The 72,089-nt window shown below is 40.1% G+C and overlaps 2 protein-coding genes across 2 annotated transcripts in view; both read right to left on the bottom strand.

The window, feature by feature from the left end:
- The window catches only part of tle2a (TLE family member 2, transcriptional corepressor a), a 56,602-nt gene extending 36,443 nt beyond the window's left edge, over positions 1-20,159 (bottom strand). Inside the window, 2 exon segments of the mRNA XM_051947078.1 lie at positions 4,166-4,329; positions 19,550-20,159. Of these exon segments, the coding sequence (XP_051803038.1) occupies positions 4,166-4,329; positions 19,550-19,573 (188 nt within the window). The 5' untranslated portion in view covers positions 19,574-20,159.
- Positions 20,160-46,440: 26,281 nt separating this feature from the next.
- On the bottom strand, positions 46,441-71,108 carry plpp2b (phospholipid phosphatase 2b). Its single transcript, XM_022214724.2, has 6 exons — positions 70,430-71,108; positions 54,693-54,844; positions 54,197-54,459; positions 52,479-52,536; positions 51,297-51,473; positions 46,441-49,737 (listed from the first exon to the last, which is right to left on the bottom strand). The coding sequence occupies exons 1-6, from the start codon at positions 70,488-70,490 to the stop codon at positions 49,579-49,581; spliced, it is 870 nt and encodes a 289-aa protein (XP_022070416.1). The 5' UTR covers positions 70,491-71,108; the 3' UTR covers positions 46,441-49,578.
- Positions 71,109-72,089: the final 981 nt, after the last annotated feature.

The following is a 72,089-nucleotide window of genomic DNA, read 5'->3' as shown; positions in this document are numbered from 1 at the left end:
AAGTACATCCAAAGTAGTCTGTAAAATAATAACATTTATGTTTGTCACAAAACATTTAAAGAATACCATATGAGGAATTACATTCATATAAATATTTAAACATGTTTCCGTATACGAGGGAATTTTTCATTTGTAATTTTGGGACATAACGAATAAAATTTCCTTGATTTGTCAAGGAATTAGTAATTTAAACTGCAAAACTTTGCAACATTTTGAAATTAAATTGCAATATCACCCTATCCCTGTTCAACAATAGCATTCAGTAATGGGTTTCAAATTACTTTTTCAAAATCAAAGGCACCAGAATAGCGGTCGCTGTGTCTCCAACACAACTTGAGCGGCAGCCCAAGTTTACTGCTGTTTATTCGCCAATTATCAGCAGCCAAACCAAGTTCTTCCAATTAACAGGTTCACATCCACCTGCCAGATTAAACACGCACCTCACAGATAAGTGAAAAGATGTCAGATAGCACAGGCTGTTCCAGTAACTGCTGCTATTGTTACGAGCTTTGGTTACAGCATTAGTTGTCTGTCCTCGTCATATGCAGCGTGTTAATCTGCTGTGTTTTTGTGCTCAGAACAGCCTGTGGGCTGTTGGAGAAGCCTGTGGGATGGTTAAACAATCTTTCCTGGAAACCTGAAGCAGACCTGCTAAAACAGCACGCCGCGGTACCGAAACTGGAAGATGCAGATGGAATCACAAGCTTGCTCTTGATCCCAATCGTGTTCTTAATCTCATCATTCATTTATTGTTGATCCTGCTCCCTAGTTCTCAGTACCGGCGCTTGGCAAGAGGGCGATGCTCCAGGTGTTTTGTAACACGAGGTGTTATGTTGAACTGCTGCCAGAGGAGCTGATCACACCGTCTCAACCAACAGATCCAGGGGTGACTCATGTTCACTGAATGGCTGGATTTGTCTGCCTGAAAAGCCCGGTGTCACAGGGACACTGCAAATAGTTTTCTGAGGGGAGGTTAGGTTTTTTTTTTGATAAAAATGTTCACAAGGTGATAACCTTGAGTTGCCCTCTGGTTTGCTGAAAGCAAATGTTTTTTTAAGGTTCTCTCTCACACTGAGGCAAAATCTAGTGTTCATCCAGGTGAACAAACAGATATGAAAAAAGATGCCAAGGTAAAGAGGTGGACAGGATCACAGCTTTGAGTACTGAGCTGGGTAAGTGTGAGAGTGAGACCTGACTAGTGTTGCTGCAAAACTGAAAATGATAACGCTGATAAGATACCTGCTTAAGTATATTGATTGAGAAACGATACCACTACAAAACCTACTACATAATGAAATAACAGATGAGAAAACTGTTTAAAAAAAAAAGAAAATACTTTGGCTATATCAACACAAGGCAGGAGGTAATTACAGTACCGTAGAGTGCTGCCCATACATTTTCAAATCCACCCAGAACTGGAGGAGCTCTTCATTAAAATCAGCTCTTCACACGTTCACGTCTCTCCACCTTTACGTGTCAAACCGATGCTGTAAAAGGTTAAATCTTTGAAGAGATAAAAGCGAGCTGTACTTTAATGCCTATTTTAACCACCTTCTTTCTGCAGGAATTCCGTTGATCATTGCAGCAGGTCGTCTGTGCACGTGTGACTTTTAGCAGCTTCATGAAGATTAGATAATATGAACGCCGCATTTGCATATAGAGATGTTTGTCACTTTAGTAAGTTAGCTAAAAAATTAAAGCCAGATTTAGTCTGACTTACCAAACACTGACCTCGGGTGTGAGTCTGCCATTGATTTTCTTCTCCACATTCATGTTACAGTTCTCAGCATCCCCTTTACGAACAACAACATCCTCCAGGCAGCGACTTACAGCTGAAAATTTCAGGTTTTGCCAATGTGCAAGAAAGCAATCCTGCTAGTATTTCACCTCTATGCATGTCAATATTCCCCCAAATAATTACAGAAAACACCATTACTGTATCCTTCATTTGACTCTACATGACAGAATCATGTTTGTTTTAAAGAAATGTAAACAGTACAGACTGGTCTGGCAATGCAAAACTAAACCAAATACAACAGTTTTCATCGTCTTTAAATGCCTCATCTGATTGCTCGTCAGAAAATAAGACTTCTATTTAACAGCATGGACACGTTATCTATCACAACAGCTAACCTTCGTTTGAATGTTTTGAACAAGTCGGTCAGGTTGTGCAGCGTTCATGGATTTTCTGACCCTGCTGGAAGCGAAATAATCACATATTTCACTTTGTGTGTCTACTGTGTGGACAATCCTTGGACAGTGGGGAAGAATGCTTGTATTTACAGAAAGTCACCATTAAAGCTGCAGTAGGACTATGAGAGAAGAAAAAGGCTACTGGGATGCTCACAGTGCCTGTAGAAACTGGAAGCAGAGCGCTGTACATGTACTGTCATGCTGCTGTAAATTGATGCAACTCATGGGAACAACAACTTCTATTATACTAATGAAATGCGGTGTTGTACCATTTTTAACGGCAGGGTAAAGCAATACTTTCCTGACACGAGTATGCTCTGCAGTACTAGACCTGAGCACTGGTTTAGGGACTAAACAACAGTCTGGAGAGAGAAAACATCCATATATATTTTTGAACATTCTTACACAAAAAGTAGGGATCTACCAATAAGGGTTTTCCACGGTTGATGCCAATAATTGGTACTCAAGAAAGACCAATGACATGTTTGGAATCGATATACATTAGATGTAAAGTTTTAACAGCATGTGAAAGCAGAGAACCTGTCATTCATAACTAGGCTTCTTCGTTAATAAGGACGACTATAACTGAATGTGTAAAATAGAAACAGGAGTGATTAAATTATCTCCTCTGTTTATGTGGGATCGACTCAGTTCATCTCCTGCAGATAAATCTGCTGTTCTTCTCCGTTTTCCTTAATATTTTACTGTTCTATCATTGTCCACTAAGGTCCAGATCTTAAATCTTTATTAATTACTCTTTGCCAGACTTAATAAATCGGTAAAATGCCAAATATCGGCCACAATAATCAGTCTAGCCTGTAAGAAACCTGCAGAATGCCGTCTTGTTCTGCGTTCATGTTTCATTAAAAAAATCACAACAATTTCAGCACAAATTTTCAGATCACGTTGCAACAAGTTGCAGTTTAAACACCAAATTATGAGCCTCTCACTGTATGAAATTTACTTCTATCAGAATTTTCAATGAATGCGTCTGTGCTGAAAATGGCAACAACCACTGACATTTAACCATTAACCAGATACACCAGACACATTCTTAGGGCCCCAACTACTCACAAATATCAATATTAAAAATAATGATATAGCTTGATGCAATGAATAAATGAATTATTTTTCCCAGTCCTACCCAACACCGTGTGTGTGATGCAACAATCCAAGTTTCTTGGTTTGCTGGATGGTGACTTTTGAGCTTGCAGCGAGCATAGTGGACAGAGAAATAAGGACACACTCACAGACATTTGTGTGAACGGGGCAACAGTAGCTGCAGGGGTTAGAGGGGCTGTGGACGGGGGGCGGCTGTACAAAAGAAGTTTGAAGTGGGACAGAAAGGGGGGGGGGGGACTCTGGCCAACTAAATCAAAGCAGGATGAGAGGAGAGGAGTGGGGGGGTGGGGACCCTGTGAAGGTGTGCCAAGAGAACAGAGAGAAAGGGAGAAGGCTGGGACTGCACAGCCTGCCCAAATCCCACATTCAAAGGCATTCTGAGCACATTCCTGCACATCAAGCACACCATACAGTCATGCAAAAAGAGTAGATATCAAAACATCACATTGCATTATCTTGCATTATCTCAGTCAGGGATCGAGTGCATGTGTGCGACAGGAGGGCGAGGAAAACAATGTGCTGGCTGTCGAAAAAAGTCCAACCTGCCTCGACACATTAGTGCAAGTAACACAACGTGTTGTGTTGAAGAAAATACATGCAAGTGCAGACAGATGACAAAAATCTGAGAAGTTTTCACAGCTGTGATTCCTGTTTCTAGCAGTATTAATACTGAACCGTTTTTCTGGAAACTGATAACCATGGAAACCTAAACAGTCCTTCCTGCATCAGTTCGCCTGCCTGTACCTGAAGCAACAACACAAACAGCCTTTTGTGTTTTGTAAATCCAGTTATAGAAACACACTAGAAGGGCAGCACCAGCACAAACACTGCAAAAAACACTAAAGCCCACCTGTGGTACTGGGTCTGCAGGAACTGAAACTCCTCCTTGATGCGGTCCAGGGTTTCTGGGTAGGTTAGTTTCAGCGACTGGGGCGTCCCCGAAGCTGCCGCCGCTGCTGCTGCCGCTGCTGCCACCACTGAGGCCGAGGACCCCGGGGGCGGCTGCAGAGGTGCCTGAAAAAAGCAAATATCATATTTAGGGAGCTTAATGACAACAGATCTTTACAAATGCAGGACAGCTGTGAAAAAGATGCATCAGATTTCAAAATAGTGCCAATAACTTGAGGCATTTCTGTGCAAACTGACTTATTGTCTAGTGCAATGTGAATAGAAGGAACACCAAAAAAATGCACATTAGCACCATAACCGTGCACACTCGCCTGTCTATTATCAAAACACTGTGACTGCCAGCAGAGCCAGATGTGAATGGGTCAGCAGAACTTGCACGGGGAGGGTGGAGAGCTACAAGAGCTTCTTAGCCAAATGAGCACACTTTGTTTAATTGCAAGTCTGAGTAGAAGAATGAAATAAAAAGGAGAGAAATAGAGCAGTGGGAGGCAGAAATGGGGGGAGAAAAAAGGGGACCCCGTAGTGGCTGAAGACCCCTCCCAACCCCTGTGCATAGTCTCTCTTCTCTGCGGGTTCCAGAGCAATTAGGAGACTACAACCATAGGGGTAATGCTGCAGGACAGGCAGACAAAAGGGGGCTGAGAGCAGGCCTAGGAGGGCGGTCGGGGCTGTCCGTCTGTCTGTCTGTTTGGCTCTCTGTCAAAACAACAGACAGGCTCTGGGACCGTCGGTTCACAAGCTTCACGACGGTCCAGTACGTGAAGTTAGGAAGCGAAGTGAAGCTGAAGTTATACGATATTCTTGAAGGAACGCGGCGACTATTTTTAATAAGGGTCTCTGAGGTTGGATTCCAAAGCCTGGTCAATGATTCAAGCTTTTCTGCTCTCTTTTGAGCCAGTGATTTCTGCGAAGAAAGAGAAAAAAAATACACTGTGAGGGCATAGTTAGGTTCCATTCCAAGCAGGGTTCCTTGATGTCAAAATGTTAGAATTGATTAAAAGAAGTCAATAGCTGAGGGTATTTACTACTTGAAATGATGAATGCCTGTTTTTAAAAAAATACAGACAAAGGAGATTTCTTTGCAGATCTGTAAGATGAGTAAGAGCTTTGTGTGGAGTGGACCCCGTTACAATCCATCTGCTCTTTTCTTAAAATCCAGCAGATGCAGATACACCTTGCCAACCAGTGCCACACACATTGAGTTTGCCCTGCAGCAATATTTTCTCCTAGCAGGGTAGTGGAAGAGTGCAACTCGTTTTTCTCTTATATGCATTCCTAACTGCTAGTCATGTAGCTTTGCTGCTCTTAGTTGGGCTGCCTGGGGATTTGTTATAATGTGCTCAACTTCCTTGTGCAATGTGGAATAAATATAAGAAAAAGCTCTGCGTTTTGTTCCTGCCAGTGCAACACTGCCTAAATGCAAAATTATTCTAAACTGCATCACATTACATTAATTGTATTGCTTCCAAGTCGAGCAGGATATTTGTAAATACAGTGTATTATAAAGCCCCCACAATAGGAATTCAATGCAACAAAAATCAGCACAAGTTCAATTACCAAGATTCATACCTTTAATTTTCTCCATACTTCACATGCCTACCTTTATTTTATATGGCAGACTCCTCGTGTTGCATACATTTTCTGCAGAGACATTCTGCCAGTCTTCAGAGACAATCCTTTTCAACTGTTTTTTGCCGGAGGGGTTGCACTGTTCTACCTTTCATTTTCAAAAACCTTGAAGGTGTTCTATTGGATTCAAGTCAGGCAACATACCTGCTCAGGTCAAAGTTTCCAATTTTTTTCTTCTTTAGAAACTCTTGTGTGATTTTGGCAGCGTGCTTTGGATCGTTATTGTGCTGGAATACTCCTCTTCTGCCAAACTTGTGCAGACTGGGAGCCATCTTGTCAGCCAGTATTTTAGTATATCTACAAATGTGCATGGTGTCATCTATAAATGTCATCTCCACAACACCTTTTGCTGTCATGCAGCTTCAGATCATCACACTTCCACCTCTGTGCTCTACTGTAAGGACTGTCCATTCACAGTGGTAGTCCTGACCAGGTTCAAACAAATTCATCTTGGTCTCATCTGACCAGAGAATGAGCTCCAAACACTCACCAAGCTTCTTTTCATGTGTTTTTAAGAAAAGCATTATGCAGTTTGTTTTCAAGAGCAAGCACGTTTATTTTTTTTCTTCGCCATCCATCTAGGCCCATGGTACGAACCACCCTTCCCACTGTCTGAGCTGATACAGAATCTCCTGATTTCCTTGATAACCCCTGTGTCACATCTGAAGCAGCTGCTGGCTTGTTATCCAGAGCTAGATGGTGCCATGAGTGCACCATCTGTGGAGTCATTTTAAGACCACTGCAGCCCTGATTAGTGGCATTATGACTCGTTCTTTACCTCCTGATTATCGCTACTTCAATTGTGTTTCCACTGGTTTAAGTTAATACTGATTGGCTTACATCTTTTCCCATCTTTGTGAAGTTTCACAACCAGATTTTGAATTCCTCCCTTTTATTTTCCAGATGGAGCCATGATGCAGATCCATAAGCTCTTAACTGAGAAAGTTCACAGGATTGCAGCTTGTTTTACAAACATGTTTGTGCATTTAGGCTAATTGGAAATCCAAGGTGTACTCGATTTACCTCCCTTTTGTTGCACTGAGTTTCTACTGTGGGGCCTGTATTTTTCATATGCTCATTTGTATTTGGTCTTGATGCTTACAGAAAAAATACATGTCAACTTGGAAATAATGCAGATACAGAGAGGTGATGCAATTTCACTTTTAAAGGGGAACTTCGGTTTTTTTCAACCTGGGGTCTGTTTTCATATGTCATTTCATGCATGTGAGTGATGGAGAAATGAATTTTCGACATAGCTCCAGTATTTAGCCAGGCAGGAGGCTTAGCAGCTCAGCTAGCGAAAAGTATGGGGCAACTTGCCCCCCTGCATCAGAGTCCACCCTAACATGCTTTTTTTCCCCACACTGACCGGCTCGGATAGTATCCAAATCTCTGGACGCTAGAAAGCAAATCTCATTCCGAAATCGCGCGATAGCTCGCACCAAAACACTGGTTTTGGCGCGAGCTATCGCATAGTTTTCGCTAGCTGAGCTGCTAGCTGAGCTGCTAAGCTGCCTGCCTGGCTAAACACTGGAGCTATAGAGCTATATCGAAAATTCATTTCTCCATCACTCACATGTATGAAATGACTTATGAAAACAGACCCCAGGTTGAAAAAAACTGAAGTTCCCCTTTAAGTGATATTGCACAGGGCTGTACTCACTATTTCTTCATCAGGGCTCCAGACTAACTTCTTTTTCCTAGGAGCACAGTGGCACCCAACTTAAAATTTTAGGAGTGCAAGCAGAAAATTTAGGGGCGCACACCAAAATCGACTTGCAAAGTAAATATTCACATTTCCTCTCATTTTCACTGTATTACTGATAAATACTTGCACAATAAATGCAGATACTATGTTTTCAATTCACATTTTATGGTGCAGCAGCTGACCCAACATAACAAGAATATCAGTCAGAGAGTGCAGTACTCCACCAAGGCTGCTCAGTTGATGTATCATTTCCGACGGATGAAATCTGTAATAAAAATGACCTCGTGCTGAGCACAGGCATGCGTTATGCATGTGCACGTTATGTATTTATACCGAATCACGTGTAAATTACTCTTATAAAGGTCTGTTGATCAGTTCATCACTTTCGGCAAGCCTTTCTTTTGCTAGTGTTAAAATAACCGTTCTCTCCAGGCTTTTATTTTGAAGGCATATTTTTAATGCTACGGGCTCTTATTTTGTAACCATTCCAGCGGCACAGGAAGTGTTTCTCTAAAAAGAGGTTTCTTGACATGACGAAGACGCTGCGGAAAAGTCCGAAAAGTCACATGAAGATGAAAGAAAACGGTTCCACGCTGTTATTGTCTAGCAAAGGATGTGTCTAAACTTCGAAGCAGCTGGAATGAGGACAAGAAAGGAGTGAAGGACAGAAAGGTGAATTTGTGTTCAAAATAAGGCTGAACATAAATAAAGACTGTGAAACATCAGGAGCTTCACCGTCATTCGCCCCCCGCTCTCACACACACTGGCCCGCCTTCTTCTTCGTTGGTGTTCGTCTTCTTTCTTCTTCTTTTGGAGTTAATGTCGGTTAAACCAGCTCATTTGCGCATTACTGTCTACTGGGCTGAAGTGTGGAGCAGAAGTTTGTAAGCAACAAAAAATATTCAATAATAATTTTTAAAAGAAATCAGCAAATTTACTGGTCGCACATGCGCGAGTAGATGAAAAATTTACTCGCACTCACTCAAATTTTGCATAGTTGCTCTTTCCAAACTGGTCCAGAGACTTTAGTTACTGTGTGCACCTTCCTGTCCTCCAAACCTGTCTAGCAAACTGACTTAAATTTACCATTGAATATGTATTGAAATTCCTACTGAATGTTTCAGATCTATATGGAGGAAATGCTACCACATACTGGCACCAAGTTTAATTGGATACAGAGTCTGAAATGACCTGACTCACCTCTAATTCTAAGATCTGGTTTATCACATCACCTGTTAGTACAACAAAGTGTGTCCCAAAAACAAGCTGCCAACCTTTCTAAATCAATAAAACATATATAAGTTGTGTTCATCAACGGTAGGATTCTGCCAGACTGTACCTCTCCAATCGTGATGACCTACACATCATCAAAGTCTGTCATGCATTAATGATGCTCAGCTAATGGCTTAATTAAAGCACTACTCGGCTCCCGAAAGCAACTCAGGTGTGTATAAAAGATATCGAGCAAAAACATGCATGTCATAGTGTCTGCAGAAGAAGGTGGGCCAGCAGGTGAAACATAATCTGTGGGGAGGAAAAAAAAATGCTGAGAAAGAGGTGGGCAGGAGGGGGAAAAAAAAGATAAGACAGATGGAAAGTAAAAATGGACAGAAAAAGATGGACGAGACTATTTTTGGAAATCTACAAAGAGGAGGTGGAGAATGAAGGGGAGGATGTAAATAGGAGAGAATGGGAAAGAAAGGAAGGCAAGAGGGAGGAAAGAGGAAAGGGAAGGAAAGAAAAGAAAAATAGAAGATGGAAGAGGGGCTGTGGCCTCATTGTTCCTCTTTCTTTCTAACAAGCTGCTCTCAATCTGTCGGCCAGATCCCCCTCCTAGAGCACACACACACACACACACACACACACTCCATTTTTTCCTTTACACACTCAAACCCGCCATTATACACACTCACCACCACAAAGATACACATACACATTTTGCCAGTCTTGCTCTCACACACACACACACACACACACTCGGCTTTTCTCACAAAAAACCCATGATTAAAACACACACACAGACTCCCCTCCTCTTTCACACAACACACACACACAGCAATTACTCTTCACAGGAGGAAGGGGGAAAAAAAAGAGCACCAAGGCCATTTTATAGGAGGGAGGAAGGAGGAAGAAAGAAGGGACCATCCTTCTTTTTATCGCACCCTTCTGCCTTTCAACTGTTTTTTTTCTCATCTCCACAGGACAGGTGAGAGGAAAGCTGGCGTCTCGCTCAAAAAGGCTGGATGAAGCCAGAGAGATGTCTATATTCTGACTCTTTTTTTTCCTTTTTAAGATGGAGGAAACCACCGCCTGTCTGCTGACATATGTTTAACCTCCTGCCTGCTAGATGGGATGCATGAGACCGACGCAAACACCAATAACCTCTTCTATAAGTCCTCACACCTCCCGTGAACCGATGCTATTAGTCTGTCCCACCTCTTGATCGGGCAAACAGCTGAGCAGGCTTTAAAGTGAGGGGTCAGGCCACTGAACTGACCTGGTGACCTCTGAGAATGGATCTAAGCAAAGGAGCCTCGCCCGATAATCCCATGGTCAGTTATTCCCCTCCCTTCTCAGCCGGTGTCCCCAGCTCGAGAGCAAACAAGAGACGTGCTGTCTGCCCTTGAACAAAGCTTACATAGACTGAAAATCACTGTTACACAATTACAGGCTGGAGCTTTCTCCGGCTCCTACAACTGTAAAGTCTGGAGTATGTGGGGGAAGGATTGCACAAGGTTGGATGACATGAGGAAGGAGAGCTTTTCGCTCATATGATTAGAGATCATCTGATTATTCAACTGTTTAGATAAGTCAGCGGGGAGGTGTCTACAGGGCCACAGCAGCCTTGTGAGGTGTTCCATCTCAGAAAAACAGCTGATAAAGTTGAGGTTTTAAGGCCTCCTACTCCACAAGTGCAAAGTGGAGAACCTAGATATGACCCTGTCGCATCAAAACGCTAATCTCTCTCAATCCTGGACGGCCTCAGTCAATCGCAATGATTAAACGAGGAGCTGATGATGAGGGGAGAAGAGAGAGCGCACGAGTCATCTGGAGATAGAAATGATTTAAACCCAATCCAACGTCCCTTCAGGAGGAGATAGGATAGCGGAAACAATCCAATAAAGCCGTTTTAAACATCCCAACTGGTGAGAAACACACAACAGAACAGGCTACAAGCTGTGTACGCACACATTACAATCCAAGGTCACATGCAACGCAAAGACACAACAGCATAAACAAATCTATGCACGCAGAGAAAAACATTAACTGATGGGAAGGGATCATTAACCGAGTGGCATTTCCTGAATGAAATCACTCCTGTTTTCATTTGAGTTACCTCTAATTACACCACAAGCAGCAAAACCACTATGACCTCACATCCTTGCTCTAACCCCCCCTCCACCCCCCAGCCTCACAAAGACATGTGCACGCATACAGTCACAGATGAGACAACACGCCCACAACAAGCCTTAAGTGGACGTATATGCAGTTTACAGGCACACATGACTGCAGCTGCTGCGACGTCGATGTCGACGGAAATCCGCAAGATGCGTCTCAATCCTCACAGACCGCGCTGACATGCAGCGACGCATAATCTGCTAATGGAGATGAAATGGGGCCATCGCTGTTACAATGTGGTTGTGTGACCATAAAAATATTAGGTTCACTTTAACCCTCGGAACTCCAAGCAGTGTCTGGGCAGTGCTTTTTGCTGCCGTGATGGTTTTATTTTTACTCACTGTGGGCTCATTTTTCATGGCAATATAAACAATTATGGAAAAAACACACCCATGACTAGAAGCAGTGAGCACTGAGAAATGTCTTTTGTGCAGAAGAACAAAGCCACACAGCATATTTTCTTTTCTAATTAAGTTAAATATTTCATAAGTTCAATGTTTCTTTCAATATTCATTTTGCAAAAACTGAAAAAACATCGAGTCAACATGTACAACATTTTCCCAAGTTTACTCAACTAATACTGGAAAACAGTTGCATCTACACACTACAAATCTTGAACTATTTACATTTACGGTCCTATTTGTTCTGTGCAAACACATCCTGCAGTTCAACCCAGTCCAGCCAAAGAGTCTCTGAATTTTTGGTGCATGCTTGTTGGTCACAGTTGAGTCACGATGGATTTTAGAGATATAACAAGGAATGCAGAATTTTGACTTTTTCCACTTTGTAAGGTTAGTCCAAATGCAATATTCTGGTGAATTTTAAAATGTAAAATGTGCAATTAAGTGATTTTAAGCTTACAATTGGATCTTGTTTCCAGCAGAAATCCATAAATCAGACGTTTCTTGCTGTCTACCGTCTCTGATTCAGATAAATGGCATGCTTTTGGCATGTTTTTTTTAATAGGCAACATGCCTTTCTAACACATCAGTAGCTTCTGAAACTTGAACGCTAGTTTGCAGTGTCTTCTTTATATGGATGCAGGGAATGAGGGAAGAAATGCATTACTCCTGGATGAAGCATGTTCCTTTTTCTTGCAATTTTCCCCCCTGAAAATGTGTTTTTCATACGTAGCATCAAAGAAAAAAATGAGTTTGTGTTTGTCCTCAAATTCTGAACACTGTGCGTCGCTTTCTCTTAAGAATGTGGCCTGAAACAAGTTTTAATAAAACATCAAAGTTTTGGTAGCTCACACAAAAATCAGACTATGAATTAGGGCTAAAACGATTCTCCAAATCAAGGCTTCGTTAAATCAACTACATGCGAGACCCCAGGTAACCAAACGGCGGACCGCCGTCTGAGGCTGGATCCAGACTTCATCCGATACAAACCGGATCCTTAAATTTCATGGGACGCTTCTATTTTAACCAGTGTAGCTTTTCTATCGTTTACGGCAGGAGTGCCCAACCAGTCCGTGGTCTAAACGGTCGCCTAAACTAGCCGTCGATGAACTAAAACAAGGACAGATTCAGCTGCTGCACAGCTTATTTCTCGCCTCAAATGCTTTCAGAAATACTTTTACCTGAAGTGTTTTTGAAATAAAAGAGAAAGTTTGTGGTCGAACCGCTGTGTTTTTCTGACGCATCTGTTGGACTGTCAAGCTAAAAGCTCGGTCATGTGACACGCAGTGGCCCGCTGAAGCTCGAGTGCCGTCATGTGACAATGTTGTGGGCCGCCAGTGACCGCCCACCACGTGTGCGATTTTCAGATGCGATGTGTTTACATGCGGGAAAAACACATCTGGTGGACGCATACCTTCACTGTATGTTCTCTGTAAGTATTCAGGCACTGTGCCGGAATTGTGGCATGCAACGCCGGCGTTTGACTTGAAAGAAAAAGAAGAAGATAGGACTGCATTGCCAATCTACCAATGGAATGAGGGAAATGCAGCTTTTGCTCTCAACCAAACTAATATCACAAGACAATGGGAAGTAGAGTGGGTGTCCAGGAGGGGAACTTCTGTTGCACAGTGCGCTCACTTCTGCTTTTGACGCATTAACACGTATGCCTAGTGCGAAATCCAATTACTCGATTAATCAGCAGAATAATTGATAGAATACTTAATAACTAAAATAAGTGATACTACTATGAATTTACAGTTACGATGGCACTGTGAGACAATAACTGTGCACAGTAGCACCAGAATCTTAACCCTATAAGCTGCAGTCAATTCCAGCCATTTTCAGTACAAAAAAAAAAAAAAAAAAAAAATCGCTAATATTTCATTTGTAAATAAAAATATGACGAGAAATACAGGGACTTTTGGACGCGCATCGCGAGGTGCATTTCCTCGAAAACGACCTATTCGTGGATTATATACCGACTTCAGGACATGTTTTGGACAAAATAGTTTACTGGCTTGTTTCGTCTGGATGTCCAAGGTTGGATTATGGCCGTTTATCGTGGAATATTTTCGTCTGTGTGTAATAATGAACCCGGAAATGCGAGTCGCGCTGTGTACGTTGAAGCCGTGTATAGAGAACGGCTGGATGGATATCCGTTGTTTGTCGGACAAATGTGTTTATATTACCTGCTGTGGTAATCACATCTGAAAGTGGTTTATACCGGTGGATTCATGAGAATCTAAGCTTTCCATCGGTGTATAGTGTTTGTATAATTGCGTTTGCAGTTTCAGACATTTAAGGAAATGCTTACGCAGATCTCAAAGCGTCCCGCGGGCGGGACACTGAAGCTTATGCTTTCAAATTTTATGGTGAGACTTCAAAAGGTGTCACTCAGAAGCAAACCTAAACCTCATGACACAAGAACATGTCAAATACCAGAAGGATTCAATGCCAGAGAAGCACAAATGTCTGCAAAATTTCATCTTAATCCAACCACAAGGAGTTGAGATATTTCAGTCTGGATCAAACTGACTGATCCTAGAGCTGTACCACGAGCATGGCCCTCAAAAAAGCCTCACCAAATGCATGTTTGTTTATTGTATCAGACCTCCATCTCTGTGTCCGTCTCTTTCTTTGCCGCTGCCTCCCTTCATATAGCTCAGCCCATTAGTCAGGCCACTAATTACCCTGCTTACCCACAGAGTCGATCATCAGCGTAAACACCCACCGCGATCTCCCTCCCTCTTCCTCATCTCACTACCACCGAGGATGCACCGACAGCAGGCCTAACTCAGGCGAGCGTGTCCGAATCTGCATCTGCGTGAATCCACCCACCCACGCCGAAAACACACCTTATCCATCTCTGAAGGAAATGAAACATGTCAATACAGCGTCCGCTCTCAAAAAACATCCAAAGTTAAAGCCTTTCATGTCAGATTTGAACGCGACGTCTCAGTCATCCGCATTGTTAAAGCAGCTTGCGGCGCGGAAGGAAGAGCTGGCCCCCACCATCCACCTTACATCAAGCAGCTATCAGCTTGGAGAAACGTGCCGGTAATCTCTCAATGATTCCTCCACTTAGAGGGGAGGGGCTGCCAGGCACCTGTTTCATTAGTGCCACACATCTTTCTTTCTTACCCCCCTCTCAGCCGCCTCCACCTCCTCACTCCTGTCTCCTTCCTCCCGCAAGCCTCGTTATTCAAATTTCCCTGCTGTCAGCCCACATTAGCAAAGCACCACAGTTTGCCTGTCAGCTGGCTTAATTGCTGGAGGTGCCTTCTTTTATTAGGTAACCCCCTCAGCTCGTTTGTTCCTCCACCGAGACGCACCTCCACAACAGCTTGTGTAAACCTGAGATCCCTTCAGCCTCTTTTCCTTCATTTTCCTCTCCCTTTTCCGTCTCCCTCCTTCTCTTCTCTAATCGCTGGCCGAGCAGAGCAGGCGAGCTCCTGATCGATAGCCACACTCTCAGCACTGGACAACAGTGGTGATAAAGAGCTAAAAGCATGCTCGGACTGAGGAAGTGGAGGCCGGCTTATGCTAGCTCTAAGAGTGGAGAGGAGAAGGCCTCATCTCAAAGTCACTCCTCGCTCTGTGTCCCCTGCCTGACCTTATCTGTGTTTCACGGTCTAGATATAATTTTAGAGAGACTCTCTCCTTGAGTAGTTGGGATAATAAGAGGAGATGGAAGATAGACAATGCTTGTGCCGAAAATATATAGATTTTTTTGGCCTCTTGTGCATAAGACATGCTCCTTAATTTTACAAAATGCACCCCAAAATTTAAAGTTTCTTGCAGCGTACTTTTGCATTTGATCAAAAAAAAAAAAGAACTGTATCTTTAAATCGTCTTTTAGATCTACATGTTTCTGTTTCATGCTATGTATTAAAACACCAAATCAAACTCATTATGTGTGAAAAGCCTACTTGACAATAGCACCTTTCTGATTCTGAACAGCAAATACACTTCTTCTGGCATTCACTGCATAATAAACATGTTGAAAACGGAGCTTTTCAAAATACTTCACATGAATATTTAGCGATCGCCGACTTCTCAATGTTTCTTCACGCACACATTAACCTAATGAAGCCACTTGGTGCAAATGAGGTCAAGCAGCCTGACTCACCCAGTGCTTCCTGTAGGGCTGGACCCAAATATCACGAATATTCGTTCACTACGCCCCGATACCCCCCCCCCGGACGCTACCGGGCGGAAAGAATATGCGGAGTTACTGTCTTCCCTCCGCCTTTGGCCCATCGGCACATATCGGCTCATCTCGTCGTGTGATCACATAAACATATACACATTTGTCTGTGTGATCACTCCCTCCTCCTCCCCAGACGAAAATATTCGGAGCTCATCTCTTCCCTGCGCCTTCGGCCCACTTCAGCTTACTTTGTCTGATCCCGCCGTGTTCTTCGGCTCCTCCATTCGTGTTTCTTACCACCACCCGAATGGCCGGGTGGCTGCCTACTCTGACGTCACGCTTTACTTCGTTGCATAAACACAAGACAAGAAGCTGAAGACCTCCGCTGTTTGGGAATTCTTCAGTTTAACTGAAGACAAAACTAAGGCAAAATTTGGACCCGAGAGACCAGACGAACGGATCCGAATATTCGGGCCATCTCCACCACAAGCCCCCCCGCCCCCCTCCCCCGTCGGATGGTTTGGGGCGGAACGAATATTCGGATATTCGTCTTTAATAGGGCCCGAATATTCGGAGACCAGAAACCACTATTCGGCCCGGTCCTAGTTTCCTGTGGGTATAAGTGTAAGAATGGTTGCGCATTTCATGCAGCTTTCTCCTCACCTTTTACCATCAGCGTGTTACTGTTTTCAAAATTATCTTCTCTACAGGAAGCAACAACTAACACATTCAGGCTGGCGAACTACCACACTAAAATTGAAAGTTTTGCAGAAGATGTGGATGGTACAGTACGTTAGCCATGCTAGTTTTTTGGCAAATTATCCATTTTAATGACTCTTATCGTCTCTGTTTGGGCAAATATTCCATAAAAAAAAAAAAATCACTATTTTGAGGGGAAAGCATTGCTGCATCCTTCACTCAACATGACTGTGCTTGTTTTAAAGGAATACAACAAAAACAGAGCATTTCCCCTCCTCTTACAGCAGAATGATATGGTGCACTCAGACCATTCCATGCTGCAGAATGGTCTGACAACGCCAGACTAAGGATGAAGTGAGCTCCATATGCTCAGCGTTTAGCATGTGATGTTGTTGTGGTAAGGCTTGTATTTTAATATCAACAAAAAGCATGCACACTGACAAAACAACGGCAAATATAAGCCGCTGTCTGGAGGATAATAAACATTTATAATCTGGCAGATGGGCTTAAATTACAACAATTTACCCAAGGTTCCCCCCACATCAGTGCCCTCCTGACACACCCCTCCCCCAGCCCGGGGCATTGTTCTGGATGAAATGGTTAGCGGAGGCTTGTTAGGACCAATCTCACTGTGACCTTTGAGAGGTTTGGATGTCTTTGTGTTAATTCTGTTACCTCCCACAGACTTTGGCGACAGAGTAAAACAACTTGTTCATTCAAAATCAAACAGACGGACATCACGTACATGCGACACTCAGCTCACCCACCTCGTGATTTCATCGCTTTCTCTTTCTAAACATGTGGCTTATGTTTTAGTTTTGCATTATTTCAAGCCATTACAAGCCCACAAAACAAATATTTCCTCCTGATTTGAATACTGTTTTATATTCTGCTTTGATGTCGTGCTTTCTTATTCACTTTCAGTCTGTGTTCCTGCCACAGTGGCAGATTTGAAGGAACGCTAAGGATCTGAGACAGCCAGTCATGCCTGCCATGTCCTATACACTTCTCGGCTGGTCTACCGTTTCTGGCGTCACCCAGAATCCACAAAATCATCTGGGAACATTCAAGAACCTGAAGCGTTTGCTAGGTGGTGTGGATGCAACGTCCGTGCACGGAATTAGATTTTTCATCTCTGTTGAAGAGAACTTTAGCCGTTTCATTTGTAGATAGAGATGCGCGCAATGTGAAATTAAAAGCTGAATTTTGATTTGTTGGCCTGTTGTGTTCACTATAAAGTCTATCAAAGTTGCAACAATCCTGTCAGGGAAAATATTCCAAGCAGCTGATCACAAGTTTCTACGCAAATAATCGGCAAAGATTGATCCGTCTCACTCTGAAAAGTCACCTTTTTCAAGAACTATCGTGACTCCGTTCAAATCTTGTCTTAAAACCAAACTCATCAGCATTTCTCTGGCATGATTTCAGCATCCGATGGTTTGTTATCGCTGCGTTTCAAAACCAACATCTCATCCGTTCGGGATGTAAATGAAATGCTGTAAATCAAAGACAATAGTGTTCAGGTTCTAACATCTGTCATTTCAGAAATGCATACAAATATGTTCTGATTTGTCTGAAAATCTGACTTCAGCAGGGAAATTTAAAGCTCTGTGTAGCTTTCTCACCTTCTAGAGGGGTTTATTTTGCTGTCTTTCTTCTCATAAACATGCGATAAAGATGCGGGATAAATGCAGCCACAAAGTTTCATGTTTAGTATTTAAAAATGCACCCGGATGTGATATTAGTACATTTAAATTCTCATGGGATTAAAGAAAACGACAGCATTCTTCACTGCTTCCAGCACACAACCACACATTTCTATTGGATTCGTGTGAGAAAAGATAGCCGCCTGTGGGAAGATACAGCTACATGTTTGTATAATATGTGGGTCACTTCCTTCACAGCACACCAATATCCAGCGCTGACAGGTTACTGCCAGCGTAGCGGTTCAGAGATTAAATAGTTAGCCGGGTTGAGTGGCCCTTCACTCCGAGGTGCAAACAAGAGCCGCTGATGGCCGGAGACTTCTCTGATGACGGCTGGCCTCACACGGTCGCAGCTGAAATGAAACGGGGGGCCGGCGGGCCTAAACATTCCACCCAAGACCCGCCGCAGTCTGCTACTCTCACCCTGGGACGCCTGCCCATACATTAAGATGTGGTTTGGAGCTCTCACAGGAACACAGCGAGGAGAGGCTGGATGAGAGGGATTGGGTTTACAGTGCAAACCACAGAGCCACAGTCTGCCTCCTGCCCTGCCTTCCTGCACTCAGCAATACTACACACACAGCTGCTGGTGTTTGTGTAATGTTTCTGTATGTGCTGTATGTTTGGGCAGGAACAGGAGGAGGAGGAGGAGGGTCTCTTTATCGCACAAACGGAAGTGCAGGATGAAATTCAAGTCACAATGCAATCTCAGCTGGAAAATAAATCACCTGCTTGACCGGATTTGGGAAGATTTAATTAAAAACATGAACTTATGCTCCACAATGAGCCTAATCTGATTTCAATACGTGGGACACGAATGTCAAAACAGTGTCAGGGGTGGGGTGCAGGGTGGCATGACTGAGGGATGTAGAGGAGGGTTAGGCAAATGAGCAGGTCTTAATTGATACTTCACACAGCTGGAGGACCAGTGTTTATGCATTTCAGTCCGCTCGAAAGCTCTCCACCTAAACTCGGCTAACGCAAATTAAAGCCATGCAGCGTGAATTCTCCTCAGCACACAAAAAGCGTGAGGATATCTTTTATATTTTGGTTTCTGGAGCCAAATCGCTGAAGGTTATTGGCGAAAAATGGAGTTTTCGGGGACTGTAATCACACTTGATACGACTGAATTTGTGAAAACAATGAGTGGCACTTGAGAGAAGGTGACAACAAGCCAAGCTGACTCACCTCACCTCCCCCCTTTTTTTCCTCCCTTGTGAACACACAAGCTCTTGAGGAAAAGGGACAAACACACACTTCATCATCTGGGTCAACTCCACAATAGTGTGGAGATGGAGGGGAGGCTCCATGTTTCCAACCTGGTGATGGTGGCCACCAAGGACAGGAGATTTTTACGCACAGAAGTTGGACGTTGTTTGAAGAGGGGGGGTTATTTATTTTGCCTCAATGCAAAAAATAAATAAAAACCCTCAACAATGTGGCCTGACCTTCAGGAGACAACACACCGATACACAAACAAACAATATGAGGTGCAGAATAAAGCCACAAAGGAGGTTAAAAACACAGCGAGGATGGCAAGAATTTCCTAGAAAAGGGCTGAAAAGGTTTTAAAACACAATGTATTCAAAGATCAGAACCGGATCGGAAGGCTGCTACACAGTCGCCTACTTACCGGTGGTCGGTTTTGAGGAAACATCGTAGCAGCCGACTTGTGCGTCCCCTTGTGCGTCTTTTTTTGTGTCTTCTTTCTCCCTTTTTTCGGGGCGGAAAGCTTCGTCGAGAAAATGCGAGCAGCCGATGTACTATGGTCGGTCTCTCACTGAGGCATTTGGCCCGGATTCAGAGGCGAACGCAGAGCTAGTCTCGACTCGCTCATTCCTCGCTTCAAGACTCCTTTGTTCTGGCTTATATCTCCTCCAAGCCCGCACCGCAGCGACGCGTAGTAAAAGGACGAAGGGGGAAGAGAAACACCCGGTCCGATCCGAGGAGCTCCTCTCTCTCTCTCTCTCTCTCTCTCTCTCTCTTTCCAAGTCCCCAACTTGCGCGCTTCCAGCAATATCGTCAAATTGTTTTCTCCCCTCTCTCTTCCCTTCGATGTATTTTCAGCAGGAAAAAAAGAGGCCAGAGATAGATGGAGGAGGGAGGCGGCGGCGGTTGAAGGGGAGAGAATGTGGTTTGCTTGTGGCTTCGGAGACGGACACACCACCAGCACATTCAATGCAGCCGCAGCCTCTTTTGTCTCGCTCGTTGGCCTGCACTCTTTTCACACAACACTCCCAGTCCCCTCACTTCTCCCACTCCCACCCCCCTCTGCTCTGATCCTCAATGGGACATCACATCTGAGGACCTCGGGGCTCATTTTTACCTCCGCAATCTGCCAAATGAACCACCTTATGGTGCGTTTGTGAAACCAAAAAACACAATTTCGTCCGATTTAAGTTTACAAATCTGAGCTTTTTCTTTTACACAACGCTGCTGTGCAAACAGCCTCACGATATTTGCACATTTCCAGGGTTTCTTGTCTTATCCCAGGCGTGCAATTGAACATGCATGTTGGGGGGGAAATCGTAATTTTCTTGATTTTTTTTTTTTTTAAGTGCAAAATTCTTCTCCCTTCGCAGGAATTGTTCAGTGATTGAATGAAATCTCCACGTGGGGCTCGGCCTCAGCACAGTAAATACTGGTAAAAAGCAGCCAATGAGCGTCGAGATCGCCCCACGTGGGGTGCGGCGACCTGTTTCTGATTGGACAATGCGGGCAGCACAATGCTCCGCATGTCAATCAAGCAGGAGCTTACAACCGCTCCGTGAGGTTAACCCTTTCCTGGGTGCTTGAAGTGATTGAGAATGCGAGGAGTTGTGTGGCTGCTGTATCAAGATTCAGCGGTTTTCCTTTTTTTTCCCTCCCCCACAAAACCAAGCAATGCATTCAGAAAGTCCTGCATCCCCCTTCCTATTGCATCCCGTGGAAGTAAATAGAGTTAGCACTAAACATCTGCATATCTAGATGTGAAAAATTAACCAGACATTTACAAAAATCATGGGGGCCAGATCAGATCCAAATAAGACCCCCAAAAAGGCATGCAGAAGGGATAATGCTGCACGGCTGTGTATTGAGAGTGCACATTGTTGTTACCTGGAAGAATTATTCTGCAGAAGAAGGGGAGAAATGGTGGAAAAATTGGTATTCTGGTGGCACGACCCCTTTAGCTGGGCTCATAATTAGAGAGAGAGATATTGAAAAAGCAATTTCTGACAGTGGAAATCACAACCTGCCAGAGGTGGAGTTGGAAAATATAGATGGGGTGTGTGTGCGCGTGTGAGAGAGAGAGAGAGAAGAGAGAGGGGGGGAGGGAAAGAGAGGGGGAGGGAAGGAGGGAGGAAGAGAATAAAGGATGAAGGACGGCAGGGGGGATGCTGAGAAAGAAGAGCCAGTAGGAGGGTTAGGAGATTGAACGAAAGAGTGTGTGTGTGTGTGTGTGTGCATGCGCGTGTGTGTGCACGGGTGATGATGATGAAAAAAGCAATGTGTGTGTTGAGGAGACAAGTGAGGGAATGAAAAAAAGAGAGAGAAAGGGGTGAGGGGAGCAAGTAGGGGAGAGAAAAGAAGGGGAAGAGAGGGAAAGAAAGATTTTATTGCCATTTTTTCCCATGAATTTTAATGCACAGCACTGGTCTCCCTCTCCGGATTCTGGGATCACATTTATTAGAAGAAGAAGAAAAAAAGAAGTCATGAGGAATGCAGTGCTTTTGCAGTCTGCTGGTGCTGCACAGGGAAGATGTTTCATGGTTTTTTGGAGAGGGTTCAGAGGACGTATGAGACTGAGTTGTTGTGCAGAGGTGGGGGGGCATAATAATATAGATGATAGAAAATGATAAGTGAAGGACACATATTATTGCTATTGGCAGGTCACATGAAGGAGTGTGTGTTTGTGTGCTGGCTGAGCTCCAGTGATTAAATACACTAAGTCCACAGTGCCCTTCTCTCCTCCTCAGAGCGACGGGACATCAAAGTGGCCTCCACAATGGGAGAAGGTTCAGTGCTGCAGGACCTTTTGGTTTTACCTCAATCGTGCGAGATGCAAGGAAGCCGAAGTAAGCACATGAAGGTGTTTCAAAAAGTTCTTGGCCTCACCGGAAAACGTCACAGGAGAAAGTGTTCCTGCATTATTTTGAAGCACAGTCTCCTTTAACTTCAATGCATTTGGTTCACTTCTCTTCATGGAAGAAGGTCACATCCAAAAGCTCTAGATCCCTCTCAACGACATGCATGACCTCATCGTCCCTTTGAAACTGCCATTGGAAACAGACAGAAGTCAAGCAGTGCAGGTTGGGTGAGAAAGGTGTGTAGGGCAACAGTTCACAGGAGAAAGATTGCTCTTGCATTAGTTTTCAACATAGTCTCCTTTAACTTCAAATGCATTTGGTTCACTTTTCTTCGTGGAAGAAGGCTGAACCTCCTGATACGTCTCAATAGCATGCATGACCTCATCATCACTCTGAAAATGGAGACCATGGAAGCAGGATTTCACTTTAAGAAACAGAAGTCAGACAGTGCAGGTCAGATATGTAAGACGCATGGATGTACAGGTAATATACTATACTGTAGAATATACAAGGGCACTTTAAAAAGGTCTTTTCCTCACCAGAAAACATCACAGGAGAAAGTGTTCCTGCATTATTTTGAAGCACAGTCTCCTTTCATTTCAATGCACTTGGTATTCTTCTCTTAGTGGAAGAAGGTCAAGCCTCCAGATGCATTGCAACAGCATGCATGACCTCATCGTCACTCTGAAAATAGAGACAACGGAAGCAGGATTTCAGTTTAGGAAGCAGAAGTCTGACAGTGCAGGTCAGACAATTAAGATGCATGGAACAGCAGTAAATGTGCATGCAATATACTATACTGTAGAATATGCATCACCAAAAAAATGTCACAGAAGAAAGATTGTTCTTGCATTATTTTTAAGTAGTCTTCTTTTTTCAATGCACTTGGTCGACAGCACTTTGTGTAAGAAGGTCACACCTTGAGCCACCATATGCTCCTCAACAGCATGCATGACCTCATCTTTACTCTGAAAATGATGAGTTTAGGAAACAAAAGTCAGATGGTGAAGGTCAGGTTAGCAAGGTGCATGGGATAACAGTTCACAAGACAAAGATCGCTCTTGCATCAGTTTTCAACAATCTCTTTTTTTTTTAAGTTATTGGACAACCTGCAGCAAAGGGCTGTGACCTGGAATCGAACCCAGAATGTTGTGTTGAGGATGATAGCCCCTAGTCATGTGTCGCCCACTCTATCAGTTGGGCTATCTGGGCGCCCCCAACAGTCTCTTTTACCTTCAGTGCACTTGGTCTACTTTGTGGAAGAAGGTCACATCTTGAGTCTCCAGAAACTCCTCCGCAGCCATGTATGACCTCAACATTACTCTGAAAACACGATTTGGGATTTCAGTTTTAGAAATAGAGAGAAGTCAGATGGTGTAGGTCCGGTGAGTAAGGAGCATGAAGCAACAGTAATGCTTCCTATTGTTTGACTGTACATGCAATATACTGTACAATATACTGAGGCATCTGGCCCTGTGCTGTAAGCGGCGCCCCGTGCAGTCGGCCCCCTAGCGTTCACTGACCTGGCTCCTCTGTACTCAGCCACGCGTTTTTAAGATCACTTCATCTGTGTGTGTGTGTGTGTGTGTGTGTGTGTGTGTGTGTGTGTGTGTGTGTGTGTGTGTGTGTGTGTGTGTGTGTGTGTGTTGGGGTTGGAGATGGGGCGGGGGCAGGGGACTGTTTAACATGTATAGCACTTTGTGCTGCATTTTAATGTATGAAAAAGTGCTCTATAAATGAAGTTTGATTTGATTTACTGTAGAACATATGAGGGTACTCCAAAAAGTTCAACCTCACCAGAAAACATCACAAGACAAAGATTGTTCTTGAATTATTTTTCAACACAGTCTCCTTTAACTTCAATGCGCTTGGTCCAGCGATGTTCAAGCTTCACTATCCCTTCATGGAAGGCCACTTTTGGAGTCTCCAGATACTCAACATCGTGCATGACCTCATCGTCAGTTTTTGAATCAGACAGAAGTCAGAGGGTCCAGTTTGGGTGAGTGAGGTTCATGTGGCAGCAGTTCAAAGCCACATTTGGCTGCTTCTGCCACCTGTGCTGTGTGGACAGATGTACTGTCCTGAAGCAACAACACTCCAGCTCACAGCTTTCCTTTCCTTCATTCTTTGATTGCTTTTTTCAGTTGTCGCAAATCTGATGCATAGCAGTCCCTATTAATGGTTTCACCTTTCTGCAAGAAGTCAATCACTAGCGAACTCTTTCTGTCCCAGAACACAGAAGTCACCACCTTGCTGACAGATGCAACTTGCTTGAACATTTTTAGATTCAGAAAGCCTGAGCGTTTGCATGGTTTGCTTTGATTCTGGATCAAAGTGGTGAACACATGTCTCATCCTGGGTCACAAATCGAGCCAAAGTGTCCTCGAAATTCTGATTCTCTTCCACTTCTGATGTGGCGTCAGCATTCGGGGCACCTTTCAGGCGGTTTGCTCGTCCCCAAGATGTCAGTTGAAAGAGCGTGAACTGGGCCAACACTGATGTTCATCATTCCTGCTATATTTTGGACTTTCGCACATCTATCATTCACGACCGTGTGGTAAATGACCCCCGTTTGATCGTCTGTGCTCCCTGATTTTGGGTCATCTTCCGTGCTTTCTCTGCACCACTTGAAATCAGCAACCCACTTCTTTAGATGAAATAACAAGTGCAGTCCTTATCAAGTGTGTTGACCAGGTCCTTAGGGCCATTTTCTTTTCATGCAGATACTTAATCACAGCTCTGGCTTCTTGCTTGTCCATTTTTTGGTTTCTCTCTCACCTATTGATTTTCAAAGGGCGTCACCAAGAAATTACAACATTTACATTTTTGTGGACATGATCTAGTATACAGTTATGCCCCAAATTAAGTTACACATTTCCAGGTGATTCCAAGAACTTTTTGAAGTATAATACACACACCTGTCACAAAGTGCCAAAACAGTGGAAAGAGCCTGAGGTGAAAGCAGAACAGCTTACAACAGGTGGAGCAAACAGCAGCCAAGACGCCACAAATTATCACCGAGCAGGCAAATAAAAACATCAGGAGGGCTTTCAAAGAGGTGATGAAAACAAGTTCGCTTCCTTCAAAACTTCAGAGACGACTTCATTCCTGCGTTGTTGCCAAGAGCGATATCAGTGTCAAACTGTGACTGATATTAATACTAAATGATGCACTAATAACAGCGGACAAGGTCTGCTGGACAGACATCCTGTCGAGACGATGAACCATCAGTTCTGTTGTTTACTGGCAGGCAGCACGATGAGAGTGGTTATTGTAATGTTCTCCTCGGATCAATAGCCTTCACCTGTCTGCTGATGTTGCCTCCCTGCACACACGGGCAGCTGTGGGATAGTTTGCTAACATCCCATCCATAGAATACAATGCAATATGCTTCGAGGACATTTAAGGTGATTTCAGAAACCAACGTAAACAACTTGAGAGCAGACTGTACTGCTGAAGCACAATGTCTTTCTGGGACTATTCTTGGTGCTTGGATGAGGCTAGCTTTTTTTGTCCCAGCTGATGAAAGGCCAAATCTACATGACCCGACTTCACTTCAGAGCACCAGAGGCACTTCTACAATAGAGAGTAAAAATGCAAAAAAAAAAAAAACAACCATCCAACTGTGTAATAATGATAATAAGAACAGGAACAAAGGCAGCATTAAGAACAAAAAAGAAGGTGAGGAAGAAGAAGAAAAACAAAAACACCGAGCAGATAAAGAAGAAGAAAAACAGCAAGAATAATTAAGAGACACAAAGAAAAACAAGAATGAGAAGAGGAAGAAGAGAAAACAGAAGAATCATAGCAAGAAGATCAAAACGAGAAGAAGAAGCAGAACAAGGGTAAAATGAGAACAAAAACAAGAAAAAAGAACAAGAAGACAAACAAAATAAACAAGAACACTAAGAAGAATAATGCAAACTAGAAGAGCATGATCATGAGCAAGAACAAGAATGAGAAGAAAAAGAATGCTAAGAACATAAACATGAGCAAAAGGAAAAAGGACAATGTTACGATGGCGGGGATGGTAGAACCCAGAAGCAGACAACAGACAGGCAAACAGGTGTGATGGGAAAAAGGGGTTTATTTGCCAAAAATCAAAACCACTACAACCAAGAGCTAGGCTATGGAGGCAGCGTAAAAACCAAACTACTCTAGTACTAAGAGGCGAAACACAAGGCTCCTGAGAGTTACTCACACAACCAGTGACGCGAACAGGCTGAGGACATCCAAACTACAAAAACCACAGAGTCCAACAGAGGGAAAGCGGTAGAGTCCAAAGCTGATGCAGTCCAGAGGGGTTTTGTGGGAGACGGAGACCGGGTCAACATGTGGGTTTGTCGAACAATGTTCCAGCACTGACTGAGGGAAGCAGAGGGCTTATATAGTTGAGGAGAGGAGCAGGTGAGTGGAATTGGCTGATTAACAGCAGCTGAAGCTCATGCCGCAATCAGCTGGCAGAGCCAGGGGCGAGTGACCAGGAGAGAGAGACAGAGGACGGGAAGAAAGGACAGGAGCAGGAGTGGGACCATGACAGACAATGAGACAACGAAGAAGAAAAAGTAAAAGAAGAAGAACTTTTGTAGCTTTTAAAAAAGTAACAGATAACAGAGAAAGCAGGACAGCCTGAAGGCAAAAGAACAAGATAAACAAGGAGTCAAAAGATGCCAACTTACAAAAGGCAATATGTCAATAATAAATACAAAAAATGAAAGCAACAGAAATGATCTTCTCAAGGTCCATCCAAAGCTGATGCCAAAGCATTGATTCTAACATGAGCAGGAGGCTAATGAAGTGAAGCCATGACAGTGAAGATGTGACGCTGAGCAGTAAGGAGCCGAGCTGCTGTGTACAAAAAGTCACTTGTAAACAGGCGTAAACTAACCGTGACGTCACCTGTTGGTTTCAACACTAAGAAAATGAAGCCCAGATTTTGCTACTTCCTGGTCGCCGTTCTGGATTTTTTGGAGCCAGTGACGTAAAAAGCGTCATCAAACAGGCTGGACCGGTAGAGCAACTAGGGGCAGGATTGGCTGAGGACTCTCTTATCCCGCCCACATTTTACCGCAGAGGCTTCTGTTGCTGTCTATCAAGTATAGCCACGCCCCCTGGCTCCGCCAACTTTAACGATTTATTTAAAATTCAGCATTGATTTATTTTAAGATCGGCCACCTGATCTCTCATTTTGACCATGAAAACTAACGGGGAAAAATCCTGAGCTGTAGAACATCAGTCTATCAAATTTTATTTTTCCAAAAATGAATTGGGGTCTATGGAGCAAAAGCTTTTTGGAGCCAACCCTAGCGGACGGCGTGATATTGCAAGTTTTTGACACTTCCGGGTTGGCTTCAATTCTGGAGCCAGATGCTACGTCCACCATATATACAGTCTATGCTTGTAAACATCAGGTTTCAGAGACGGTCCTTCTGACCTGCAGTTTCACAACAACCCTACTGGTAGGAAACCATCGGGGTGAACAGTAAAGCCTCTGCAGAACAAAATGCACTGGAGCCCCAAGACCTGCTGCATTCTGAGTGCAGCCTCTTCATTCATCTCAACATGGAAAACCCACTGTTACACTTCTCTTATTTTATTCTACACCACTCTCGGTGTGTACAGCGTGTCCCACAATGCAGCAGATTAAACCCCATTGTCTTTAAACTTCTCAAAGTTCAGAGAAGATCCTGGAATACAAATCAGTCCTTTAAAACTGTAAACAAATAAAAGAGTGGAGTTCTTTTTTACTTCGTTCAACTTGGTTGAACTCTACAGCAGACAGAGCCTCTTTAAAAAATTGCCTCCCCTGAGTAAAGAGATCATCTTGGAGGAAGATGCTCTGGTTTGGATCATAAACTTTTGGTTTTGTGGTATCCCATCCTCCACGGCCACACAAGCTTTCACCAGTTTCCCCCAGAGCCTTTACAAAACTGGAAAAACAACAAGACAGAAAAACATATTTAAAAACAAGGCAAAACTGTAAATGCAACATTTAAAAATTGTAAAACTGTGAACTGGCAAATATCTGTAAAAATAACTGTATTTTGATTTAAAGATAATTTTAAAAAAATAGTGTAATTTTATAGTCAAATGTCATAAAATGTATTTTTTAAATATATAAATTACATTTTTTCTGTCATTTTGCCAGTTATTGTCTATAATTTAACAATATGGGGACAATCTGGTAAATAACAGCTGAAAAATTATTTTTCAGTCCTTAATAATATTAACATTTTTTCAGATAACATGAAATATCTCGAAATAATTTTATATTTAGTCAGTTTAAATGAAGTGTAATTTTACAGTCAGATGTTGTAAAAGAACAATTTTTTATTTTTTAAAAATACTGATTTTTGATGTCCATTTAAAATGTTAATAAAGCCAACTTTAGAATTAATACTTTACTTTTTATCCCACTGGATGTTAGAATCAGAATCACAATCAATGCATAACAGCAAACAGTAACATATTAAAAGATTATTTGTAATTTAACAAAACTGAGAGAATCTGTTCACGATCAGTTAAAATATTTACCATTTTTCAGGTGTTTTACATATTTATCTTTCACATAACTGTAAATATTCTGTCAACATGTATTATTTTTTCATCTGTCATGTAAGAAAAGAGGAAATAACAAGAAAGAAGAAGAAAATATTTTAAAAATGATACTTCAGTCCAAAATCTACATGCTTTTTAAATAATGCAAAATATTTGTACAATATTGATATGTGATATTTTTAGCTGGTTTAAATACAGTATAAATCCATCTATCCTCTATACACGGCTTTATCCTCAGTATAAATCTTGTATTATTAAAGAATATAAGCACAAATTGCAAACAGAACAACTTACTATTTGTGAAAATACACATTTTTGATGTGGACATTATGCACAGTTCTAGCCTGTGTTTATACTCTTCATGTGTGAATTAATCCTTTTTTTCTGGGGTTTTGTTAATTATTATCTGTAATTTATGAAAACAAGACAAATCTGAAAAAACAAAAAGTAAATAATTTTCAAAAACGCTGTTTAAAACCTTACATTTTTACAGTGTAGTTGGCTCCTTCCAGGCGTGGGCTTTGAGTGACAGGGAGACAAGGCCACAGTGTTGTCATGATGCCCCCCCGACCCTCCCTCATACCTCCCTAACCCCCGACCCTCCCTCACCTCCTCACCCTCAACCCTCAACCCTCCCCAACCTCCCCCTCCCCCCATCCCTCATCAGACAAGCTGGGTGTCAGTGCAGAGACGGCACCGTGATTTATTGGTCTCTGCTCCTGTGGGACACCCCCAGCCCACCCCCCACCACCCAACACACACAATCTCAAACCATCCTCCTCCTCCACCTCCACCTCCCTCTATTTTTCCCATCCCCAACCCTCCATCCATCCCCCTCTCCTCCTGTCCTCTCCTGCTGCATTGCCCCTGGGGGGAACCAGGGGGTAATGACCCACATCAGCAGCAGCCATGCTTCACATGCACGCGCACACACATGCACGCACGCACGCACACACACACACACACCTCCTTGCAGGCGGATACAAATAAATACCCTCTGTGACACACATACGCACACGTATGCACACATAAAACAGGCGCTGACACATTTACGCCCACAGGCATGTGTATCTGGGAACTCAGGAATTCCACTGCCGTGCCGTAATATTGTTTCCTCGCTCAAAAGTCTCCTCCAGCCTCTGGACCACGACGCCGACGGGATCGATACCGAGCAATCTTTCTCCAGGTCTTTCTATTTTGGTAAATAAGAAAAGACGTGTGGACAGATGTCTCCTTTACACTTGCATTTATTTTATCTTTTTTGCTTTTGTAAAACAGAACAGCTGATTGATTTGTGTCACTTTGCAGTGCAGTGGAAGAAGATCTCTTGTGGACTTCTGTCAGTGGCGCATCTTGCACAATTTGGCCATGAAATCCAAAAACTGAACTGTACGCTCACAGAGGTGACGATGAAGCAGATTGCAAAGAAGGGGAAAAAAAAAAAAACTTCATATGTGCCAGTGAAATTCCTCGACAAGGTCAATGTGATGGTTCATATTCTTCTTCTTGTTTTTTTTTTACTTTCTTCTTATGAGTGAGAAAAGAGCATCTTTTCAGAGGCTGATTTGGAATGCAGGCAGTCGATCCACACTGAAGGGAGAGTGAAGAGGTTAAATCTGAGCATTGACTTGCAAATGCTACTGACAGCACTCTGGTGTGCTGTCACTCATCTCACACGGCGGAGTGATGCTCTCCCTGCCAGGAGTGTGCAGCCGCTGCCACAGGTTTCCACTTTACCTGAGTGCCGGCGAAGCTGGAGGTCAGGCCGGGTGTTAATTTGTATGTGGATGCATTTAACGTGGGAAGGAGACCTTTTAATTTAATTCTATACATGAATCAGGACAAGAGATGCAGGAGCGGAAACACATGATCTGTTAAGTTTGGCTGCAAAATCAGTCAGTCTGCATGAAAAACAAGACTTCTCCTGTTAAATAACATCGATTCACACATTTATTAATGATAAATTCAATAGAGAGAGTACTAAAAATTTAATATTAGACTAACTTGATCCCTGTTGGTGCATATATACACAATAAACTGTTTAAATTAGTTATTTTGACAGGCCACTGTGCTGTTGTAGTGTCTTGTGGGGTTCTACCTGTGGACAGACAGCAAGCTGGACCACTGCATGATGCTGCCACCTGCTGTTCAATACAAGTAATGCAGCCAACATTTAATAGGGTTAATACATGCAGTAAATATATCTTCACATTTTCTAACAAATTCAGGAAACCACCAGCTGGATGAATATCAAACTGACAGACTCTCCTCTATAAATTCTAAGGCCCATGGTCAATTTTATGGTGAGGATGGTGAAAGTTTTCTACACTTACGGTTGCTGTATACAGTACAGTCACCACGTTTTTGCACCAGGCTGCAATCGAAAGCTTCTACCACACGGTGTCGCCATTATACTGTCAATACTGAGCTGTTCGTGAATCGATAATTATTCAAAGTATCAGGAAAAGTATCCGCAATAAGTACACATTCTTGGCACTGATGTCTGCTATGTCTGTATGTAAAGCTGCATCACAACAGAGACGTATTCTTACACACATGCAACCGAATCAGTAAGGGCAATTTCCTCATTGCCCTTCCTTTTTCACAAATGTGAAGCTATTAAAGGTCTATAAAGACTTTTTTAATTAGTAAAGCTTCTAAAGTTGTTTTAGTAAAATGTTTAGTGAGTTGCATGGGTGGGAGTAGATTTTACTCCAACATTTGTGGCAAAAAATGTTAGATTCAACATGACTGTCATTGCAACAGAGTACCAAGACAACTCACTGCAGTTTAGCATCTATTTAAAAGTGCAAAACAAGCAGAAAAAGGTGCAGCGCAATAGGAAAAGTCTAAGTGGAGAAGCTTTAACAGCAGTATAACTGTACAAACAACAACAGTGCATGCATATATAAGAAATACATCTCTCTCCATATCTATCTCTATAGATCCATCCATCTCTGTATTTAGACGGGCAGACACACATTATATACAGTGTACAAAGCATTAATTTACAGGATACAGTATGAACATGTTAAGTATAGAAATAGAATAAGCTGCAGGTACTTGTTTCTATTTATTGTTTCTATTTATGCAAAGGAAAACATCAAAATTTAGGCACCTGTTGACACTTCATAATGCAATGGAATATAATGCTGTAAAGTTCTCAGACATTCTTTATTACTTTTAAATATTTAAAGCCCTGTAGTTTAACTTCTTTAAACCGACATCCCCGTTTATAAATCTATACATGTTCAGGCATGATTTAATTGTTTGTGTGGAGATGTAACCTGCTTAAATGTGCAGGTGATACCTTGACTGAAGGAACTAAATGGATCTCTCCTTTCTGCACTTAAACCCTTTTAGTTTGCTTAGTTTTTGTTCTGTTTGTGATGCACAGTGCCCCGTTCACACTGTAACCACACATCCAAATCAACACAATTGATGTACTTTTACGTTTCTTTTGGGTTATAATAAATATCTTACATTTATTGACATTTTGTGGTCTTTACCATTTTTGTCATGGCCTGTGGTCCAAGTTATGATGATACAAAACACTTAAAAAATGTTTGTAATGCTGCTGCATCCATTTTGCATCATTTACAGAATGCATCACTCAATGAAAAAGCCGACCATATGCAATTAACTGGTGAAATAACAAGCAGCTTCAGAGTTCAATTGTGCAGTAAAAGCTAACACAAAACTAAAAACTCAAGCTTATGCTCTGTACTGTCACTTTACAACAATGCAAAAATATACTGGGTCTTTAATGAAGATTTAACTTCTTTTTAATTTCCTCAGTGCTGCAACATAAAGTCAAACTGAACTTCTGAAGGACACTGGAGTCTTTAAACCATAATGTTCACCTCATGGATGTCCACAAAAAGCAACGTTTTCAACATTATATGCTTTATCTACGTACATTTAAAATAAAACAATCCTGAAGGTCTCAGCCCCCAGACTGCAGGTTTCTCCTCAGTCTTTCTTTTGTAACTTTACCTTCTTATTATTGAGGTAAAAGAGAGTTTCTTTCCTTTGATTCCAGCTGCATCCTGCCAGCGTTCTCTCTCTCTCTTGTTGAATTTTTAGGAACATGACCCATCCTCTCCTGCTCCTTCTTGGCCGGCGGCATCTACACTAACATTTTCCCTTCTTTCACTCACTGTTCCTTCTCGCTCTGCAGATTTCTGGCACCAGATGACGGCTTGTATTTTCCAGGGGAGACCGAAGGCTGGCTGTCGAGCAGACCCGGGCCTCCTGTTTCCCCTTGTGGTCCTTCACCGTCTCTGCTCCAGCTGCACAGACAGCAGAAACACGAGAAGAGATGAGACAGTTTTAAAACCTACTGTGCCAAAGATTAAAGATCATCTCCCGTGATAACTTCATTTATATAGCGCCACTTTAAAAATAGAGTTTTACAGAGAGTGGGCAAACAAGAACAGAAGGACAGTCAGGAAGACGACTGAACAACAGAAGGGCGGTCAGTCCGAACAGAAGAAGGAAGACCAGAGAGGCAAAAGTGCAGAAATAGAGTTAAACACAGTAAAAGATTTTCAAAGTGAATCAATACAACAACACCAGATAAAATAGTAAAATGCCCCATCCATGTAAGGGAAAAGAGCAAGTGAAATAAAAGAAAAAACATATGGTACAATCATGAAAATATGGCTAATAATAAGGCTAACAATAACAATAATAAGGCTAATGACAGTAAATGAAGCACAAATAAGTAATGTATCAGAGGGAAAAATAGAATAAAATGAACAATAAAGTAAATAAAAATAAATCAGATGACAAAAAATAGATATTAGAAATAAACAACATCACATAATATCAGCCTATAAAGGGTCTTTTAGGAGGTTATTTCTCGTTTAATGTGAAAATTTTGCTCTTTTGGATGCAGAAAGTCTTGTTTATGTTTCTTGTCATGCAGTTTTAATAGATTTTGTCATGTTGGAGAAGGTCCAGCACATAAAAGAAGAAACTTTAGAAGTCTAAAACAGTTTCTTACAAAGCTGTGGATTTTATTATTTACTGAAAAATGATTTATCGCCACAGCAGACCACAATTGGGACTTAAAATGTAAACAGGAGTGTTAAATGAGGAGTCCTGACTGATATACAACAGCTCTAACCCACTGAGGGTGACTGTGTACTCAGTGGAGCTGATTTACTAACTAGTCAGACTCTTTAGTTTGGGTTCAACAAAAACGCTGTTAAAGTGCCATCTTAGAAATATGTTGGTGTTTGTGATTCCACATCCCTGCACTGTGCAAATGCTGAGTTAGAGAGTTTAAAGTATATGCTTTCAGCTTGTCGAGGGGTTAAATCCACACACAGACATCACACTCGATCTATATCTGCTCCCAGGCCTTAAAAGATAATACATAACTCTCTGCAGTCTCAATGTGGAAACTCAAACACAACAGCTTTAAGAAACAGACATATCATCCTCTGCTAAGGAGATGGGTGGTCTCTGCAGGAGTCCACGCATGAGGGTTTTACAGTTTGTCACGGAGTGTTAGTCCCGTATAAACACGACACAGGAACAAAAGCTTTCCTGATTATCACTGCTAATAAAAAAAGAACCTGGATTCATCCACGTGGCCTCGACTTCCTTTCGCAGTGACATCATTCCAGCCTGAAACAGGACCTTGGGCTGTTTCCCAACAGAGGCCCTGTCACACCAGGCCTCAGAGCGTCGCAGCCCAGGTTTGTTTACCTCTCCTCGGTGTCGCTACTATTCCACAGCGGTACGCATTTCCCCTCTGCCATAAATCCATGAAGTCACGCATGACTTGCAGGGTCGAGGGGGGGATGACATGAAGCTGCTGCTGTGTGTGTGTAACTTATAAATATATAACTCCCTCGTCAGGGTCACTGGTGAGGATGGCGAGCAGCCAGATAAGCTGCTTCTGCTCACACTCTCTCTCCCTCTCACTCTCTGCCTGAAAGAAATGTGCCATTATCCAGCCAGGCCCCTGCAGCCGGGCCCCCGAGCACAGAACTACTGTCCAAGACAACATGCTAATGCCAAAAGACTGGAAGCTGGATGCGAGAGCGCTTCAGATACCTCCTCAGACTGTTTATGGCCGCCTCGACGGCAGCCAAAAGCTTCTCCGGCCTCACAGACCTTCTCCTCACTGCTTCTTTCTTTCCAGAAGGCCACTGCCAGTGAGAGCAAAGCGACAAACGCGGAGCTGTGCAGGACTTCCTGAGCCAGAATGAGACTCATCTCTAGAAGATTTAAACTAGTGCACTGGCAGAACTTTCCGACAAAAAGTCTCTACGGCAGTTCAGACAGCAGCTGAATTCAAACTCTCCCTATTTATAAAAGATCGCAAGAAACACGAACAACATAAGACTTCACCTGACTGTCTGTTCTTCAGATGATTAAGTAACACCTTCCTCCATTATTAGATGCTTCAGGTCGGTGCATTATAGGAAAAATTATAAGCGGCTTTAGATCAGAAATCATATAAAGCTTAACATCATCACACAGATCAGTTTCTCTGTATATTTTTCCTCACTTATTTCTCTTACATACCTTCATGAAGATCTCTGATAGGGGAAAAAGCTTAGGAAAAGGCAGAAAACATCTTATTTCGCCTCAAAAGTCCTCCTTGCTGATGCTTTCGGACCACTTGGGCATAAATATGTAATCCTTCCAGCACGTCCTTTCTTTGTTCTGAGGGAATCAGTGCTGGAGATGACGTCTGTAGACAAGTTCTGGACGACCCAAGAAGCTGGTTCAACCCACAAATGGATCTCAGCTTCGTGTAATTCACACAAGTAAAACTAATTAAATATCTGACCAGAGGACAGAAGGTGATTTTCGTACAAAACAAATTAAAGCTTTAAAGTATTATCAATGGTCCCCTGGTAGCTGAACAACCGAGAAGCTTCTGGAGCTCAAATATGGTTCACTGCATTTCTGATATTTACATCTTTAGAACAATTTCTGCACAAACATCTCCGATTTGAACTTAAAATGTGCATGTTTATAAAGATATTTGTGCAATTTTAGAATGAGGCTCATGGCGCAACTTGTCTTACCTGCTCAGTCAGCTACAAAAGTTCAGCCAAAAATTACTTTTTTCCATCTTTATGACCAAGTATTTGACATTAAAAAGTATTCTATATGTTTTATTTTGTATTATTGTGACAATCCGCTACAAATGACTCAGAAAACACAAGTAGATGATTTCTGCATGATCAATTTTCTTGTTAATGGGAGCTCAAAGATGGAACTTTTCGTGACAGCTTTAATATTTTTTTTTAAATTTCAGCTCATCTCTAATCAGACAGTATTTGATCAGATTGTCCAATGTTCCAGATTCTGAATCAATGTCACGATGAGAAATAACAGAGGAACTTTCCGGCTATTCTCTTTTATAGTTCCAGAGATATTGTGGTTCAAACAACCTCAACTTTCGTAAAGAAAATGTGCTGAAACTGGGCCAACTATCCATTTTTAATGGATCGTTATTCCAAAAAAAAATTTGATATGTCAATCGAACGTTTCACAGAAATTATTTTAAATATATTATATATATATTTTACATATTCAGAGTTTGTGATACAAAAGTTTCAAGCAAATCAGAGATGATTGACCAGAAGGAGACGGACGATTTAAGATAGAATAATTCTAAATAATACTTAGAATGTCCCAAAAAGTTTTTTCCGGTCTCAGTTATATGCAGAAGAATTTGAGGCTGGTCTGTACTGAGTGTGTTCTCTTGTCACATTTGACCAGAGATTTGATCAAAAAAATAGATCAACATTTGCAAATAGAATATAAGATAAAGTCCCAGTTATTCATAATTAATTATTATAGGTAATGCTGCCTTAAAAATTAAGACGACACTAAAGTTCATGTGCATAAAACATCATCAGCGCTTCTGACAGCGATGGGTTCCTTCATTCTATTAGTTGACTTTTATTTTTTAAAAAAACAGCTGGAAAACCCACCTTCACTCAACTCTGAAGTTAGAATCCTTTTTATTGCTGTTGTTTTTGTCATCACTCCTCGTCTTCTCATGTCTCTCTTTAATGTGAACCCGTTCTAGTTGCCACCAAACAATCACTGCTAATCGATCACAGCTGCAGAGGCTAAAAACTCTCACATGAAGCCCAACACAAACATGTGAGCACAATCCAACCAAACAGAATTAGACCTGCATGCAAATCATGAAAGCAATTAAAGAAAAACACATTCAGTTTGAGCAATTATGATGGTATGTTCCAACGGCAAACAGCTGCAGGTTAATGGACTGGAAACTTTGAAATTAAAATACAAAAAAGGAAAATAGGATGTTGTCCAGTACGAACAAACCCTCTGCTCCAGGTGAACATATGACAGCAGCAGAAGGGTGAAAAATGATTTGGTGTTTTAATTAACGATGATACGTCATCATAAACAGCAGTGTAGTGGGGAAATGTTTTAGATCTGGTGTTATCAATAACACAGAGCCACCAGGGAGGCGTCTGATTGGTCCAAAATCCATTCTGCAGCACGTGAACGGCAAAAAACATGCAGCCAGAGTTCCAGGAAAATACACGTATGTTGAGCAACAAAAACAACAACAGATGGTTTGATCTTCACAGAGTCCAGATTTTATCATCATGACTTCAGTCTGAGATTAAATGAAATAAATAAAACCTATGCCGTCATAAAGTACTGTCAAAATGCAGCTAAAGTCTAACAACAGTGCATAGTTTCTATAAAACGTGGTTAAAAAATGAAAAATCTGTTAAAACAAATTCAAATGGACACAAAACCTCACAAGCAAGAGACAAAATGTCACAAAGAAGGCAGACAGGGATGTGAACGAGACACGAAACAACAAAAAACAGACACAAAAGTACACAAACTGACGCAAAATGGACAAAAATGTATACAAACTGACACAAATGAGACATAAAATGGCAAAAATGGATGCAAAACAGCAAAAATCAGACAAAGAGACAACAAAAATAAGCATAAAATGACACTAATGCGACACAAAATAAACATCAGACACAAAATGACACAAATGAGACGCAAAATGAAAAAATAACTCAGAATGACACAAACAAGAAACAAAACAAAAAAAGTGACCCAAAACATCCCAAAAGAGATACAATAACAATGTGACACAAAATGACAAAAACAAGACATAAAACGATACAAACAAGACAAAAAACAAAACATGAAATGGCAAATAAACAGAACAAAATGACACAAAAGAGACACTTAAAAAAGGAAACTTCACAAAAAGAAAAACAAAACGACAAAGAACAGACAGAAAAGCAGAAAAAGGCAACAAAACAGATGCAAAACGACACAAAAGAGACACGAAACAACAAAAAAACTGAGACAAAATATCACAAAAGAGACGCAATGAAAATGTGACACAAAACAACACATAAACAAAACAAAAGCCAAATACAAACTGGCACGAAACAGACACAAAACATCACAGACAAGACCAAAATGTCACAAAAATTAAACAGTTAACACAATATTTTGCTTTAGAGCGATAAAATCTCATATAAAGTAATCAAGTGTTTAAATGTAGCATTGTAAAAATACAGAAAAATACTGACAGTGGCTCAGTAAAGAGTGTTCACATCAAATATTAGTTTGATTGATAAAAAAAACTATTAATCACAATGTATTTTAAACCACCCTCACTTTTTACTCAACACTAGAGACCTTTAGAACTAAATGTCTCTCCTGTTTCTATGAATTAAAGCACAAATTTACATGAATAATGCAGAAATCGAACGTTAAACTCGTAGCTTCCTTATAGAAATGCACCTCTGTAACTCCCATTAATCCTCGGTATGTTTTCAAAGCAGCAGCGGTGAGAGTCTGATCTCACAGTAACTCCCTCTGCACATGAGGATTTAGAGAAGACCGGTCCTCAGATTAAGTCTTGTGGGTTTAATTATGAAATAAGATTCATATTGTTATTTTAAATTATCCAAGGCCGTGACACCGGCTGATGAACCTGCATTAACGGCAGTGTGACTTCGTGGGAGTGTGTGCGTTTGTGAGAGGAGGCTAATTAATGTGCAGCTCTGCAGAAGCAACACTTCTGGCCGTGCAGCAAGAAGACTAGCTGCTGTCTATAATAGGAAGAGAAAAACAACAGAGACTAGCTGCTCATTTCTGGAGGCATTTTAATTGCTAGAATACAGAGCCAAGCTAAAAATGTCTCCACTGGCCTCCAGCATGAGAAAGTAACCGAAGCTGCTCTGCAACACCTCACAATCAATGCTGCACAAAACCATCGCCGGCAAAATACTATGACATATACGACAAATATACACTTGATAAAAGGGATTCTCCTGATTAAAAAGTTCAAAGAAATCTGCCTCTGAGCACATCAGTCCAAATCTGAATGAATAAAAATTAGTTTATCATATTAAAAGCAGGAAAAATGTTTCTCAATCAATGAAAGCACACCGTAAAAAAAATGCACGCTAGCAGTTTTTAACAGTAGGCTTTTGAACATTTTACTTTAATTTTACAAGTTATGTTAAATTACGGATAATAATCAGTAAAATCTGCAAAAAACATTCTTTTAAATAACTGTAAAAAGAGGAAAAACTATAAATAAATAAAATAATGTCCACTTTTTCTTTTTTTTTTTTTTAAACAAAGTTTGACCCCTAAAATTGCATTTAAAAAAAAATTAAATCACAAAAAATATAAATATTTAACAGATATTTGTCATTACTTGAAGAAAGAATCATCAAAGACTTATGTATATCAGGGATTGAAAAATTATAAATAATTTATAACTGTTATTTTACAGATTGTCCCTGCTTTGTTCAGACATTATCTCAGGAAAACTCAAAAATAAAAAATTACATGTTGACGTTAAAAAACAAGCATCAAAATTGTAAATAATGTCCACATCAAAAATCCATATTTTTGCAAATCTCTTGCAACACGTGACTGTAAAATTACACAGTTTTCTTATATTTAAATCGAAAGCTAAAATGTAATTATTTTACAGATCTTTGATATTATTTAAAAGAAGACGCTATTTAAAAGAAGAATTACACACATTAAGGATTGAAAAATGATTTAAAGTTTTACTTAGAAATTTGCAGATTTATTGTCAGATATTAAGCAAAAATGTAGAAAAAAGCATTAATTCATATTTTCACTATAAATATTACTCCAAAATTGTAAATAATTTACAAGCCAGAAATCTGTATTTTTTTCAAACATTAATTCATTCTCTTACAATGTGTGACTGTAAAATCACATTACTTTCCTGTATTAAGTCTAATTCTAAAATATAATAATTGTACAGATATTTGACATTGTTCAACAGAATAATTACGCATATTTAGGATTGAAAGATAAATGGTTTTTAAGACTTGCTTTACAGATTTCCCTTGTTTTTGTTCAGATATATATATAAAAAAGAATTTTAAATATTGTCAGCATCAGAAATCTGTTTTTTTCAAATAGTAAGTTGCAGCTACTGGGTGTTTGGAGTGCACAGAAGAATCACTCAGGTGTCAAAGCAAAAAAAAAAACGCGGGCGGTTAGGGCGAGCTAACTCATTTTATTGAAGGCTAATCTAGCGGCTAGCGCAGCTAACATTAGCTTTTGGTGTCAGAGACTTACTAAATTCAGCAGAATCCTGCTTGGCAATCCGATCTTTCACAGCAGACACATCCCACCGCTGCCACCAGCGTTATGGGTGTTTGGGGTGAATAGAAGAATCACTCAAGACACATTCAGAACTTCTAGTGAGCTCTCTTCTTCTCCTCTTATTCACATCAACCCTCTGCTCTCTCCACAGCGCCCCCCAACCTCACGGTCACCTCTGGAACTCACCTACTTCATATGCAACCAACAGCACAAACACAATGACGACTAAATGTCTCCAACATTACAACATTTATGTCTAACATATTCACCACACATTCATTCTTACACTACAAAATGTTTGACAGTAAAATTAAACTTACTTTATTTATATTTGCTAAAAATAACATGATTTTACAGATATTTGCTGTCGTTTGAAAGATGAAATATGTGAATGAAGAATTGAAAAAATATAAATAATCATTGTTATGCTTTTTTTAAACTAACTGTTATTTTACTGATTTTGCCAGTTTTGTTCAAACAGTATCTTGTCAAAACATTTGCAGCAACAAATATTAATTCATACCATTGGCTAAAAAAAGCAGCAGCAGCAGCAACAACAACAATGTGTAAATTGCTTTTTGTTTATAAAAGTATGGCTTACAAAGCTATTAATTAAGGGTTAAAAGTAATACTTTTTTGTTTTCTTCGCTTTAAACTGCTCATTTTGTTAATATTCTTAAATTGTTTAAACTTATTGTAGTATGGCCGAAAAAATTACCTAAAAAAACTAAATAAAATGACAATGAAACACTCATTTATCCCACATAAGGCAAGCTGAACTGAGTGGAAAAGGTAAAAACACATTGCAAATTACAAATATTCACAGCTTCATGACCCTGATCTGAGTGACATGTTACTGATTTTAGGTTTCCTAGCAGCACCTCAGTACTACATTCATCCTTTTCTTCTGTTTTTGGTCCTGAAATTCCAGCTTCAACCCATATGGCTCCGCTCCACAGAGACACTGACCAGAGTGGGCTGAACAGTCGAGTATATAAGTTCTGTCCACCGCAGCATCAAAACACTGGCAGCCGAGTCTTTTCTGTCACGCTTTGCTGCTTCCAGTACTGAGGTTTTCCTGAAACCGTTCATCTGAGGAGCTTCTTCCCACCAGGACGCCGTCATTCACAGAATTCCAGCCGTGTGGACCGAACCATTCCCGATGTGTGCAGGTTTCCGAGGAATGATATTTCTGCTGTTTATGTTTTTACTGTTGTCCGTAAGTTAGATAATTTTAACTATTTTGCATTGTGGTTTGAAGGAAGGTGCTCATTGGAGCTGTACAAAGCAGGCAGATTTACTCAAGTGCTGGAAGTTACTGATGCTTTACTTGAGTATTTTTATGTCATTCTTAAACTAGGGGATTCAGAAGACAAGATTACACTTTCCTCCACCACATTTTAGCCAAAAACGATGCATTGTCATGGAATTAACCTCTCTAAAGCCCAAACAAACTGGCAGGTTTGAAAAGCATGCTATTTTCGAAAAATAATTAATATTACACCAATTATCAGAGCCAGAAAGTGTAGGATTTTGAACTTTCCCAAGGAAAAATCAACAAAAATGTAAGCTTAAATTGTAATATTCCTTTAGAACCCCTTCATTCTACTTGTGTCATGTTTAAAGAAAGTCAATAAAAAGAAGAAGTTTTACCAAATTTGGACCGCCCGGCGACAAAGATGACCCCTGTGACCTTGAAAATGGGGTCAAGGTCACCAAATGCGAACTTGACCTGTGTCTTATTATGCTACAACTGTGTACCAAATATGGTGAGGCTACATCAATATTTTATCGAGTTATCGCGTGGAAACCAAATTGTTACAGACAGACAAGCAAGCAAGACCATGCAGCTGAAAACAATACCTTCCGGAAAACGATGTTTTGCCAGGCAGTAATAAACCGTTCGCACCAGATTCCACAAATAATAGAAAAAACACTCTGCACTCCTCAGGAAAACTAGCCAGCTGTAAGTGTCTTGCCTGCAACCATAAGTCAAATGACAAAAAGTCAGGGACTATTTGGTTGAATTGTAGCAGGCAGTGTTTCCACAGAGCACAGAGGAGACAAGCATAGAAACTAATTTAAACTTTTGAGAGTAAATAAAACCCACAGTTGAACAAAACAATAAATGAAGCATGGCTCAAAAATGGTGTACAGAGCAGCGAGTTGTTGGAAGATACATGCCGCATGGAGAAATATCATTCTGGAGCTGATACACTGGTGATTTGGAGCAGTTTTTCAACTGTTGTAAAACAAACAAACTTCATTCTTTGTTAAGATTTAATGGCATCATACTGCACAAAAGTCATTTCTGAGTTCTCTCTGCTTCTAGTCATGGTTGTGCTGTTTGGTGCTTGACTTTGTATTGCGGTGAAAAATGAGCCCACAGTGAGAATAAACATGAGCAAAACAACTGCTTGGAGTTGAGAGGCTTAAACTGCCTGATTGAAATGTAAATGCTAACTGCATATTCATAAATCAATGATAATCCAACAGTATAATTAAAAAATGATAACTGTTTACAGGGCTAATAGTATAGTATGTCTTGTGTAGAACGCTTAAACGGATAATTTTTCTACCTAATGACTAGTTTTGAAACTTGAAGTACATTTTGGTGTCCAATTTAGTGAAGGACATTAATTAAAAAGACTGAACAATATTTTACGATGGTAAATGGTCATTATTTTGAAACACTTTGGCGACCAGTTATAGAAATAATCTAAAACCACAGAAATCCAATTCATCCAGGAGGAGCACTTGTTTAATCAGCCTCATGTGTCAGATGATGTTTATCGAATAGTAACTTACTATTTACACCCAGTCTAGCAAGCTCATAAATGGCCTGGTTACCATAGAGACCACATCCCACGATGTAACCAGGAAAGCTTTCCATTAGGCCTCCAGGATAACATATTCAGTACGGGTATATTATGCATCTCTGGAGAAATTAATGATATAGAATTCATATATAGTAAATCATCCTGAAGCAGCAGAAGAAGCTAAACGGCTAAATACTCATGTAAATAAAATACCTTAATATTTTCCATCCCCACTTGTTTTGACATCACGGTAAAAAAAATAGCCCCGTGCACTGCCCCGTGTACTCACAACTTTCACAACAAGCAAGTGAGTAATATTGTTTTAAATGAAGGATGACGGTGGTTTTCAGTTCCGCTGCCAGCAAAAGTCCCGCAAACGTCCCCACGGGTCCAGTGTTTATTTCGTTATAAATATGCGTGTTTATTTATGTCGTATGTTCCATTCTGCAGCCTGGATGGCAGCGAGGCAGCAGGGGCAGCTGTGATTAACCCTTCCTGAATCAGCAGGACTTGGTTTTAATTATTATTGTAGCAAAAAATATAAAAAAAACAAACAAAAATCAAGACATAAATCAGGAACTTGACTGTATGTCTGCAGAGTTAAAACAAGAAATCTTTAAGCTTTAGAGTGCAGCAGCAGTCAAACCATACAGACTTAACATAAAGTGAATCTGAATCTATGCAAAAAAGGATGTGACCTTTTGACATGGTGCTGTTGCTACTCTATTCTTCACAGTATTTGAAAGCGAAAATCTTTTTAAAAGTAGTTAAATGAATGATGTTCATTGACTAACACAATAATACTCACCATATATCTCACCTCACAGACAACAACGTACCAATAAAATATTTTTCTTATTTCACAAACTGCCACTAATTATGTTTTAAATACTAATACAAATACCAAAAGACCCTATCACTCATATTTCATATTTCTGTTCCTTTTAAATGCTGTAAAATTCTGTTGAAAGTCCACCTTGGGAAGCTTGGTTTACATCTAACCAATGATTTTGTTGCTTTCTAATACTGGAGTCCAAGAAAATTTTGTCACATTTTGTCTTCCATATGTGTATATAAATTTATGCCTAAGCTGTCACTAAATTTGCTAAAAGATTGTAATATTCCTGTTTCACAATGACTATCTTCCTTAAATGAAGTCAGATAAATCTGCTTTTAAATGCTGTAAAATTAGGTTTAAAGTACAACTTGGAGCAACTAGGTTCCATCTATCCAATCATTGTGTTGCTTTCTAATGGTAGTTTCCAAGAAAATTTTGGTACATTTTGTCTTCCCTATAGGTAAATTTTAAAATGCATGCTGCTTTGGTTTCACTTCACCCACATACAAAAGCTATAACACAGACACTATTTCTTGGACTTTTTGCATCAAAACCCCCTGTAATAGTAAAAACAACAATGATTGTTGGCTGACACTTTTAAATTCACCATAAAATTCATCACACAAAACAAAAGCATGTTTTGTATGCATAAACTTCCACTAAATATGCTCAAAGACTGTAATATTTCTATTCTTCCTCCACAATGACCACCTTCCTTAAATCAAATTGGATAAATCTGCGTTTCAATGCTGTAAAATTTGCTTTAAAGTACAACTTGGTGCAGCTTGGTCCCCATCTAACCAGTCATTATGTTGCTTTCTAACAGTGGTTTCCAGGAAGATGTTGACGTATTTTGTCTCCCCTACTATATAAATAGATTTTAAAATATATGCTACTTTGGTTTCACTTCACCCACATACAACAGCAGTAACACAGACACTATTTTGGGGGAAATTTTGGAGCAAAAACCCTTGTAATAGTGGAAAATAATGATTGTTGGGAGACCTATTTAAACTAAACGTAAAAGTCATCACACACAAAAAAAGACATGTTTTGGGTGCATAATCTGCCAGCCACTCCATATGCTACAAGACTCTAACATTTATATTTCTGTTCCACAATTACCACTTTCCTTAAAAGCTGCAGTCAATTCCAGCCATTTTCAGTACAAAAAATCGCTAATATTCTATTTGTAAATAAAAATATGACAAGAAATACAGGGAATATTGGACGCGCATCGCGAGGTGCATTTCCTTGAAAATGACCGATTCGTGGAGTATATACCGACTTCAAGACATGTTTTGGACAAAGTATCTTACTGGCTTGTTTCATCTGGATGTCCAAGGTTGAATTACGGCCGTTTTTTGTGGAATATTTTCATCTGTGTGTAATAATGAACCCGGAAATGTGAGTCGCGCTGTGTACGTTAAAGCCGCGTATAGAGAACGGATGGATGGATATTCGTTGTTTGTCGGACAAATGTGTTTATATTACCCGCTGTGGTAATCACATCTGAAAGTGGTTTATACCAGCGGATTCATGAGAATCTAAGCTTTCTATGGGTGTATAGTGTTTATATAATCGCGTTTGCAGCCTTCGGACATTCTTTAAATTCCTATGCAAATTAGTAAGTGTACCGCTGGCGGTACACTGAAGTTTAACGGGTTAAATCAAATTAGATAAATCTGCTTTTAAATGCTCCATCTTGGAGCAGCTTGGCCCCCATTGAACCAATAAATACGGTGCTATTCAACACTGATTTTAAAGAAAAAGTTGACGCATTTTGTCTTCCATATCTTCGAATATGTATGCTGCTTTGGTTCACTTCACCCACATACAAAAACAGTAACAGACACAAACTGCACTTCTGTATTTTGTTCAAACTGACCTGTTGTCCGGGTTTGGAGAACAAATGTCAAACTTCCTTCTGGATGATTAATTTTACAAGAACGCTGAGAGAAACCAGTGGCGCCATGCACAGCTTGTTACAGAATGCAAGCGTACTGACCTTGTAGAATTTTTACTTTGCATCATTTCAATAAAAAAAATGCATGTGAATGAAGAAAACAATGTATCTGCCAAGAACATTTTGAGATCTTGATGCTGCAGTAGTTTCAATTAAATGGTCTCTTTGCTGACCCAAAGAGTAAAAGTAGCTTCCTGCAGCACTATAGACAAAATATGTTGTCTAAAATCTTATCAACATTTTACGAAGTCCTTATTTGTACTTTCTGCTTATGTAGGAATCTGAGTATTTCAATCAGAATTTCTGTCTGTCTACATATAGAATAATCTTATTTTCCACATTCAGATAAATCTGTGCAATTTCTACATGCACAATCTGAACAATATTTACAGTATGCATGTTTTATTTTGTTTTTTTTGTACTGCTTTCCCTACATTTTTGCACTATCATCTCTCCTGCTACAAATGTCCCTGCTGTGTGATAATAAAGGCTTATTTTATCGTAGGTCTTGCAGTTCTTTGACAAAAGATGTCTCGAATTTTGTTACCAAACAATTTACAAAGCCCCAGTGTAACTCTACCATCATGTTAAATGGATCTGAACAAAACCGGAACACTTGAATGTGGATTATGTCTTTATTTAAAATCCTCTGGTTTGAGGACTGTAGATAGAAATCTATAGGCTACACAAAAAGCACACACACAACATGAACCACAGCCACAAGTCAACACATATTTTTAAAAAAGCAGCCATTCTAAAGCACTAAGCCGATAAAAGCGTAACAACAGCCACAACAACAGCAGAGAACCTTGGATTCCAAAAGGGAGGAATGAAAAACATCGAAATATTTCTACATCCTCATTGGTGCCATTAGCCCGACTGCACCGATGATTTAGCCGTAGCAGGCAGGGGAGGGAAACTTCGCTGCAACTCGTTCCAGCTGTTTCTGGTTGTAAAAGTGTGTTTCAAATGTGTGGAAGTCCCCCAGGAGTAGAGTTCAGTATGGGATACCCCACACTCCACCCCTTTAAGTAGGCTGCCTTCAGCCCCAGATCAGCTCTAGAGCCTCACAATCACTACCAGGTGAGATCCCTTCATAGCCTTCCTGTCTGTCTTTTACTTCGAACCACTTCTTTATCAAGTTTGTGGTCTGTCTGATGTATCGTCAGTCCTCCAGGGGTCTGCATGCTCTACATGAACTGTACCGGAGAACATACTGCCCAAATTAACCCCATCCATCAACACAGGAAGGAGGGGGGGAAAGCAGCACGGATCAATCTTTGAAGTGGGAATGGAGCTGTTGTGTTACCAGCTTCAAAAACACAGTCGGTGCATGTAACTCTTTATCATTACAACAGCCCTTTAAAAAGCCCTGCCAAAGCATCTGGCATATTTCTAAACCTGGAACTGGATCCACCTGTGTGGCACGGGCCAGAGCACGCCGTCCAGGTGAAGCTAAAACTTACCTACACGTGAAATAAAAACATACAAGCACTATTTTTTAATATATATATATATATATATATATATGTACACACATCCTTCACGAAACATTGCATTAGAGGATACAGTATTTGTGGCTCATATAGTGGCAAGCAGGGGTGATTGCACAAAAACCTTAACAGAGCTTTCCAGCCTCGTAAAAGTCAATAATATTTTTTTTTTTGCATTTAAAATAAATTAAGCACACCATTTTCAAAATGGTTGTCTCATCCTTCTTTGATTATTATTTTGTGAAATAAAAAAATTGCGATAAATGTGAAAAAAAGAAAACGATAGAGGGCAAAATTTCTTAATATTTCATTGGCATTACAGTAGTGGTATGACATGGAAAGTCCAGCAGAAATGAAAGCTGGTTTCTACCTCTGCAGTCCTTTTCACACAGGGGGAATCTAAATCTACCGAACAATTACATTTTAGGGAAGCAGAACTGTTGTTGACCCAGTTCAGACATAAAGTCGTCCAGTTTCAGACGCTGGCCTCATTCAGTGATCGTCAGTTTTATGAATAAGCACTGGGAGTTAAAAACCAACCAATGTTATTCAAATTTGTGAGTCACCACAAACTCCAAACCTGTAGAGTCGCTTTAAAAACATTATGTTGTTTGCCGTGTGTAAACCCAGACCTGTTCGTGTAATGTTGAGAAGTGTGACTCAGTGTTCTTGTTTGTCGTGTTGGTTAAGCTGATATTTAACTCCTTTCAATGGTCTGCTGCTGACGTTTTAGCTCGAGATACAAAATGAACTCAGAAAGCCCTCTGGTGCGTAGCCAGTTTAAAGTGCACCGAAACGAAGCTAATCATGCGTTTCATCACCAGACTTCAAAAACATTCTTGCCTCAACATTCTTACTTTTTCTGTAATCACTGCTGACAAATTGGGTAAACTATATGAAGAAATAAGAAAAACAACAACAACACACACCGAAAAATGTTAAAGCTCCATTAAGCGACATAATAATAGCAATAAAAATAACATTGGAAAATAAACACTTGCTACCTCTGGCAATCCCACCGTGAATCTACATGAAGATCTTAGCGAGCAGATGTTCGGATTTTCAGGCACTTTTTGGTTGTTTTACACTGAAAAAAGTACAACTTCATTAAATGTATGGTTGCAAGATTTAAGAAAAATGTCTAATTTGTTGATTTAGACACAGCTTTTAAGTTGTAAACATTAATTTGAAGGGTTGTGTTAACATAATAATGTAGGTAATTGCATCAACTCAATATTTTGTGTAGTTTCAACTCAAATTTCAGCATAAGTTGAATTAGCACAGAATTCAAGTTGAGATAACTTAATGAAATTGGCTTGAGAAGTTTGACTTTAGGATTTTCAAGTTTACTCACCTGTCTGAACACATTTGGACAGATTAAAAAAAAAACAACTTTGATTTTAGAGAAAAAGCTCATTCCAGGAGCTAAATGGAGTTCGTTGGTTGAACATATGTTTTTTTAGTATGTGTCCTAACCCAAAAAGATTGATGAAAATTCTTGTGGTATTTGTTTCAGTTGTGATTAGATGTTATTTATTTTAGAGTGTAGTTGTTATCACCTCATTTAGCTGAACTTTAACCACTTTAATGACCATTTGTAAAAAACAAAAACAGATTATGTGCTTACTGCAAAATGTGGAGCCCAAGTGATGAGAAAGTAGAACAAACACAGAAAAAAAAGACATTTTTCTCAGTAGGTGGTGACTGAATTTCAAATGTACATTTGTCAGGCAGAAGACAACTTTGTCTGCTTGGTGTAACTTGCTAGCTAACACATTAGCCACAAGCACTTAACATGTTGTAGCTTTGTTGCAGTGGGTTTGGAGTCTTTTCGCTTAATGCAGCTTTAAGCATGTACACTTTAACATCAACAATGATGTCTACAAAACAACATGCTCCTTCCTCTCTTACAGGAGAGAAGGAGGTCATCATGGTGTCTTTGAGAGGCGGCTGGATGCAGCCTCCTCGGTCAGTCCAGTGGAGCAGGTGGAGGGTAAGTGAGTGGTTGAACAGAGGGAGGGAGCCGGGGACTGAAAGCTAATGACCAAACCCCTCAGCTTTTACTCCTTTCAAACAGAAATACGAAAAGGCTGATTGCTGAACTCGCTAAAGTCCGAGGCCGGGAGGCGACCTGCAGAGTCGGGACCGCAGACGACCCAGGTTAACTAAACACTGCCGACTGCACAATCAGGAAGTGAAGCCGCTGGATTATCACACAGGTTTGAGGGTCTGCAGGCCTTTGAGCCCCGAAGCGTCAGTCCTCCTATCACACAGTGCCAGGGGCGTGGTGGTAGTTGTAATGGTTGCTGTGCTCCGAGTCTGCAATCTGAAGGCTGGGCTTCCTCTCCGGCTCCTCGCTATCGCCTGCGTCTGACCTCGTGCAACGTGGAGGACGCTTCTTAAAGAAATCCGACACGAGGCGCACCTGCACAGGAGAGGAACATTTTTTTTTTAAATGCAGAGCAGACAGATATTTTTCCCACAGAGATCCGAGTGTAAACATGTAGAGGATGTAGAGGAGGTAAGGGCAGGGATGGAAACTGTGATTACATGTGTCTGGAGAGCTCCGTGCACAGCTGTTATATGACACAGTAACACTTACAAAGTCAGGCACATCTGAGAGGAACACACAGCAAGCAGGCACTACCCCTGCAGGCCATAAAACACGATGCCCAGGAGGGTCTCTAATTGCTCATAGCACTGCAAAGGCCAAAGGCGTGGGCTCAGATCCCAATTAATCTTACATGCACACACACACACATGAACACACACCAGAGTTTCCACAAAGTAGTGCTGACAGTGGTTCAATCAAAACAGGGAAGTGGCCAAACAATAAAGAAGCCCAGCTGGATGAGGAGAGTCGAACGGACTCAGTGCCTGGGAAGCTGCCAGCTGTGAGCGTGGGGGTTTGTATCAGGCCACACTAAGCTGCCGCCACACTTCTCTCTACCTCATGCCGGCTGGTTATAAAGATCCGAACCTCGAAAATTAAATAAAGCTGAAATACGGTGCCATCGGAGGCTGTTCTGCTTTGAAGGAAGCAGAGATTTCCATTAAATGTCAGTCTTTACGTATGGACACTCCCACCTGTATTTGCTTTCCCAAAAGTTAGAAACCACAGAAGTAGGAGTCAGAGTTAAGATGTCATCCTGTATGAGCTGGAGGTACATCACAACTCTCTATGTGAGATTTATTTCTCTAAATAGGGAACCGTCAGATGTTCACTCTGGTGCAACATCAGTGGATTTGATATTGTGTGTTATGGATACCTGGTACATTTAAAATATTTTTAGCTTTTTTTTTCTGTTGAGACAATTTGGACATAAAGGATCCCATTCCTATCACTTATTTAAACGCATGGCTGCAGATTTAGATACACATTTTAAGTGGCAGACATTACTTTGATGGTTGTACTGACATCATAATGGTGGTTAGCTCAATACTGTGTGTAGTTTAAAGCCAAATCTCTGCATTAGTTCAATTAAACCTTGTTTAAAGTGGAAGTCATGTAATGAAACAGGAATGAGAGTGACCGTTTTTTTCCTGTATAGAATAGGATCTGTGCAATATCAGTATTTTATATTAGTATTTTCTGCTTGTGTTGAAACAGACAGACAGACCTTGTGTAACGTTATCTTACACATTCAAAGGAATCTGTACAATATCAACAGTACTTATGTAAAATTCTTGCTTATTTGCTTTTTCAACAAATATTTCTGTGCTCTTGTTTGCTGCTGCTAATACAGGCTTATTTTAACATGAATCTACAAGTAACAAGATCCTAATGTCCACACTGTCTCAGTACAAATGCTGCTGTAAATCTCAGATGATCTTTTATTCACTGTGATGTGCGGAACTCAGGACTTGAAACAGGCTCAAAGAAGCATCATTTGGTTGAAGCACAGACCGTCCGGTGGGAGTTTCATGCAGGAATCATTAACCGTTGCGGTGTTTTCTTTGAGACGCGTCGTCTTGGAGACTCACATTGAGTACGGCAACAAGCGCTCCCTGCAGCAGCCCCACCAGCACGTCGCTCCAGTGGTGCTTGTAATCAGAGACTCGGGTGTAACCCACGTACACCGCGAAGGCCACCAGGAAGAACTGGATGGTGGGCCGGAGGAGCCTGGCCCACTTAGCCGCCAGTCTCGCCTGAACGTAAAGCTGTGGTGGGAAGTGGAGCACAAAAAGAAAAGAAAAAAGATGCTGTTAGAGGTTGTATGGAATCTGTGTGACATCATATAGAGCTAATGGAGCACTCAAATTCCTGTTATCTCTGTATTTTTTACACAAGCATCCTTCTGTTTGGTCACGTTTTTCTGCCTCAGTCCAAACACCAAACACAAAAAAAGCCAATCTGTTGTGTCTCAGTGTGAAACCAGAGGCTTCTTTGTCCCAAATTGGATTTACCCGTAAAAAGGTGTTGAGTACGGATCTAATTTATGTCCACTATGAACTGAAACTCCCATTTTTATTTTATTTTTTTACTGGAAAGCAGTAGATGCCAAAAAAATATGAACCTGGCAACTTCTCTGAGCTTCTGCTTCGGCTGCTGTTGAAGGTGCAAAAACTGGCATCAAACTGCAGTCCGGCCGCCACACTCAACCTTCAGCACAGGCTGGATGTCACAGCTCAGAGAAGTTTGTCTGCGCTGTTTGCTTGGCGAAAACACCGAGCACAGGCCCAAAACCACCGACAGGAATGGACGCGAGCTGGAGATATTCTGTCTTTAAAAAAAAACCTGCTGCTTTGCTTGGAAAACGCCGTCTAGCACCCGCTGCCTGGCTTTTAGCACAAAGAGACGAGGCCAAGCGTAATGAAGTGGAGAGGCCTGGGACACAGAACACAGCACTCGCTCTGCCTTCATCACTGCTGGGAAAAAGTCTGCGGAGGAATCCAGATCATCCTCTCGCTATCCATATCCTCCCTCTGAACTCCTGCCCTGTTCTTCCATGTCCGCGGGCACAAACCGGCTCTGTGGGCCGTTTCTGCTTCGCAACAATTAGTCCTTGAGTGCCGAACGCATGTCGTCAGATGAGCTCATCTGGGGGCTGTTTTGCCCGATTCACACTGAGATTTTTTTTTGTTGTTGTTGCTTTTTTACCGTACATTGAGATGCATACATTGTGTTCATTTTAGAGTCTCTTGAGGGTTTTGTGCTGCACTTACTGCCAGGAAGAGCATACAGTACATCCCAAAGGAGGAGTGTCCAGAGTAGAAGGACAACCTGCAGGAAAAGACACACGATGGTCAAACAATGTAGCATCATTGTTATATAAAATAAGGAAGGAATTGTATTTTCCAGCTGCACATTCTTTTTCAGTCTTCCATCAGGTTCGTATTAGAAATAACCTCTTTGATGAGAGGTGAAGCATCTTATAAACTCTAAACAAAACAAGTCTAGTTGTTTTCTACTGAAGCTGATAAAACATTTTTTATATTTTTTCCCCAATCCTTAATATACGTTTTTTCTTTCAGATATTGTCAAATATCTGAACAATAACGGCATTTTTGCCGATATAAAATTGGGTAATTTTATGATTAATTGTTAAAAATTTTAAAAATATACATCATTTATAAAAATACAGATTTTTCATGTGAACATTATTTACAAATTCGGTCTTTTTTAACAATTAGCATGCAAATAATACTGTTTCTATGCAATTTTACTAATTAATACCTGTATTTTAGCAGAAAAGGGAAAATCTGTTAAATAAGGACTTGTAAGAACTGAAAATAAAATGATAAACATTGTTTAAAAAATCATTTTTAAAAGCAAATATCTGTAAATTACTGATTTTTTGGCTGAAATAATCATTCATTTATTAATTAAATACAGAAAAATAATGAAATTTTATGGTCACACATTGTAAAAGAACAGATCACTGTGCTATGTTTAAAAATACATACAGAAATATATTTTTATGTGGACATTTTTGGCTTGTTATCTTTACAGTTGACATGTAAAATAATATTTTTCTTTTGCTGGTTAACATTGCAATATATATATATATATATATATATATATATAAACTGGGGAAATCTGTAAAATAACAGTTTAGAAAACCAACTCTTTAATATACACAATCTACCTTTAAATTATTGACAAATATCTGCAAATTGCTGATATTTTTAGCGGATTAAATACAGCAAAACAATGTAATTTTAAGGCCACACACTGTAAAAGAACAAATTCATGTAAGTAAAAAATACATAAAGAAATATAGATTTTTAGGTGGATGATACTTTTTTCAGCTAACATGTAAAATATTATATAATAATAAATAGATGTTTTTCCTTTGCTAGTTAATAATGCCTTACAACAATCACAGGGAAAATTAGTAAAATAACAGTTAAAAAACATCTAATCCTTAACATACATGATTCAACTTTAAAATATTGTCAAATATCTGTAAACAATGATTTTTTTATGATGTAAATGCAGAAAAAAAGGGTAACTTTACAGTCAAATATTGCAACCAAAAAAAACCAACAAAAAACAGCAAATTACCATTTATAAAATTCTGATGTAGACATCATTAAAAGTTTTAGACATTCTTTTTTTAATTGTTAACATGTAAATCAATCTGTTTTTTCTGTAAGTTTACAATTTAATCTCTTATCTGTAAAACAATGGTATTTTTGATGATAAAATTGCGGTAAAAAACACAGGGCAACTTTACAGTCAAATATTTTAAAAAAGTAATGACCATTTTTAAGGTTACAGACTTTAGATGTGGACATTATTTACAGATTTGGACACTCGTTATTACTGTGAACATGTAAATTATTATGTTTTTCTGTAAGTTAACATCAGTAAATGATTCATAGAATTACAGTGGTAAAACTGTGCTACAAGCTTTAAGCAGGCTGTTTTCTCCTCCTACCTGGACTCTGTGACGTCCTGAGGCTTGCCGGTGCAGTTGATCACCTGCATGTATCCTGTGCAGACCTTCGGGGAGCAAACGGACATGAAGTTGGGTCTCGGGCGTCCGATGGTGAACTTGGCGAGGTCGGTGAGCGACTGGCTGACCGCCGCTCCAAACAGGAAGGTGCCGACCACCTTGTAGAGAGCAGCTACGTACTGGTTGAAGTCGGAATTGGAGTAAATCCTCTTGCTGTAGACCAGATAAGCTTCTCCAGAGGAGATCTGAGGAAAAGCAAAAGGAGATTTTATTTTACGTTTTTGCTCCATTACATGAGAATTACTCACACATCAACACGCTGCCCAGTTCCTAAAGGGCACTTATTAACTCAGCAAACAGAGCGTGAAGCTGTGAATGAGTAACGTCGTGTAAAAGCCATAAAAAGCAAACTGAGGTGGGAAGAAATCAAACTCTGCAGGGGAAGGCGCTTTGACTGATGCTCTGTGTTGAAACTTACAATGATGACGGTGCAGGAGATGGTGACGGCGGCCAGCATGCCGTGGGTGATGGTGTCTGGTTTTACAGGGTACTTGATGCTCTCATCATCGCAGTAAATGCCCCGCTGATAGGGTTTGAACAGGATGGTCATAACGATGAAGGGCAACGCCGCTGGAGGGAAAACAAGACACAACAGTTGGATTTAGTGACACTATTCATTGTATTTTGTGAAATTGACTAAAGCCAAAAAATTAAAAAAAAAAACCTGACAATCTGATGGAAAACTTGCTAGAAAAAAATATGTTTAAAAACAGTAAAATACTGTAATGTTAAAAAAAAATAAAATAAAAAATAAAAATTGAAAAATAGTGGCAACTATCTAAAAACAGTGAGATTTTTAGTGCATTTAAATGCAGCGGAACAAAGTTTAGGAAAACACAGAATTTTAATGTGAACTTTTTTTAACAGTTTTAGCATTTTTTTAAAAAAAATTTTTGTTTATACAGTCATCATGTAAGTAAAGGTTTTCTTCTGTGACTTGATGAGCTTTATACCCGTAAAAATCTTTTTTCATTCCTTAACACACATTTTTTCTTTCTGCAAATATTTGTAAAATAATAGCAATTTTTACTAAAATAAAGACAGTAAAAATAGGGTACTGTCCCATTCATGAAAAACGGGGTATTTTAACATTTATAAAAATGCAGATTTTTAACGTGGACATTATTTACAGCTTTGGACAGGATTTTATTTAGATTTACCATTTAATAAGTATTTTTTGTGTTGTGATTTTACTAGTTATTATCTAGTAAAATTAAAATTATTAGAGAACACTCATTTTTTACAGTGCAGTGTTTGGTCGCTGCTGCAGTCATGACTAAGTGGAGCAAGTTTGAGGCTGATTCATGGTAACAGACTTCCATTTTAAAGAAAAAAAATGCTGTGTAATAACAAATTTGTCTATTTGTCTACTGGTGTTCAGACATTACATCACTTCCTAAGCTGGGAAGTGAAAATGTTGTTTTAAGGACAGATAAATTGTTTTTCTTCTCTGGACCCTGAGTTCTAAAATCATAATGATGAAAACAACCCACAAGGAGCAAAACATTTTGGTTGTCGGTGTGGGGACGCACAGCGAGGATTACAAAAACAAACAGTGGGAAATAAAATCACACATCACACACAAATCCATGAGTGTAGAAACACGGATTACTGCAGACACAACACACACAGCTGCATGGCTTTTAAATGATGTGGCTGCAAGCAAAAATAAGACCAAATATAGCTGCTGAAGGCTGCACAGAGTCCTTGAGATGTTTGGAAACATGCATCCCAAAACCACAAACTCACCTCTATCCTCCCTCTCTCCAACACACACACACACAAATCCTTGAATTTTAGGACACATATTTATTAGGAGCTTCTTTTGACAAACCGAGGCCAGCTCATTTTGTAGATAAAGTTTGATATTTCTCTTTAAGCCTCTAGAACCTCCAAACCTGCTGGTGGATTTGAATGGATAAAGAATTGATTTAGAAAAAAAAACATTTATTAGTCAACAATGGTTAAAAAAAATAAACTGAAGAATTTCTGAAGCACCCATCTGTGATAGGAAACCAAATCTATGCTTAAAATCGTGATTCTGCAGCAAAAATGCATTTAAAAATTTGTTTAAAAAAATACCATTTGCTCCAATAAAATTTTGCAAAAACTAAAAAATTCTTTGCTTTTGTTTACAACCGTGAAGCTATGACTGACTCAGTTGCCACCAACAGTTATGAAACAAAAATTCAGAGAACTGCAAGCTGCGTTCACATCGAACAGACTGGAGACAAAGACTGAAAAAACTTGAAAGCTTAAGTGGTAAAATATCTATAATATGTACAGACACCATTTATTTTTCTTCAGTACTGGTAACACCTGTGGGAACAAAAGATGTTGATATAAATTGCTGTTTTTTCTTTCATTTTTTGAAATTAATAATCTAAGAAATTCAACATACTTTTTTCTTTTTTCATGATTTATGGCATTTCAACTTTCTTATACTGCACAAAAGAGATATCCGAGTTCTCGATACTTTTAGCCATGGCTGTGCTGTTTTACATAGAAGTGCAGGACTTTATGTTGCAGTGAAAAACGAGCCCAAAGCGAAGAAAAAATGGGAGTAAACAGAATGTCCATAAACTGCTTCGGGTTCAAAATATTGCTGGAGTGATTCAAGAAGTTACTTTAAAACTTCCTTTCTGCTACTCACTATTAAAGTCTCTTGCAGATCTGTGTTTAACTCCCATTTCAGAGCAACAGTGGGAAGTCTGACTCCAGGCAGATACATTATGTGGGAGAAAGGTCTCATCTGCACAACTGAAAAGCCACAGTTGATTCCTCCTGCCTCGGGCTCTTCGGTTACAAGGCTGAAGTGGAGAGTGCATGAACTAGAACTACATAAAAATCACTAGAAATTACCCAGCTATTCAGTGGACTTGTTAATATTGCTGGGAGTGCAGTAAAATCGAAAAGGTTTATTGTATTAGCTTCACAAATGTAAGGACTCAGTAGCTTTTCTCCATCACGTCACTGTAGGTTCTACTTTTGAAGGTTTCGGTGCATCTGTCAAAGGAAAAGACTGTTCATCTTCATATCTGACGCTCATTAGAGCAGTCAATTATTAACTGACAAACTGCAGAAAATAAAGGTGAAGTTGCAGCCCTGGTGAGGAATGTCCTCCACCCTGATATCCACTATCCAGGCGCACACACGGTCTTGGGGCCACTGTGGAAACGCCGAGCAGCTGCATAGTAAATGTAAGAAAAACAGGCCCGAAAAAGTGCCCTCACCAATCGTATTACATTTCTGTGTAAATGTGCCCCTCCCATTCTTCTAACGAAAAATGTCTGCAGCTGACATAATTCCAGGAGGACGTCCAGCGAGACTGACTGATGAGAGACCGCGAAGACCGAGACTGAAAAGAAAATACACAACTGGAAGGTGGATCGGGAATCGGTTGGCGTGAACTTTCTGTAACAGCGTACTTAATTCCACCTCGTACGATGCGCATGGAACAACAGTCTGCTGTAAATGTATGAATGATGTCAAAAAAAGCTAAATTCAAAGCTTTTGTGATACAAAAATCTCAGTCTGAAGGCAGAGAATCATTGATTAAAACACAAAAACAGATCAGATTCTCAAAAAAAAGAGCCACAAACGATGTAGAAACACCACACAGTGCGAGTGTTTCTTCTGTTCGATACATCCATGGCAGCGCGACACGAGTCCAGACGTTGTTTATCGACATGCCAGCTGCACACATGTTCCTCACAGACACCATGAAGACAAAAGAGTGTTATTGGCTCAGTGAGGAAAAGGCAGCAGCAGCAAAACAGAAGCTTTGTGTTTCAGAGCAGAATAAACAATAGAGCTCAATCGGATGAACACGCGATTGCACATCGACTCCTGGTGACCCGACCTTGGAGGAGTCGGGTTTAGACTCAGCAGACAAGGAAGGAAAAGACAACAATTAGCTCCAACATGCGCTAAAATCTGTGACATTTAAAAATGCGCTGATTCACGACTCCCGGCTTATTATAATATTTAAGAGACGATTGAGACAAAAGGCGTCTGTCTCACCACAGCAGACGCATGTCAACAGCTTTACATAAAACAGAAAACCTGAAAAGCAGAAGTTCCTGGACACATCAATGAACAAACAATCAGTGAAGGATGCTTCATCTGTTTTAAACCTGTTTTTAGCCTCTTTTTTGCCTTTAGCAAAGCCATTAAAGACCAATTCTGTTTCTACGTGAAACTAAAACAACATACTTCATAAGTAGAGTTCATGTATGAATAGCTTCATCCAGTAAGTAAAAGTAAATAAACAAAGTCCATTATTAAAACAGCACATTTAAAGAAATAGCAGTTGTGCAAAAGTGCTTCCCAGGAGCCCAACAAGGTTGAATATTGAGGCTAAGGCTCCACAGCATTATTTGTGGTGCGAAATGGCAACAGTAATTTCAATATTAAGGGCTAAAACCCAACAAAAATAATAGAAAATGCAACTTTACCTGTCTGCATTAGATACTAAAGCAAGAGCCCTAGAGCAATATTAGAACAAAATACCACATAAAATACAACATTACGTCATTATAATAAATGTAAAGGCTAAGGCCACACAGCTTCTAGAAAAATATCTATGAAAACACAACAAATGCAAGAATTCCCTATGAAAAAGCTTTGTTTTTATTCTCTGCTTATGTGTATTATTTGGATAAAAGCACATATTCCACAATGTACAACCATTATTTTCACCAAAACATGCAGGAATCATTCATTTTTAAGTATTTTCAGTGCCGAGATGCACTTTCATCAGCCAGTATCTACTTGATGCATCTATTTTACCTTTTCTCCCATTTCACTGTCATTAGCAAAGTGTTTTTTTAATAGAAAAATAAGATTGGTGTTCAAAATTTCGCCCAAAAAGGTTAAATACTGAGGTTAAGACTCTTCACTGTCATTTGTGGTGTGAAATTACCAGAGTAATTTCAATTTTAAGGACTAAAATCCAACAAAAGTAATACAAAATACAACTTTACCTGACCGTAATAGATATTAAGACTAGAACCCTATAGCAATATTAGCCTGACTATGGTAGAACTTGGGTTTTGACCCTACAAACCACATAAAATACAACTTTACCTGACTATAAGAAATACAAAGGCTTAGGCCCTTCTGTATTCCTAGCCTGACTAACGTAGAACTTCGGTTTTTACCCAACAAATCCAAGCACTCCCTGGATTCCCGATGAGCAAACCTTGATGTATTATTTTGCGAAAAGCACATATTCCAAAATGTCCAACCATTATTTTAACCAAAACATGCAGGAACCGTTCATTTTCTTTACTACTTTTAGAGGCAATTTTATGAGCCAACGTGTGCTCTGTGCATCTAGTTGACCTTTTTCTCCCATTTTCCTGCCCTCAGCAGCTGGACGACACCTGTCCCCACATGGCAGATTCCCACCAACCACAACATGAGCTCCAAACACCAGTTTGGAATCTACCAGCCACGTCAGGACGTCGTAAACCGGGATTACCAGGTTTCATTCCGACACGTTTTTCCTCTCCGTACCGCGAAAATCCTGTTGGCGACGACCACAGCACAATGAGTCTTGTATTTAACTAACATCCTGTCTGAGGCGCCGCAGGGGAGCAGCCCGATATGGATTTACTGATGTGGCTTCTGGGTGGCAGCTTCTGCATCTGCATCCTGCTTCCAGCTGGCAGAGGGATGGAGCGAACTGTCAAGGAACAACTGCTGCTTTTCTTCTCCTGCGACTCGGTGACAAACGGTTGGACTCAAATCAAACAAGACCGAGCGCCATTACAAGAGTCGTTGTTGAGATTACTGCTCCAGTGTTCCTATATATTCCAAAAATGGGGCAAATTATTGCTTTAAAAATATTTCAGAAAGCATCAAGAGAGAATACGGCTTAGAACTTCAGCCACCAAAATGCCAAGTTTTCTCAAAATATTGTTTTAAACACATCCAGACACCCTGACGGAGATTTACTCAGCTTGTCAAATACCTCAAGACATTATTTAAAAACATAATATCTGAGTGTTAGCACTGCCAGACATGAAAACAAATGTCGTCCCGCTGAGCCGAAGAGAGCGAATCCACAAAATCTGTTTCCACTCGACACGTTTCGCCAGCCAACACCAACTTTTATGCTTTCATTTCACATTAAAAACAAGCAGGAACTGCAAACAAAACTAAAAGAAAGATTGCTTGAGCAGACACTAACAGCAAGATGTAATGGTTTCTGTGCGACGGGCCTGGACACAGTCTGAGGAGGGTTTGTTGACGTTATCCAACGTGGTGAATGTCACTTTAAAGCAGCAGAATGGCATAATTACTTCTACGCTGGAGTCACGTGGTATTATTACTTTCAAACTGCTTTATGAAGCTTTTAACACTCGCCAGAGCAGAGTCATTAATCACAGCAAAGCCGCAGAAAAATTAGGGAGAAGTGCCAGCTGCTAATGAAATACTCTTCTGTGGAACAAGCCCACAAAATTGATTTTGCATATTCATCATCATTATCACAGCGCAGACTGTCATATGCAGGTATCTGGTTAGCCGTATGCTAATAGTTCTTATGCTTTTTTTAATGCTTTCTAAATCCTCTTAGGCAAACATGGATTTTGCCACAAAGTTTATTGACTGAGTGAAGTCAGTCGGAGCACTTGGCCTTGAATAACCCCCAACTGGCTTGTAAAGAAGTATTAATTTTTCATTTCTGTGCACTAATTCCGCCGACACTTGACTTCAAGTTTGCGAGTTGTAAATTTCGACTTTGGAAGAGTGCAAAAAAGGCCAAAAAGCAATGATGTAAAGCGTCTGGACTGGTGAAAAAAGAACGGTGCGCCTCATATATCCAAGAAACAAACCAGTCAGTCTCTTGAAAAGCAGACACAGATGAAAATAGACCCCATCAGTACACAAAATAGGCCTCCAGCAAACCACCAGACAATCCCACAACCCAAAATGACATTTGCTCCGGTGCTGCCTCCACTTAAAGGCCGAGCAGCGTCTCGCAGTTTATTCACGAAACCGAAGAACACACACAAGATTATACAGAAGGTGGAGCTTCCTGTTTAGGATGCAGGAGAAGCTTCTTTCTGGACACCTGCTTGGACGGATTGAGAAGTGTTTGAGAATGTGGCCAGGAAGCTAATCTTCAGCTGCAAAGTCAGAAATCTCCAACCGGGAGCCCGTTTGAAGTTGGAGGATGCAGCCTTCCGGGAACTTTTGAAAGGCTTTGGTTCCGCTCTGTGAAGGTTAAAGCTCCTCGTTTACCTGCCACAGTGTCACCTCCTGCTGAAATGGGTATTAGAGCGACACAAAGCTACATAAAGACAAAAACACCGTGTCAAGAGGAGCGTCGGAGCATTAATCGACACCCTGCAGAGAAACAAAGATCCACTGTGAGGAGACTTTTCCTTTCCGCCGCTGCTGATTCACATCCTCCATTCTAGTTTTTCCCCTCCTATTCAAAGTCATTCATTCTTCTCTCTGTCACTCTCCCGATTGCAGCGTCCTCCCACACACTTCTTCCCTCTGTTGTAAATATAGAGGCCTGGATGGGTGCTGCTTTATTTAGCTGGCAGATGTGCAATTATGCAGGACCACAATCGCACTCCGGGGCCCGAGACTCGAGGCTTGTCACATCCTCTCTCTGCCCGTTTGCTTTTTCTTTTTCCCTCCCTCGGTGTCTGCTCTTACCCCTTCTGTCCTTCCCCTGTTTTTTCCACTACCGAAAAGGTCGCCACCTCGAGTCAAAGTGTCGTGTTCGTGTGGAAGCAGAGGGAAACATCACACCTACTCGCCCTGGTTTCTCTGACATAACCTGCTGCACCTGCAAAACCATGTGGATGAACAGTTATTTCACCCCCCACTCCACAATTTGAAAAACATACAGACTGGGTTTTCATTTTGCACACTCTAAAAGGAGTGTAAAGTGCGTTCTCGTGCCCCTCGGCTGCCCTGATTCGTCTAAAAGTTTCCTTCAGGGTCACAGCTGGAGCATTTACTTTTGAATCTAATTTCTTCCACTTTGGTTTGTCTTTGAAAGCATGAAGGTCACTCATCAAGTTCAGCTTTTCATCCATTTTTTCCTCGCTCGGCTCTTGTTACATGTCACCTTGCAGCTTTACTTCTGTACTTTTCATCTCTCTAGTCATTTTTTCATTATGTTGCCGACACTTTGTTCTTCCACTTTAAACACGTCTTGCGCAGCGCATCGACACAGGTGATGTTCCAGATCTTTAAAAGTGGCCTCGCAGTAAGAAAACAGCCCAACGCTCCCCCTATCTGACTGTCTCACCCCAAGCCGGACTGACTAATGTGGAAGGTATGTGCTGAGCCTACAACCTTCTGCCGGCGTTGGCCTCTGGAATTCTAATTCACATGAGGAACGCCCAACTTCAGCAGTCACACCAAATCCTGCTGCCGCTGTGGCCCATTCTTTATTTGTAATCCCACTGTTTCACTTCGTCCATCATTTACGCATGCTTAGCTTCAAGCAGAGCAGAAGGAGACGGGGTGGCAGGCCAGGTCTGAGCGAGGGCTGGGAGAGAAGCTAAATCTGGGCTGGAAATCAAAGAGTGTGGGGTTTGGAGGGGATCAAAGAAATGAGGCCACACAGGTTTCAGCCTAAACCACAAAGATCAGCAGGAGGAGTCACAAGTCAGACTGATGTGTTCAGTTGTAATGAATGGCTCTGACCTTCTGCTAAAGTTTACTAAAAGGCATCGCTGAGTGCTACAATTCAGCCAACTTCACTGGATTTAACTGTCATATATGCTGTATATATTTTACAGTGCTTTTATTTTGTTGTAAATGTGTACTGTGATATTTTGCATATTACATTAGTGTTTTTGAAGGGGAAAAAGTGTCCTACACTGTAATAAAAAAAGAAATCTATAAAATTATATGAATAAGACTAATAAAATTAAAAATAATAGTATATAAACTGTGAAAATGACAGAAAATATTTGTAAAATAAGATTTTTAGCTGCTTTAAATGCCAAACATCAGTGTCAATGGACAAAAAGAAGAAATAAGTATTTGTAAAAATACAGATTTTTTATGTGGACATTACGTACAGCATTTATTTAACATTTAAATAAAGGCAAAACATTTAAATTAAACGAAATTCCCCAGAGATTTTACGAATTTTGGTCTGTGATTGAACAAAGCAGGGAAAATCTGTAAAATAATAAAAATTAATTATTCAATTCTTTTTTGTTCTGAGCATATGTATTTTTCTTTCAAATGACAGCAATTATCTGTAAAATAATGATATTTTTGCTGACTTAAATATAGTAAAAATAGTGTCATTTGATGTTCAAACACTATAAAAGTTTTAGCAGTTCGCTTTTCAATTTTATTTTGTGCAGTCGACACATAAATAATGACTTTTTACTGTGATTTAACAAAATCTGTAAAACCACAGAGAAAAAATACAATGACTTTTGCACGTAAATGCACATTTTAATTAAAGAACATAACAGAAAGAAAAAGATGCTTGGGTAATTTAATAGCGGTGTCAACACACTGTTTGTCCAGCAGAGGGCACTTTAACACGGACAGCAGCATCTGCAGCACATGTAGTAGAGAACGAATCACAGCTGAGCAGCTTTTGTATGGAGTCAAGTGGTGTCTTCACAGTAAGTTGTTACGTAGTTTGTAAAACGCACAATTCTCCCTTTTAATTGAACTTTAATACATAGAGATGTATTCATTAACACTACAAGTTTAATGTGGTTTCCACCCAAACAACAGACTCACTTCAGGGCGTGGCCGACTGCATACTTTACACGAAATACTTGCAGTTCCACATTTGCAACAGAGCAACCAAAAATAATTAGAAAACCAGGAAAAACAACAACAAAGAAAGCGGGTTCATGTTTCTCAGAGGAAAGTCCCCGTTTGTTAAAAGCTCTCCAGTTTCCATGACACAGCTCTCCTGAGGAAAACCATTCCCATCGAGCGCCTTCGCTGCCTTTCTCTGAGAACTCAGGACAATCACTCTTCCCAACAAAACCACATGAGAGGCCGAGCTCCCAGGAGACGCTGCAGCACGGCGGCAAACCCCGAGCAACGACCGGCGAGGAACACAACATGGGGACATTTAAATGTCATCGCAGAGCAAGAACATGAAAATAATGAAAGGAAACACGCAGAAACTCAGAGTTTTCCTGCTGTGGAACTCTGGGAGCAAATTCTATTGTATCAGGTGATGTAAGTCGACGATGAGTAAAGAAAATAACGAAGAATCTGCAGCAGGACAATGAAAAACTATCGTTGTTTAGACGCTGGCAAATCCAGAGAGTCTCATTTTACATACACTGTAAAAAAAACAAAAAAAATTTAACTGCTATGTTTTTGTAATTATTTACGATTTCACAGATTTTCCAAGTTTTGTTAATAAATAGGAAAACTGAGAAAAATATCAATTTAAATATTAACTGTATACTGTCCATGTCAAAAGTCTGCATTTTTATGAATGGTATCTTTTTTTTTTTTTTTTTTTGCAATGTTTGGGCATAAAACTGAACAAAAAACAACATTATTTTACAGATATTGGCCATTACTTGAAAGAAAACTTGCGTATATTAAGTGAAAGCCAGTTTTTAAAAAAAAACTGCTGTTGGTTTAAAGAATTATCTTGTTTTGTTAAATTGCAGATAATATCTAGTAAAATCACAGGAAAAAGCGTTCATTTACATTTAGCCATAAAATGTCCAAGTCAAACATTTATATTTTTAATAAAGTTTAATGTTTTTCTTCAACATTTGGCCATAAAATTATACTATTTCTAGTCTATTTAAATCAGCCAGCAAAAGTGGAATTATTTTTCAGATATTGATCTTTATTTGGAAGAACAATTATGCATATTAAGTAGTGAAAAATGGGAAGTATTTTGTAGTATTGTTTTTTACAGATTTTCTTTGTTCCATGACTTTCAGATATGTAGTAAAATCACAGAAAAAAATTCCCACCCCCGAAATATGCATTCTTAGAAACTGCAATTTGTTCTTTTACAGTATTTGACCCTAAAATTACATTACTTTTTACTGCATTTAATATATAATTATTAAAATATTTCAGAGATACAAAAAAAATTACTGTCATTTTCTCAAATTTCTCTGTTATGATAAATTACATCTAATATAAAAATAATCATAAAAGCTTGAAATCAATAATTTGTAAAACAAAACACAGAAACAAAACAAAAAATACAAATTTGTTCTTTCACAATGTTCAATCATACAATTACACAGCTTACAATAACAATTATTTCACACATTTTTGCTGTTATGTTTTTCAGTTTTTTGACGATTTCAGTACTCTAACATTTTTTTTTTAAATGTCACTCTTGCTCTTCAATTTTTTCTCTTTTTATATGACAGTCTTTTTCGCAGTGCATCCAAAAATAACAATAAAGACACTTACAAACCTCCTAAATTCACAAGTGATAGAACACAGATGGGTTCAGATACGAAACCGGTGTCATCTTTCAAGAAAATGGGAGCTGCTCTTTCAGACGACAGTAGAAAGTTTTTCTTTTATGTGTGATTCTGTAACTGACGATATAATAGAAGTTCAAACAGGTTTGTCACAGCAGCACAACAAAGAGCGAACACGTGGAAAAACAAGCGTGCTGCACCGATGCCTCGCCTCAAGGCCATTTCAGTCTCGCACTACCCCGAGCATCTGGGACATTACGCATAACTCACAGCTAATCGCCATCATTTCGCCTACAGCAGACTCTTCCCCAACCTACTACACCTGCAGAGCCGCTCGGCTGAATGCAAACTGTGGGCAGGGAGAGGTTAAACCTGGTCTTTCTTCTCTGAGCTCGGAGCCAACACCCACCGTCTATTTGTGCTGAGTGTAGGCTTACAGACAGAGGGGGAGGGAGGCATAAAACCAGAAAAAGAATAGAGAAGAAGAAGAAGAAGGGAGGCTAAGCAGATATTTGAAAAGCACAAGCAGCTCAAACGTCCCTCACAAAAGATCCGACACGGTTTTTAGGTACAAACAGGGCAGGAAGCAGAAAACAACCCGACAGGCAGCCGTTTAGCACAAGATTTACAAATGAAGGCGTTCAGTGATTGCGTTACTTGTTGTAAAGAAGATAGAGGACAGAACATCCTTTCATATGAATGCTAGTTTGACCTGGGCATGGCAGGGCGTGAGTGGCTGATAATGTACCTAAGAAACTCCTGTTTTATTGCACGCTGTAAATCACTTACTGGAAAAGTACAATAAAATACTGTCAATGTGAAATGTGGTTAGAAGCCTTTTATAGTATTTCTACAGGGTCACAGCTGGAATTTACTTAAAAATTTCATTTATGTATATGGATTACATTATTTTGCAGTAGAATATAAGATTTACTTTTTTATTACTGGAACTACACTGTGACAAATTTGCCAAATTACAGTAAAATATGATTTTACTGTATTTTTACAGTGTCACAGCTGTAGTTTACTTAAAATGTTATGTATGGTATATTTGATTATTGTTTAATACTGTGACTACAGTGACAAATCTGTAAAATTACCTAAAAATAGCCTTTTACTGTATTTCTACAGTATTATGTAAACAGTCAATTATTGTAGAACTGATTCCAGTACCGTAACACTTTAACTAGACTTTCTAATAATATACTGCGATTATATAGCCGTTGCCACTGTAATCACCGTTAGGTAAAACACATCACACTCTTCCTTTAAAATGTAGAAGCATCACTGTGAATTGCAGACATGCAACATAAATAATGTGTCTTTTACATTTATGATTCAGAATTGATACCTAATATGTTAAATACCAAGGAAAAATAATATAATTTAAATATAAAAAAGAGAAAACCAGTAAAAATGTCTGACCTCAGGGTATTTATGTACAGTTATCAACAATATCCTTTGTGGCCTCAATCAAACTGGTACTCTACATGGTGCTTTGTAAGCTGTTTTAATGTTAAAAAATTAAAAATGTTATGTTCAGTAGATATTAATGTTATAGTGGCCTGTTGTTAATGTTCGTTTTTGGTTTGAGCTCCAAAAAAAAGCATCAGATTTTACAGTTTTTAACTGTACTTTAGAAAAAACAACACATTGCTGGTAGAATTTAGCTGCATCTTAAAGTAAATAATTACAGCATAGACTTTAATGTTAATGTTGTACTCCACATTTAATGTAGTTGTCTGTGAAGGTTCTCAGTCATCCAGGTCATCTTCAGGTGAAGGGTTTAGTTCAGGCAACTGGACTTATTCTTGTGATCTTGAAGCCGTTTCGCCTCTGAGCTGAGCAGCTTCTTCAGTTCTAAAAACTAGTTTGGAGAGCCCCAGGTATTTAACCATCTCTAACAATACTCTCCAAACTAGTTTTTAGAACTGAAGAAGCCGCTCGGATGAGAGGCGAAGCGTCTTCAAGATCACAAGAATAAGTCTAAACCCTTCACCTGTAGTTATCTGTAAGTTACAATATTTTCCCCTTTGAAAATGTACAAACGCTGCTGTGAATTGCAGACATATACCATAAATAACAACGTGTCTTCATATCTACCAACTCTAAAAATACGTTTAGCACTAAAACACAGAAAACTAAAAACGGCAAGAGAAGAATACAAGTTTCATTTTTATGAATTGTGAACATCTGTAATGGTGGCAAAGCATAACAAACTGTATTCTGTTAAGTATACATTACTTACCAGGAAGAAAACTTAGCCGAACACCTTAATTTAACTTCACACAGCAGCAAACTGCCCATATCAGGGCACCAGCTGTAGAAATCAAGTTACTAGTCTAAGCAGCATTTGCAAAATATAGCACGAAATTAACATGATGTTCAATTTACACTGTTGTTTACAGCTACAGAAGCCTGCGGTTGATGCTTTTCTTGTTTTTGACTCAAAAAAAAGCATAAAAATTAACAGCATTTTGCTAAAATGTACAATCTGGCTGTTTATGCAGTTTGGATGTTTTGTTTTGACAAAAGAAATCCCTTCAGTTAAAGCAGAGTGAGCAGAAAACCTGGAGAACATAATAACAGATGTTGATTTGAGAGGAAGGATGATATATTTGTGGGATTTCTTTAGTTCATTACAGGAAATGTAAATAATCCTGAAATGCAGACAGAACCCAACTCAAACCTCTGTTTCCATCTGGGCTAATGGTCAGCATAATTACAAGCTCCATCATGCTGTTATTACATGGTTGGTTCAACCTCAGACAAGCTTGGGGTTGACTTGACAATTATTTGGGTGAGTGACGTGGGTGGCAGCAGGGAAGGGTGAGGCTGAAAGGGTGGGATGCAGCCATCCAGACCTGACCGAGCGACCGACCCAGCCCAGACGCTAATCCCAGACTTGTGACAGCGAAATGGCGAGGCTTATCAACTTCAGCAGTCTGTGGATGTTCCCACAAATGAAAAAAAAAAAAAAAAAAAAAAAACAGCTCTAAGCTCTGAAAAGCCGGAGGTGGGGAGGGGTCTGGATGCCTTGATCCTCCACCAGTTCAGACACAACACGAGACGAGCACAGCGCTGGAAAACCGAACCGTGACGCAGCAGAAGACCGAAAAAAAACCGACGTCCCACCACAGTGGTACATTCCACATACTCACATTATCACTGCGGCCGCATCTGAGGGTGTCGCTGAGGAGATCTCACATTTGTTGTTGCTTTTTGTGTTGCTAAATGTTTTTGTCGGAAGAGTATCACTGTGACTACGGAAGACCACAGGTGTCATATAAATAATTACACCGCGCTGTGATTTATTAGATAGAAATTAAATTTTAAACTGTAGTCACCTCTTGTTCAGTGTTTTTTTTAACAATCCTGTATTAATTTGATTTATATACCCGTGGATTCATGTATTTGTTTATATATTCTTTTGTTGTGGGGCAATGTTCTCATTATGTAAGACAGTTTTTTTCTCTCCATAACTTTTGAAGTGCAATAACAAGTTGCATAACTTTTATGTACAGTTCTACACACCATATTTCTTCTACACTTTGGGTAGAAACAGATTTTCTTTCAAAAATGACATAAATACTGATTATTTTCCTTATTTTTTAAATGTTTATTCTACTTTTGTATCGCTTGTCTTGATTCTTTCTAGGCTTTATCTTTATCTAACTGCTGTAATAAGTGAATTTTATCAATGAAAGACCAAAAAAAGACGATCTCTTTTATAATAATCCACTTTATGTATTTAAAAATCTATCAAATATAAAAGATGGCTTGTGATTTAATCTATTTATGTATTGATTTGTGAATTTAGCCATAATACGCATATCTTTCATTCCTGTAAAACCGGCCAAGTAAATATCAATTAATGGATTGTGTCATTAATAATTGCAACACCACTGATCCTCCATACATTACATCCTGTTCACTTCCATTCACTAAAGATTAAAAGCAAATGACAAACTGTATGATTCACTTGTCAACAGCTCATTACTTGTTTATTGTTAAAGATGGGCGGAGACTAACTCTATTACAGGGATGATGGTATATAGTCACTGCATCTATGGAAAAGAAGAGAAAAGAGACATATTGTTCCCTTAAAAATGATTTCTGCCTCAAGTCAAACCCTAAACAACAATCTGTGAAGCTCAAGTGGAAGTCACATGTGGAGAAAAGTGCACTGTGGGATGTGGGAACATTCTTCTGAGGATTCCTGGCAGACAAAATATTGCAGAAAATGAGGAATAAGCTGGGCGCACACATGCATATCAAATTTCCATAAACAAACATTCAGCTTCCTGAGACTGTAAAGTTCTGCAGAAAGTTTTCAGCGAGCAGTGCACCCCCAGAGGAGGATGAGAAGGAAGTTTCCTCTTAATGTTTTCACATTTCATGTCGGCTTGGACAATAATCCAGCACGAATCCTGCATAAATAAACTGCAATGTGGCAATCTAGTTTTACTCAACGTTCCATGTGAAGAGAAACTGAGGTAAAAAATTGCTGGTATCCAGATTAAAAATAGGTTTAAAGGTGCAAACAAACAAACCTTGAGTTCCTGATTTTGTGTCATGAGTGCAAAACACACAAACACATGGAGCAGCTTTGAATGATCTGCTGCCAACACAAATAAGCGACACTTGCTGACAACACGGAGGTGGAATTCTTAGATAAGAGGAAGATTTTTGCTGACGCACGGTTTGGAACCGAGTGTCCACAACTTACCGACCAAGACACACAGCACATCCATCAGCACGAACAGCTTCTTCTTCCTCAGATCCTTCATTTTTCCACTCCGTTCACGACCTTCCTTTAAAATAATAATTGGGGGGGGGGGGGGGGAAAACTTCGGGAAAGAACTACTTTTTGAAGAAGGAGTCCATCGGCGTCCGCTCGCTTTGGAATAAACGCGCAGTCTATGCAAACAAGCTGGTAACCTGCACAACGAGTTCTTCCGGGATCCTCTGCTCTACCTGTGCTGCTGACATTGACAGCAGAGGTGTGTTTAAACTTTCTCTAAACCGACAGCGGATCAAAAGTTACGCAGCGCTTCTAAAGTCGTTCGCCTCCGTTGCGCACATTACTGCTGTTTGGTACGAAAGGAAAAATCAAGACTACAGAGACCCTCCGGGTTCAGAGGAGCTGCAGGATTGAGGAGAATCCAGTAGAAACTCCTTTTTCAGTGCTGACACCACGCCACCGCCGCTGGTCCCTCCTCCCGACTTCCTCGTCTGGCTCCTCTCCGGCGGATCTGATCACCGCCAGGCTCGAAGCTTTTACGCACAGAAAACCTCTCAGCGGTTGGCTCGACCTTTCTCTCCGTGACTTTACAGATTAACTTTTTATGTCAGTTGAGTTGAGAAGAGGCGAAGACTGCCAGGATCAGAGCAGGAGGAGGAGGAGTTAAGTCAGGTCAGAAATACCTCTGAGGAGAGGAGGAAAGGAAAAGAAGGAAGAGGAGAAGTTACATCCTGAAAATAAACAGTGTCTCTGTAATACAGGAGGCTGCAGTTTCAGGACCACGCTTGTTTTTAATAATAACCTCACGCACTGTGAAGGTTAATTCTAGCAAAAAAGTATTTGTTTATGTACAAATTGTTGCCGTTTTAAAGGCTTATTCCACCCAAATATACTTTACATTTTACCAAGTACGTTTTTAAAGGGTACTTCCATCGAAAATACAAATATTTGTAGTTTTAAGGGTATTCCACACAAATAGTACTTTCTAATGGGCCAGTTACGATTTTAAAGGTGAATTCCGTCAAAGAATACTACTTAATGTACAAATATTTGTAGTTCTAAAGGTTTATTCCACCCAAAAAGTACTGTCCAACAAATTAGTTATGGTTTCAAAGGTGAATTCCATCAAAAATGTACACATATGTGTAGTTTTAAAGGGTTGCTCCATCTAAATAGTACTTTTCCAGCCAACAGTTCTGTTTTTTTAAAGGTGGTGAAAGGGGAATTTCACGAAAAATGCTATGTACAAAGGTTTTGAAGATTTATTTCACTCCAGCAGTACTTCCCAACTGGCAAGCTATGGTTTTAAAGGTTAATTCCATCAAAAATACTACTTTAAGGGTTAATATTTGCAGTTTTAAAGGTTTATTCCACCATGAAGTAGTTTCTAAAGGACATGTTATGAGTTTAAAGCATTTAGCTTTGTATTTTTACATTAAAAATATGACTTTAAGGGTGACTATTTATAGTTTAAAAGGTTTATTCAATCCAAATTGTATTTTATTACTAACAAGTTGTGGTTTTAAAGCTTAAATCCATCAGAAATACAACTGGATGAACAAGCATTTTTAGTTTTAAAGGTTTATTCCAACCTAATAGCACTTCCTAATTGACAAGGTATGATTTTAAAGGGTGAATTTCATAA

Source organism: Acanthochromis polyacanthus, chromosome 4, assembly GCF_021347895.1.
Source record: "Acanthochromis polyacanthus isolate Apoly-LR-REF ecotype Palm Island chromosome 4, KAUST_Apoly_ChrSc, whole genome shotgun sequence".
In the NCBI taxonomy this organism is placed as follows: Eukaryota; Metazoa; Chordata; class Actinopteri; family Pomacentridae; genus Acanthochromis; species Acanthochromis polyacanthus.
The sequence above is the reverse complement of the archived record's forward strand: the minus strand, read 5'-3'. Positions and strand labels throughout refer to the sequence as shown.

Coding starts and splice junctions, on each gene's coding strand:
- plpp2b (XM_022214724.2), bottom strand. CDS start 70,490: ATGAAGGATCTGAGGAAGAAGAAGCTGTTCGTGCTGATGGATGTGCTG. Junction 54,845..70,429: donor TGTGCTGTGTGTCTTGGTCG/GTAAGTTGTGGA, acceptor TTTTCCCTCCAG/CGGCGTTGCCCTTCATCGTT. Junction 52,537..54,196: donor CAGGACGTCACAGAGTCCAG/GTAGGAGGAGAA, acceptor CTTTTCCTGCAG/GTTGTCCTTCTACTCTGGAC.